Raw genomic sequence first — 60,948 nt, forward strand, 5'->3', positions numbered from 1 at the left:
AGCAATAACATTCACTTCCCTTGCTCCCTTGTTCCCTAGAAGCTACTTCCTGAGTGGCCATGATGGGTGATTGAGAATTTGTAAATGAGGTATACTCAGTTTGTGGAGTCAACACCACCACTTAAAGCTGTAAGAAGTATTCTACATGAAGATGGCAGGCGCTTTTGTAGGTGCGTGTGTAGATGTGTGTATTTGTGTGTGTGCACATCCATCTTGAGGGTTCCTTGGGGTCACAGTAATCTGGTACAGCAATCTTGCACTGTAATCATCTCAGTGGTCAGCAGGTGGTCCCGTAGAAGGATGGGGAGCAAGGTTTTTGTGCATTTTCTCTTCTCTTAGCCACCAAAGGCTATTCCGCTCCACACAACTCTATGATCGGTTAACACTGCGCATGCGGTGTACTGTAAGTATGCCATGTATGACTACTACCACAAAATTAAATTTGTGTGCAAAGATAGATAAAGTTCAATATTAACCAGGTTACACTGGACAGAATTATGCAAATCTAAATGTAGGGGAGTATTTTTCCTATCTCATTACTATCTGCAGCGGTCAGGCGGCTGTGTTGACAGTGCCGTCCCCCGTTATAGTGCACTTGACACTTTCCCATGGCGGGTGCACGTGTGGAAGTGCAAGGTGCCAGAAGTGGCACAGGAATGGTTCAGTCAGCTCAGGAAGTACAGCAGGAGGTCGATGTAAGCAGGAACAACAGCCATTGTTGTAGCACAAAGTACGAGAGTGTGTCCTGACTGCATCAGAAAACATATTTCCTGATAGCTGTTTGCCTCCGGGACAAAACCACCTTATTCTCCTGTAATGGAAAGGTGACAGATAACAGAGCAGAGAGGATAATGATATATATTCCACTCTGGGTTCCTTTTTTTTCTTCTATTCCACAGTGGAAGGTCTTAGCTCAATAGCAAAGCTATTTCAGGAGATCCGGGCCTTATCAAGCCACCACACACAGGGATAATGAACTTGTTCAACCCTGGTACATTAAATACATGTGAGTGTGTGGGTGCATATGTGTGTGTTCTGTTTTAACTCAAGAGGACAGAATGTGTGTGGTTACATAGTGATGAAGGGGGCTTGTTTATCTCTACCTGGTACTCTTATCACATCTGCACATGTGACACCTTTCAATAAGCCTCAGTCTGCACCTTTCACTGCGCCCTAAAATGGGGGCCGGAGAGATAAAGAGCGAGTGTATGTATGTGTGTGAAGTAGTTAGAAGAACAGAAATGAGGAAAAAAAGCATTATAGATACTTACATTATGTGGTTCTTAATACTTCTATTCCACTAAGAAAAAAACACTCTCCATTCATAAGACAGTCTCTTGGACAAAAGAGCTCTGGATGATACAGTTACACTTAAATGACTGGATGGTGTGTAGCAGCTAACATACTCACAAACTGCGTGACTTCATTAGAGTACAAGGAAAGTAATTTAAACTGCCTGTGTAACAACTAATGTCTGAACGGATGTTGATGGATGTTATAAGGAAGAAAAAACAATTCTGCTATTATTGTTATTTTGTTATTTGGCCTTTTTTCTTTCTTGCTGGATAACGTCACCTCTCTGGGTCTTGTTTTTTTTTTTAATTGCACAGAATTGTTTAATTCAGTGCAATTAAAGCCATCTGGAAAAGGCCAAAACACTCCAGCAACTATTAGATATCTAAAGCACAGGTCAAAATATGTACTTTATGGAGCTTTACTTAAATAATAGACATGACTGCTTGAGACAGGTGAATAGAGCAGAAGGGGATGGCAAAAAAAAAAAAAAGTAGAGCAGGAAGTTGGAGGCCTAGCTCTACAGAGTGTGAATGGGCAGAGTGTTTGGAGCAGAGAGCTAGGCCTGTTGGCCAGTTTCCAGTGGGGATAGTGGGTGTCCCTGTGCCAGCTGGCAGCCTGTCTCTCCCATCTGTGGAGCCTAGGAGAGTGTGCAGTAATCTCCTGGAGACAGCGGCTCAGCTCAGGCCAGATTTAAAGGGATATGGCCAGCTGGCCAGGCATGGACAGGTCTGTACCACAGAGAGAAAGGAAGGGCAGGAGAAGGCCACAGAGAAGGGGATGAGTAAATGAGCAGTGATGAAGCAGGTCAGGCGTAGTGGGGAGGATGATATGGGAGCTGAGGATTGGTGGTCAGGGAGCAATAAAGAGCACTGGTAAGAATGATTATAGTCCAGCTGCCAGCAAATTATGGAACTGTAATGTAATGTTCATGCCTGTAACATTACTGTGCCAGCTGCAGTAATGTGACATGTACCTGTGTCAATCCTGGCTTATGTACTTCACTGCTCTGCTTCCTTTTTCTCACCGCTCTGTGTCACAAAATTAATGACGCTAATTGAAGAGAGGCTTTGTGCTCAGTCCAGAAAAAGAAATAAAACAAGCTGTAGGCCAAGTAGCTCTGCTTAGCTCTTGGTTTACTCGTCTCTGTGATTGTTGCATATGGTAATCAGACCCCAGCTGGCTTGTTGGCTGCGGTTTGGGCCAGCGCTTCAAAATAAAATCAGACTTAGCAAGTGATTTAATCCAGTATTTAACCTTATTTTTGGTGGGAAAATTTCCAGTGGTATGAGATCATTTCACTTAAGAATTTCCATCGTTTTTCTTTTCTCTCTCTAGAAATTCTTAGTGAGCATTCTTTCAAATTAAAGCTCTACAAGAACTAGTTGAACATTTGTGATTGATCCTGTGTTTTAGGAAAATGCAGGTTTCGTGACTGAACACGAGGCTTGACAACCTGTCAGAGTGGCTTTTTTTTTTACGCCAGTACAGGTGCCAGGTGAGGAAATGCGAAGGATAAGATGAAGACACTGAGTGATTCAAGCATACAGCTGTGGTCTGACTACACACAAAATCACTGCAGGCAAACATGTCTCAAAACATAAAGACACTCTCACGCACCTATTGCAGCAATCAGAAACTGGTCATACAGGTACATATCAGAACTATATCTGAAAAGGATGTTGTGTACACATGCAAGCACAGGTGTCATCAGCTCGTACACACAGAGACCTGCACACAGGCGTGCGCGCGCACAAACACACACACACACACACACACACACACACACATGCCTGAGGCAATCTGAGAAGAATAAGCGAAGCCATGCAAATCCCCAGATGTGCAGGAAGATGGGGGGAAGACAGGGAAGAGAGGATTGGGAGAAGTGGAGTGCCTGGAAGGAGGGGAGAGAGAGGGATTCTGATGGTGAGAAGGGAGCGAGGGGGAGAGAGGGAGGGGACGAGGCGAGGAGGGCTGGGTGTTTACTACTATTTAAAAGGCAGTGGGTGCTGTGTGCAGATTAATAAACAGGAGGTAATAGCAGAAGGACTCTATATTTATTTTTTATCTTAAATGTTGCTTGTTTGTCGGGCTGGATGAATATTGACTGTGAAATTGGGATCAGGGGCGACACATGCCAGCGCTCGGCCTTATCTCTGGGATGCAGGCAGGCCTGGGGCCGTTATCGCTGTGCCACAGTGGCGTGCCGGCACTCCAGCGCTCTCAAAGCCGCCACATTCCCTTTGTATCTGCCTGGAGAAGCCTGTTTACCTTTCACTGGCTTGATATTCCTATTAGAGCCGCTGACTATTTACTCACTGCCTCCTCCTCTCCCTCCACCGGGCATCGCGCTGTCTCTCATCTCCTCCTCTTTCTTTTTCGCTCTCTCTGTTTGGCTATGCCTATCTTTCTCTTTTTTTTTTTACTGTTTGTCTCTTTGCAGTATACCTTTTTGTCCTGCCTCTTCTTATGACCTTCACCATGACATAAAGTTCTGGACATGGCTTTGCCTGCTAATAAGCAAGCGGCTATGAACTACAGGGACCACTTTTATAAAGATAATATAGACAAAATGAGGCACATTACATGACAACATGCACAACTGGCCCAAACACTTTAAACCATGAAAACATCAGAGTCCAAAGTTGACGTTTGTTTCGTTTAACGGTGACGTTCAAACTGTCTTTGCTGCCATGGTACCCAAGAAAATATGAATAGTCTCATTCTTCCCTTCTACACAAACAGCAGTGATTTGTGTCGCTGTCTGAGCACTGCCATAATGCAAGGGAAAACACCTTCTATAGAGGCACAAGGGACTAAAGCTGCTGCTGCTTTTCTGTTCCTTTTTCTATCTGGCTCGTGCAGACATGCTATTAGTAGAGCTAACAACAATATTAATAAACGTAATAATAATAGGAGGAGCTGTAGATATAAGTGTAGTCCTTTTCTTCTTATCCTCTTCATCCCATAGTGGGACATAATACCACAGCAACTTCCTTTCATTTAACCCTCTTTCCACATAGCCTATCTCCTTTTGCTCTGCCATGACACTTCTCCTCCAGGTAGTGCAGGGTGTGTCTGGCTTTCTTACGCATGTTGTAGTCATAAAAAAATGCCACTTTATATGCCTATCGTGAATTAATATAACTGGATGCTGTGATAGATTTGAACTGCTGCTGATGTAAGAATGAAGCATCTCGTGCACGCAGGATTTCAGAGTTATCTGACCTTGTTATCATTTAAATGAATTAATAGCGTCATTTTGGTTGTCTTTATCCACGCACACACAAAAGTACAAATAACTCAAATTTATTTGTACACCACAAATGGTCCTGCGACAAGTAGAGCAGTTTATCAGTTAAAGGATTGCATCTTTGAGGAGAAGTGTTTTAACAATAAAATCCAACATAAGGCACGGAAGAATTTAAGAGACATCCGAGTTTTAAAAAATGTGTCTGCCAAGAGGCACCAGATGTGGTGAAAGCCCCAAAGGGATGATTCCTTTAAAGAACTCGCCCTACTATCACCAGGCAGCTGTGTGCACCAGCTTTCATTGCATCACAACCTGCAGGCAAGTACAAGTAAAGCTGAGAGGAATTGAGTTTGGCAGCCAATCAGTTACTTAAAGCTCTCAGAGATTTAACTGGCACACCCACCGATGAGTGAAAAATTAAAGAAACTGCAGTGAGGTGATCTGCCGCTGCTGTTTTGATGTGGGGGACATGTTTGGTTTTGGGTCTCAGAAGAAAGGGTCACAGAAATCAGAGCAAAGTTGTTTCATGCTTTAGCCTGTGATAAAACATTCAAATTCTGATGGGAACAACACCCCAATCCATAAAAGATGAGAGGTCACTAACTCGTTTGATGACTATTAAAGTTTTGTGACTCGTGTACTGTTCTCTTTGTGGTCACCAGATCTTCATCCAACTAAACACCAATGGGAGATTTTTGTCACAGTCATCTTCAAAACACAGACTAAGTGAATATTTGTTTCAAGAGGCTTTTTCAATGAATGCAAAGGTGCTCTATAGCTGTTCTTGCAGCACATGATGGACCAGCACCTCACTAATACCTTTTAATGTCCTTTAATCTGTCACTTATCCGTACGTCAAGAATATCGACGAAAGGCTTGAATTAAGTGACATTGAAATATCCACCATTCTCCTCTCTTCTGCTCTGTTATTCTCTCTTCTCCTCTCCAAAGGGAAGGACATTAAGATTCTCAGAGTGATGACTGCCTCTTCTACAACTGCAATCTTCATGGCAGTTTTTTGTTTTTTTTTGTTTTATCTCTCGCCCGCATGCAGGATATGCTGAGGGGCTTGAGGCGCACTATGCCGCTTGCCATGCCACGAGGTGGGATAAGGAGCAAACAAACACATGGGCAGCACAGAGCAACCCTGATCAAAGTGTCTGCCAGGGTCCTGATAAGCTGACGGGCAGGAGAGGACAGCAAGAGGTGGAAGGATTGGGTTGTGTTGTGGGGACGTAAGGCTGTTGACAATGGAGAGTACTTTCGGTGTCTGAGCACTAATGTCCGTGACTATCATGCCACGTAGACTTTCTTTTTGGAAAGCGCTGCTGCACAGAGTAAGAAAATACTTCCTGAAGACCAAACTGATCTAAATCTGCAGCAAACAATCCAAACTGTACAACTGTTGTTAAAACATGCAATTATTTAACTTATATTAGCGATATTTATTCAAATATACAGTTAGCCCTGGGACTGGAGTAATCACATTACTGTACAGTGTTACCGAACAGTGCACTCAGAAATGCTGGCTCGTTCTAAGAAAAAAGTGACACAAATCAAGAGTACAGGTCTAAAACCACAAATTGGTCATTCATATTTTTACCCTTATTACGTAATGGGCTGCATGCTTCAAGTTGTGCCCGTTTTACCTTTTGTGGGGTTTAATCCTGTCTAATCCTGTTTAATCACTTTTTGGACACAGAATTTCACAGGACCAGATGATATTACCTTTTTCCCTTCTTTGCAGAATTCAAAATTAAAACAGAGCCTTACGGTTCGAGATTCATAAAGATTAAGTAGTGCACCCTCTTGGGGTATTACAGGAGGTGTTTGGTTTGTGTGTATGTGTGTGTTTTGGGTCCTCAACAACCAAAAAAGTGATTTTTTAAGTCTAACTATCTGAACATCTGCCGGCCTTTTTGATGGTTGGTCAATCCATCTGTCTGCTGATTAGTGCACAGCTGTCTGTCTATCCATCTGCCAGTTTTTGGAGCCAAGGTGTAGGGGACATGAGCAACATTAGGGTACCGCCCTGTTATCCTGCAGTTGGAGAGAAGGATGACGTATAGTGGAGTAAATAAAAACACCTGCTTGTATGCTTTAATAAAAGAAGACTGACAACAAACCCTCTACGCACTCCCAGACACACATTATAATTTGCTGTTACCTGAGAAAACAGTGATTCCACCTTTGGAGATAGCGTGAGGAGCTCAGAGTAAAGATCCTACTCCTTTGCTTTGAAACGAGTCAATTTAGGAGCTTTGGGTATCTGACCAGGATGCCTCATGAGCTTTTCCTATGAGGTGTTTGGGGCATGTACTGCTGGAATGAGACACCCTGCAAAAATAACATCTCTCTGCTTGCTTGGAAAATCCAACTTCTCCAAGTGGATAAGTGTTATCCAGGCAGAGTAAATTTTCAAGGTGCATAGACAACAAAATAAATTCTAAATAATAAAGTGTGAAGAGCTCCAGCAACCTTTGCATTAAATAGACAAATTTATTTATTGACTGATGCATTTTGGCTCATGGCCTTCTTTAGGGTCAGCATAAAAAACATTCTGGATAATATTTTAAATGGGATCAACATACAAACCATGTAAAACAGCCAGTCATATACATCCACATAGATTTCCACTGGGATATTACTATGTGGTTCTTGAAAATCTCTCTAACGGTGATACAGTAATAAAGTATTTGCATGCGAGCCTATTTCTGTTTTAAATGCTAGATAATCATCTTTATCCTTTTCAAAATAAATAAAAATCTCCTAATCATGAAACTAGATTGAAATAATAATCCTCCTTCTTTTCAAATGCAGTATTTCTGACTACATATATTAGAAATTTTACACAGGGCCAGACAGTGTAAGGCTTTTATGGCTTTATTGCTCAGAAACAGTTCCGGTTTGCTTCTATTTATCCTGCTTCCAGTTTCTGTGATGCAAAACAAAATAACTGTTGCTCGACGCTTCATGTTTGCCCCATAGACACGAAGGTGGAGTCAGTCTTCTAACTCTTGGCAAGAAAGCAATGTTTTATAATCTCAAAATGTTCCTTCAAAAACAGAAGACATGCAGTGCTCTCTAACACCATGTTCTCATTATTCATCATCAGTAAATAGATTGCCATGGGTAGGTAATGTGGGTAATGCTATCTCCTATCTCCACTGAAAGGTTTGACAAAAGTAAATATAAAAGGATAAAAGTAAAACACCTTGGACATGTGTTTATTCTGCTACGCTAACCATATGGTGGTGAAGAAGAATAAACAAAGCAAAGAAAGTCTTTGCAAATATTATTTGACCCAACTCCGTTTACAGATCACTGAGCCTTAATTGAAATTGTCAGGCCACACTCACTTCCATGGTACTTATTTCAATACTGAGACAATAACAACATCATGGAGTTCAATGGCTCGCGTTGGTATGTTGCAGTAATATCTGGATCCCTCCTTCTCTCAGTGCAAATCAATGGAGTGAGATGGCCTTTGGCTTCATTTTTCATCTTTAATATTGATTGCTGCTCTACTTTGGAGTGCACTGTCAGTCCAATTACAGAGAATTTAATTGATTTTTCTTCACAAGCTAGGTTAGATTGGATTGGTTTATGTAAAGCAGATCAAACAAAAGTACTCCCTGGACTCACTTCTACTGGTAAAATACAACTCTAATGAGCGGGAGCACCCCGACACTCCACCCCGTACCCCCTCTCCCCTCAACAAAAAAACAACAAAAGCTCAGTGTAACAACAGCAGCAGCAATTATTGTAAGAAAACCATTTTGATGATGGCAACAGTGTCACATGACTAATTTTCTACAGTAAAAATGTAATTGCCGAGAATTGTTTTGCTCACTAGAATGGATGGGAGAGGGAGCTGAAACTTGGGCAAGGAGTTGATAATACATACAATTATATGTGATGAATAAAGCAGGTGTCTCTTCATTTGAAAATTCCACAATGACCTTTACAGGAAGCCTCCTCTCATGAAATATACATGACCCTGAACACAATATGTCAAGACAGCTAGACAAGGCTAATTAGCTGCAGGTAAATTCTGAAGGCCTTGCACACACACACGTGCACGCACACACACATGCAAGCGTGCACACAAACCTTTTTCAGAGTGCTTGGATTTCTGTGCCACATGATGCTGCCTCACAGCTCTGGTAGTGTTGACCTCACTACATTTTTAAATAGTCTTAGTTGCTGGTAGGCTGAAACTACTGTGGTTGGGATCATCCACTTCACCTCCTCCACCTCATGAACTCAGAATTTTTGGATCTTCCGATTAAAGCTAACAGGGTTACAGTCTTATTTTTGCTCTGCTGTGACTGAACCATTAGTGGTTATTATCCAAAAAAATAACCTGAAGTTCAAAGTCCTGACTCCAAAGATGGAAAAGATGGCACAAAACATAAGCTGAAGGTCAAGCCAAAAAGGTCAGGTCCTTTTTTTTACAACCTCCATCACCTCCATCACCATCCCAAGTAATTCAAAATTCTATCACCTTATGATTACTTCTAATTTAAAGAAAATAATATTGTATGCTTTCTTATACACAATTACAAAATCAGTCTTCATTTCCGATAAAAAGGCTCTGCAGCAGCAATGCAATAAACGTCAGTACATCTTTTATTACTGAGAGTTAAATATTTAATTTTTTATCTTTCAAAACTTTTTTTGATGACGGACTAAATCCTCTCCAGAGAAGACCTTTTCAGCTGCTCTTTGCTGGTTCTCTTGTATTCAAGCCAGACAGCAGACATTTTTTTCTTCTGTCGAGACTCATAATTTAGCCCTGTACTTTAATTCATTATCATACTGGAATATTCACCTTGTGCAAAGCTTCTGGAGACTGGGAGTCAATTATCAGCCACTACTCTTGCATATCCACAGGCGTTTACGGTGCCAGTCATTGTCATCACCGAACACCTTTTGCACTCACACAGCTCCAGATCATCAAACTCCCACCTCCCAGGAATATGCATTAATACTGGTAGTCCTCGACAGGGTCAGAACCAGCGTGGTTGATTCCACTTAAATCTGATATGTTTACTGTATTTACAGTATAGGAGCTGCTTCTATGCAATGTCTGAGTGTCGCAGAAACTCAAGCTCAAAGTACTTGAGATAAATTGCCCAAGTAGAGCTCTCTCCATGGTGTAATTTGTGTGGTACTATGGCTCATTAGATACCTCCTGATTACTTCCACAACTGTGTTACCACAGATTTTTAAATGGTTATAGATCTTTGTGTGTCTCAGTGAAGCGTTCAGATATTTCTGCTCCTCTGGCAGTGTTTTTCCTTGTGTGGCCATCATGCTGACAGGCAGGCAAAGTGTATAGATCAAAACTGAGAATGTTCTGGCATTAACAGCTCACTTTATAACTGCAGCCAAGAAACAGGCGTAACAGGAATACTGAAGGTGTGCTTAATTCTGTTTTACTCATCACAGGGGCTTTCTAACTTCTCTATCTGTGAGGTGTTGTCATTGTGTTTTCCAACTTTCAGACCTTTAGTCTTTTTTAATGATTCATGAAAATGCAATTATTGAGAGGTGATACAATGTTGATGTTACAAAGAGGTGTTACTCACTTCTGGTGCCTACTTTAGGCAGTGTGCTTTGACTAAACTCTCCCAGACTTATATGTAAACAAGAAATTTGTGTGATATTTAGCTATGAAGACTCAATATTTGGACTCAGCATGGTTTAAAAAAAAAAAACTGCCACAAAGTGGTACTTAAAAAAAATGGACTCTTTGGTAGGTGTTTGAATACATACAGTAAATGAAGCCTTAATGATAAATAGTTCTTGATTTACGCTTATTTTCAGACTTCAGTAATTACACAAACAAAATGTAGTGTGTTAGTTAGCTGGTGGGAGTTAAAAGTGGTACAACTTTCTACATCACCATTCGTGACTGAAGGACTGGCCAGCCTACTATCTCATGGTCTCTTGGCAATATTATTACCTGAACAGTTGAATGTTAAACAGATAAATTCATAAAAAATGATTTATTTATTTAATATCAAACAGAAGATAGAAGTGGAGCATTTTAACAACCTTATTATCTTGGAAAGTCCAGAATGGAAACACTTTCTCTTACAACAATCATATAAATGCTTTACACTCAGAGCCAACACTACACACTTCCCTTTACTTCCCTTTCATTGTCATTTACTGGAAATTATCACGCTAATATTTAATGTATGAGTCTTTAAGCATGAGTTAGTGTGTCTGTTTGTTTGGTTGCCATAGAGCAGTGGAAATGTGTTGTGTTATAGCTGTCTATCGCTTGTCTCCTCACTTAAATCTCCACTTTCACATTCCTGGAGGCTAGTACTGGAGCTCACACCCCTCCTCTTTGCACCTTTGCACAGCCCGTGTGAGTACATGTGTGTGTGTGTGAGTGTGGTGATGGGTGCGTGGGTGAGACGGAGATGGTGCTGTCTTCTATTTCTCCGGGTGCCCCTTGCTGAGCTGTCATCACTCCCTGGCACCGGGTACACTGCACAGCTGCAGGGGAACCACTCTGCGGGGAACCTTCGTTTCCATCTGTCTCCAATTCACAGTGGCACCTATTTAGAGCAGCTCAGCGGCTGAGCCACAAGAAGAGAGAAGGAAGAGACTGAGTTTAGTGGGGTCAAGAGAGTTGGGCATCAATAGATTACATATTTGTGTGTACAGCAATAAAAAAATGTGGTTATATGTAGCTGGGACACAATAGACTTGTTATATATGACTAATTATAGTAACATATTGCACTTTTCAAAAGCAAATTTCCTGATGTAACACATCTGTCAAAACAAACTGACCAAAGGAAAAAAAAATTAGTTAAACAGGCCGTTGAAGATAATCTAAAACACCGCATGCAGTCCATATCATAATCTATTCAGATCAGCTTTCTTCATATAACGCCAATTCACAACAACAGTCACCTCAAGGTGTCCATATATCAGCATCCACATGTGAGCGCACTTGGTGATGTGCGTCCAGCTGCACATGTGTCTGCTGTGTGTATTCCTGAACTCGTGCCTCTGTGTCTGTGCGAGTATGAGGCCCGGCTTAATTTAGCAGGTGTGCTTTGACAGTTCTTGAATGAGTGCCAAGTCTGCTGTAAGAAGGATAAAAAAAGAGGAGGCGCTCAGTGTGCATCTGTGTGGAGCTCGACTGTGACAGATGGGGACGGTTTAACTTATAGAGTTCTGTTAAGATCTGGAGGTTTTTCTGAAGCTGTCTCTGCCAAACAGGTGTGTATTCTAAAAACACCACCGAGAGAAAAGGCGAACAAGCCTCGACTGACGTATTTGTCTGGTAGTGGTGGTGGTGTTTCCACTGATATGAGGAGGTTGTCGGCGTATACTGTGTTTTTTTCTCTCTTCCTCACACTGGTCCAAGATCATTGTAGTTAGTCTCTTTTGGAAGACACGCCAGCCTTGAGTGTTCTCATTCATCCTTTTATCACTGCTTGCAAGTGGAAACAAATTCCCATGAGCTGTGTTTACTGTGGGTTCAGTGGGTATCACTAATGCTGTCAGTTCCGGTACTTTATGAATTTAGATCATCGAAGTATAAACACATGAAGCATTTTATGTTCAAGTTGCTATAAAAGTAGCTTCATAGCAGTGTAACAAACCCAAATTTCTTAGAAGGTTTAATCTTCAGTTAGTGGTGTCAAATTAAAGTTGTGTGTTTCTGCATCTGCGCACAGTCACTCCATTAGAAGAACCTTGTTCGGTCAAAGTGTGATAAGGACGGCTGCAGAGTTGAAAAGTTCAGCCAGTTAGTGGTGGCCAGGTGTCTCACAGGCAGGCGAGCCGCTTCACCATATGGCTGCTTCTCGCCACCAGACGCCAGACGTCCCAACCACTGACTTTCACAAGCTTCACTTTTGTTGCACAAGGTGAAAAGTTGCACTTCGTCTAAACCCTGACCAACATGCTGAAAGACCTCTGTGTGTGTTTGCGTTCTTAAGGCAGGGGAACTGGAGCTGCTGTTGCGACGAGACAATTAATAACCTGGCTAGAAAACAACAATCGCAGTTTTTGTGCGTTTCCTCTGGATTTCTGATACGGCAACAAAGTTAGAGATTATTTTGCTTCTCTCTCTGAATGCTGATTGGAGTTTTAAAGAGGTAATGAAGTCCTGGTGTGTCCTCCTGCTGGGGTTGTATTTGGCGAGGGGTGCCTGCGTGTCGCTGATAGAGGGATCTCTCTGACACGGCTGCTCTGGCCCGCCGCATCTGGGAGCCAGCAGTGGCAGCCGCTGGGGGGAGATAAGGCGAGGCTAGCCGCTCGTCTGTAACTCACGTTTTGCCCCCCTCTGCCCTGTTCTCTTCTCCTCTTCTGCTCCTCCCTTCCAACCATCCTCCCTCGCATCATCCCCCTGACCTTATCTCAGGGGAGAAGGCACCACTGGGTCGCTACTGTGATAGCACCTGCCAGAACCAGACCTGGCCTCTGGTGATTATGGGGGAATCATTATCTCGCTCTCCCCCAAAACTCATTTTATACCTGCCAACATCTGAGGGGAGGGGGGCAGGCAAGAGAGGAAAGGCTTCTCTAACAGGTAACAGAGAAAACTCTGTGTGTGTGTGTGTGTGTGTGTGTGTGTGTGTGTGTGTGTGTGTGTGTGTGTGTGTGTGTGTGTGTGTGTGTGTGTGCGTGTGTGTGTTCACATGTTCACATTGAGGCACACAAAGCAAAAAGCCAAAAATACGTTCAGGAAGACATTTAGTGTTTTTTGACATAGGATAGGATATAAATAGGATAGGATAGGGATTACATTTAACGGATACTCATCTGTTTTCTGCCCATTACTGCTTCATGCTTATGTATATATAATCAAGCATATAGGCACACGAGAGGATTACAATCAAAAAGATTTAACAGTTCAGTCAGAGTTAAGGAACTTAATAATTTAGATGTTGTTTGATGTTAAGTGAATAAAGGTCTTTTTGTAGGTTTTGCATCTAAATCACTTTCTTTTATTCCACTCGGTCTTATTTGATCCTGTTTATTTCTTCATCTTATTTCTATTTGGATAAAAACTATGAATCACAGCACAAAACAATCCAAAGAGAAATCTCTTTTGTCACACATCAAAACTTCCCTACGAGAGCTAATGTAGGGCTGATTTCTGCTCTTTTTTCAACTTACCCCATCTTCTGGCCCAGTAGCTGTTTGTAATGTGTTTCCAAACATATGATCAGCGTCCCCTCCTCATATGTTCTCCTCATATGTTCTCAGGAGCTGTCATATCCTCCAACAAACATAAGCTTTCATTTTCATTTCACTGACGGGGCTCTTTTATTTAACCCCCCTAAAAATCCATGCCAAAATGCAATCATGTCGTCAGAGAATCAACTCCTAAATGAAATGTAACAGCAGTTTGATTGTTGCTATTATTCAGAATTATATCAGCTTTAAAACAGAGTGCAGATGTTCTGTGTTTGAATACCTGTGACTGGGAAATCACCAATGGTTGTTCTAATAAAAATACATTAAAAAACACCTAAATTTCATCTTCTTCACACACTGTTGGTTTATAGAGAAATCAGGTCTCTCTCTCCCTCTCTCTCTCTCTCTCTCCCTCCCTCTCTCTCTCTCTCTCTCTCTCTCTCTCTCTTTCACACTGTTTGTTCCCCACGCCCAAAGTCAGAGAAAGCAACATGGGTTTCTCTCACTTCCTCTCTGCTGATGACCATCTGTGTGTTAGTTTCAACCAGGCACTTGGCACATCTGTGTACTCACATCCCCTCTCACTTCTCTCATCAGTAAACGACATACACAAACATAAATTGTGTGGAAATGTGTGTGTGTGTGTGTAGCAGCAGTGAGGGTTAATGCTGGGACTCTGTGTTATGGTTATTGTTCAATGAGCCCCCAGGTCAGAGGCCAGAGTAGGTAAAAGTCGATGTCTTTGGTTCCTGTGTGTGAGAGCATGTGTCCTGTTTCAGCATGTTCTTTCCCACTGCAGCTGTAGTCCTACTTACTTTCTTTCTACTTTGCAGCAACAGCTTCATGTTGCTCACACGTAGTAGGAATGAATAAAAAAGTTAAAAATATTAGTGACAAAACAATTATCATGTCACGATCTTTACTTTGGCTGATGTCAACGACACCAGAAAGCCATTGAGGAAGTATGAAGTGTATACAGACAGTCAGTAATCACAGAGGACATGAGTTATAAGCTTTTTATTATTTTGGACTAATATGAGGCAGACATATGCATGTGTCTTTTGGATAAAGACACGCCATTTGTCTATCAGTGGGGAAAAAGAACTTCCACAGGGAAACCCTTCATTTATCGAAAAAAAAAAAAAAAAGAGAAGTAAAACGTGGATTTGGTCGGTTGGCCTGTCCACTCAATTTCTGGTGAAATGGTTAGTGAAAAAAAGAGAATATTGAAGTTGTTAACTGCATTTTTATATTTCTATTATGACCTATTATGGTGCTATAATGGTAAATATGAGTTTTGACAATTAGTATGCTACTTTAATATTTATATTTAACCTGAAATCAAAGTATTTCTTTATTAATTAATTGAAATAAACACATTTATTACGATTAATATTATCACTGGTCAGGAGAATTGATGGCCAACTTCTAGCTTTTTAGTCCTATGATGTATATTAAAAATAACAAAATAGATAGCTGTGTCCCATAACTACTTTGACTAAATATCTGTCTACCATGAACCAAGCCAGGACTAAAAAGTCCTGAGCATCTACTTTTTAGGAGTTAATAAAAACATGGATTAATATTATAAACTTTTGAGATACATCTCTGTGTGTGTGTTGGTATAAGAGCAGATTATTATAGGAAAGTCAGCTGGTTAATTGATTTGCTGTGTTCCAGTTCTGTGTACAGTTTGATAAACAGTTACTTTGGCTTTTGTTGTATTTCCTGTTGTCCTGTTCTGTAAACTTCCATGAAATATACAAAAACGAAACATCCAAAGTTTTTTAGTGTGTTGTTTTGCAGCGAGGCAGAAGAAAAATCCCGATGATGAAGTAACTGGTTTGAATCAAAACCCAAAAATTAAACAGGGGGAAGAACAACAAGGAAGGATTTTGAACAAGGGAGCACAGACGGCATCATTATAGCCACCGGGCAAGGTGCACAGAAGCAAAGGAGGGCACCTCTGAAGGGAGGATGCAGTAAGGGAAGGAGCGGTTTCTGGCCGACACAGCTGGTTCCTGACAGAGGAAGCCCAGACTGAGGCCCAGGTCCTGCTGCGTGCTGCTGTCTGCAGCTATCACCGCAAGCAGCACTGCTGCCTGGCCTCCCCAGGGGTGTTAGCCTCAAGACAGAAAAAATAACCACACACACAGATAGTGTGACATCCAAGCACTCACTTCTCTTTTGAGCTGTTGTGGCAGGCAGGAGGAGGAGGGTTCAGATGAGAGCACAACCCCTCAGCCAGTGCCACAAGACAAGCTGACCTGCCTTTGACACTCACACACACACTCTTGATTAACTCCCACACACTCTGCTGGGGAGAAGAGAAGAGCGACTGAGAGGATCGGGTGAACCAAGAAGAAGAAAGAAATGGGGATTTACATGCAAGATGTGCCATGTTAAAGGGAACAGCGGTTAAGGACAAAGACTTACTTGTGAAAAAACAGAATACAACTACAATCTATTTCTCTTTCCTGCACGCAGGCAAGAGGCAAAGAAAAAAACACCAGAAGATTCCAGGAATACTTCAACCAGGATAAACTTATTCACTGAAGGAATGAAAGGAATATAAGGAAAGGCTGGCTGTTACTGTCTATTTCAATTTTTGGAGCCTTAAGTGAAGCTAAGTCCGTGTATGTGTACAACAGCTCAGCGGGTCACAGAATGATCCACTGGGCCCTCAAAGGCAAAACTAGAAATTGTAAAGAAACACATGGAAATCCTCAAGTGAAACTGAACGAGAACATTCAGCAGGAAAGCCTTTGGAGGTAATACTAACTTTTAGTGTTAAGTGTGCTGTTGCTGCTTCCACGGTTGAACCTGCAAGCTGCCAGTGTGCGCCAGAGAGTTTCAAAGAGCATGTCCCTCATGCTCCAAGCCTCTCACCTCTCAAATAAACAGGAAAGTCCGAACATGTCTGCTGAGGTCCATTTGGAGCGCCAGAAGAGGGCTGACCTGAGAGCTGTTCCAGCGTTTGCTCCACGTGTCCCTACCGTCACACTTATCAGCCACCGCGAGCTGAGGGATAAATTCACTGCCCACATACTCCAGCCTGGAAGCCTCGATCACAACCTGGTGGCCAGCAGCCGTTACAGATATAGCGAAGGTATGAGCTTGTCATCTTACAGGACCTTTTTTATGAAGGTCTTTTGGCATCGTGTTAATCGCGATGAGTGACGGAGGGTCCCGCAGCGGTCTGATCTGCTCATTAAGTTCAAGTGATTGACGTATAATCAGTTTGTGTTGACTTTGTGCTACATGCTATGTGGGGTTATGTGAGGTTTCTTCATCTTGCTATTTGATGACTGAAGCAAAAGGATTCAAGGTTAGAAGGGCATCAAAACATGGCCTTTTTTGGCCTGTTTTATAACAAATAAAACTGGTGTTAAATTGCTCTCTTAACGCTTTGTCTTTTGTCTGCGTGCCCCCCCCCCCCCCCCCGCTTCCCCCCCATTTCTTCATATTACCAGTCTAGATTGAATAAACTTGTCCTTGTTGTTACCAAGCCCAGTGGAGCACATTTATCCTGTGGGCGCTGGAAAGGAAAAGGAAAGAGGTTTTTAGAGCTTTTGGTGGTTGGGTGGGTGAGCCGGGGGTGTCTTCCTCTGGGCTTCCCCAAGCAGCTAAAAGGAACAGAACCAGATTCTGGAGTTTCACTGTTGAGCTTTAATGGTTTCATAATACACATGAAGGTCAAAAATGGTGAATGACAGATGGACAGGTTTAAGAGAGCAGACAGCTGAGGAATACATGAAAAGACATGTGAGGTTAAAAAAAAAAAGTAAAAAGAGAAAAAAATGTAATTGATTCATAAAGAAGTGAAAACACTGCCTTTAGGTATAAAAATGAAAACCTTCTCTTAAATCAGCGAAGGGTTTGAAGAGAGAGATGCATTAAGAATCAGACATTAAAAGCCTAATTTTATAGACTCTAAATATGTAGAAACGGTAAGCCAGTGCGAGGACTAATACCCAACGTGGTGAATTACCTGCAGCGCATACCGTCTCTTGGCAGTAATGAGCTTTGTGAACGTTGCAGCGATAAGGCCTCTATAATTAGGCTTAGTCATAAGCATCCCCCCCTGTAATTCAGTGATAAAAACCCAGTAGAACTCCAGCGTTGGTGCTCCAGCCCATTCATCACACACACACATGCACACATGTGTAGACTGAGAAAAACAAAATGTGCCATTGAGAACTATAAACACAGCTCTTTGTCTCATGTAGTTTACCTGATGTAACTGTGTGTGCGTGCGTGTGTGTGTGTGGTGGTGGGGGGGTACAGTCCGGTAACATGTTCTCACTGTATGGAGAAGCGGGAGTAAAGTATGTGTTCATGCATGTACATATGTGTGTGTGTGTGTGTGTGTGTGTGTGTGTGTGTGTGTGTGTGTGTGTGTGTGTGTGTGTGTGTGTGTGTGTGAGGGAGAGGTGTTGTGAGCCACAGCATAGGCTTCCTGTGAGGGAGCAGATGTCGCAGAGCTCAGGCACAGCTGCGACAGGCGATAACCGCGGTGGCAAGAATATGTCGGCATGCTGGCTCTTCTCCCTGGGTCTTATCAGTCGCACACAGCATACAGACTCACACATACACACAGACGCACACTCATATAGACACTGTACAATAAGGAACTGCCACCCAGCGCTCGCACAACCTCGCAGCAGGCCCAGATAGAGCCAGTAAGGCAGTGAGAGAGATGGAGAGAGGAAGAAGAAAAGCAGCAAGGACTAAATCAAGGGTCTTTGATGAAAAAGGTGCAGAGAATCCCTAACAAAGCCTTGGCTCATGTCTGCTGTATCATAGACTTTGTAATTTTGTGCCAACTCTAATCCTCTATAGCTATGAAGAGGCTATTCTTTACAATTTTCTTTGACAAAAACAGGCATCTCACCAGTAATAAGTTTCGTATAAATACATAAGCACATAACTTTGTTGCTTTCTTTGTTATCCGGCTTGCCAAAGACCTGTTTGCACGATTAGTCATCTAACATAGACTCTAAATAAAGCTTTTTAATTACGCTTCATAATAGTCATTTTAAATAGTTAATTAAAACGTTTTACTGTCACTGTCAACACTGAAATACTCATTAATAGAATAATGAGTAATACTAATAACTGTATTATAAATCATGTGTGAGCCGCCACGTGTTTGTTAAGTTGCAGCTGATGTTTATAAAACTTTTTACACGGTAATAAATACTATGTGTACACCCACCGGCTATTTCATTAGTTACACCTGTTCTGCTTCTCTGTAAAGTGTAAATATAATCAGTCAATCATATGGTAGAAACTCAGTGCATCTAGGTTTGTGGAAATGGTCTAGATAACCTGCTGAAGTTCAAACCGAGCATCATAATAGGGAAAAAAAATGATTTAAATGACTTGGAACAGGGAATGGTTGTTTCTGCCAGATGGGCTGGTCTGAGGATTTCACAAATTCTTGTTCTCCTGGGATTTAACCTCGGTTTTGAGCCCAGAGAAAGACAACAGTAGTTCAAATAACTACTCGTTACAGCAAAGGCATGCAGAGCATCTCTGCATACCTTGATTCAAATCTTTAAGCAGACACAGAACGCCACAGTGATCAAAACCTGTCATCTGAGAACGGGAAACTGATGCTACAGTTTACACTGACCCCCTTAATATCAAATGACCACTATTAAACTCAGCTTCACAGCTTAAATGAATACTGCTGCTGGCCATGTCTAACCTTTTATGACCACAGTGTGCCCATCTTTTGACGGCTGCTTCCAGCGGGATAATCCACTGGGTTACAAAACTCAAATCATCTCAAACTGGTTTCTTGAACATGAGTTCACTGTACTCAACTGGCCTCCACAGTCACCAGATCTCAGTCCAACAGAGCACTGTTAGGGTGTAGTGGAGCGGGAGACTCATCGTGTATGTCAAGCTGATAAATCTGCAGCAACCGTGTTATGACAATCTGGACCAAAATCTCTGAGGACTGCACGAGGCTACGGGTGACTAGAGGCTTTAATAATAATCTTATTGATTGTCAAAAGCAAACTAGGTATTGACTAAAGCTTAATTAACTATCCATTTACAGTTTTGACTTTAGGATTGGAAAATCAACCACATGTGCTTTTGTTTAGTTTTAAGTCTGTGGATCAGTTTATCTTTTGTCCTCCTTCTTTGTAAATGCTTGGTCTTGCGGTTTCGCCATGTCACTCTTTCTTAGAAGTCCAGCTTACATAATTGTTATCGCATCTAGAACTACGGGACATATTTTGTAATAGTATTTTGAAACTTCATCTACATGAAAAATATACCATCGGCTGTGTGCACTTATCCATTGCTTAATGATTACATCACTGGATTTCCAGCAGAGATATGAGAAAATAAATGTGGAATGGATGATCAAAAATGTTGGAAAAACATGGATGCTGATAGTGATGCAAGAAGAGGTAAAAGTACTGAGTAAACAAGGAGTGGAAAAAAGTGAGATGAGTGTGTGTGTGTGTGTGTGTGTGTGTGTGTGTGTGTGTGTGTGTGTGTGTGTGTGTGTGTGTGTGTGAAAGAGAGAGAGAGAGCAGTAGAGCAGTTATCCTCTTTATTTCCTCAGTACCAGCTTTGTGGTTTCTATGAGGAACAGATGTTCACAACTTGATACAGCGCCTCATCCCCCTCTACTCACTATCTCCAGTGCCAGCACCACCAACTGTCTGCTTCCACACACACACACACACACACACACACACACACACACACACACACACACACACACACACACACACACACACACACACACACACACACACACACACATATTGTCTCTTGGGAAACACAGACATACTTAGCACTGACTTTTTCATGTGAACGTATGGGACGCGTTCACCTGCCTGCAGACATTTTACTGGCTGTTGTCCGTCCCCCCTCGCCTCGCTCAGGCTGCATATCCTGCTCTTGAGTCAACACTTGATTTGATCAGATGTCACTTCCTCTTTTGTAAGTTTGCACTTCTCTTGGTCAGATATGACCACGTGTACACATAGCCTAGCACTCTGGTTAAAGAAAACTTCATGCCAGCGTGTAAGTCCTCTGAAGCCATATTTGGTTGTAACACTATGAATGAAACACATCCCTGCGATACTCGTGCCAAATTTCACCATCTGAAATGCAGAATTTAACCAAAGCACATAGAGTGGGTAATTAATCAGCTTCATTGCATATGCTGGAGCATCTACAGTAATGCCGTAATAGATAGTACTCTTATTAGTTGAAGATGACAATACTGGAAATGAAGTACTTGGTCCAAGAGCATGGATTGAATTTACGATTCCCATCATGCCTGGATGATTCAAACAGGCGATACTTTCCTGCTTGATTGCAAACAAAATGTCAGGGGGTCTATGGGTGCAATTTGTAAAAGCAGCATTCCGCCGTGTGTGCTTGAGTGGGTGGGTCAATGATCCGTTACACCACGCCATATTACAGGAAGACTCTCTCTTTCATAATATGATGGAGCAGCTGGAGGACCTGCACACATTTAAGATGCTGGAATACAAAGTGAGAGATAAACATCCCGTTAAGTGCTTTATCAAAGAAAATAGAGTTTAAAGTACACGAGTCATATTCACAAACGATGCATGTGACTCAGAGGAGAGGAGGCTCGGTATGATTCTAATCGTTTCTATCAAACAGCATAACTCGGTGCAGTTAACCCCCCCCCCCCGTTCTTTTGATCAAAATGTGCTCTTTCCTCCTTCACGTCTGCCTGGAGCCTACACTGGTGACATTAATGGTAGCTCCACGAACGTGTGGTCTGTTGAATGCGCACGACAGAGGAAAGGATAGCAGAAGGGAGAAGAGCGCAGGGACACAATGGGTCTAGCGTTCCTTTCAGCCGGCTCAGGGCCTTATCTCCTTTCAACACACTAGCCTGTGACTGCCACTATAGGAAAGGATTTACAATGTGCAAGAGGAGGAAATGCTGCAAAACTTCTCTCTTTCTTTCTTGCTTTTAGTCTGACACACACAAACAGAAATAGTCATTTCCAAAGCAGCACAATGACCGAACTGAGTTCTTCTGTCTCAGTTTGTGCTCAACTACCCAGAAGATGCTGCCAACATAATAGAATCCAGAGCAATGGTTGGAAGGTGGAGGGTGGGGGTGCTTGTGGTGTGACAGGGAGATAGAGAGTGAAAAGGCGGGGAAGACAAAGCTGTTTTTGTCATTAATGCCATCAAAGGGACTTCCAGTCACAGTATTATGCCACAGAGAGTTCATCGAGGCGAGTTCCCACCTTGCGTGAGTGGGTTTCATTGTGCAGTTTATCGGGCTGGCCACATGGAGTGTCAGAGCTAACCCGGTGACCGCTCAACAAAAGGCCAAATTAAGAGGAGTGAGAGGCTGTCGTACAGGGAGGCTGACAGGTTGACTGACGCTGTTCCCGAAGAGAATAGCATCCTGTCAATCTCCGAGCTGTCACCTTGACAGGAATCCTTTCTTTGGATGCAACCCCCATCGCCTACCTTTCTGTCACTCAGGGCCACACAGAGACACACATATCTCTTCCTTTCTCAGTATTCTGCAGAGAGCAAATAAGTCACCAATGGTGCGCACACACACTGCAACATGCATGTATACAGAGCTGCTTTAGGGCCAAAACTCTGAAGTTTAGCGCTAGCTACCCAGTCTGTGGGAGATTCACCCTTGTAATGTCCCATGCATCAGTTTATGTGTGTAATCTTGCGGTGTATTTCTCCTGCTTTTGTTGGTTTGATCACATTTGCAGCAACAGCTTGATCAGATATTGTGGCTTGAAGAAAAAAAAGAACATTGGCACCTGGTGCTGACGTTACCTGAAGTTATTGCCTCTCATCAGCCGTGCAGGGAACTGTTCCAGTCAGAGAGGAACGGGGCTTCCCCCCCTGCGCACTTGCTCACATTATTTAATCAGCAGTGGAGGGCTTTTTCAGAAGTCTCCATACGACGGCAGCATTTGCGTTCAGTGCTGGCGAAGGCTGGTGAGACTGGAGTCAGGGCACAGCAGCTGTCTGTGTGTACTTTACAAGCTGGTTCTGTTTGTTCTGTCGACGCAGAAGGGGTCAGAAGGGTGTCAGCTTTGTCTTCTGTCCCCTTCCATGGCTATGTGTGTCTGTTGGAGGGAGAGAGGGCAGGTGGGTGGGGCAAAGAGACTAACAGACCAGTGTGGACAGGTGGAGGATTCTCACTATAGAGGAGGCAGATGTACTGTACCTGCCTTTTTTGCTGTCGCTCTTTGTGTATCTCTGTCTGCCTATCCAGTGTATTTGTTTACCTATTTAGGACAATGCATTCATATTACTTTATATATTTATGGGTACTTAATATTATTGTTTTCAGATTTAAAAGAAACCTAAAAATAAAACTGCGTTTTCTAAATAAATAAATGAAAAAGTTTGGGATTGCTGATCCGGAGAGCAGAACATCTTCTTGCTTCTGGAAACTTCCGATGGACATTTTTCACCGTTTAAACTGCTGAAATTTTATTGACGTGCTAATGAATTGATTAAAAAAAAAAAGACAGATTAGTCCATTTAAAATAATTGTTATTTTTTTGAATTGTCATTCGTCATCCTCGGACAGATGTTACATCAAATGAGAAGGATTAAAGGCTGAAGCAGTCATCATTCATGAATCCATTGCAAAGTGGGAATACTAATGTTGCCACGTGTGATCGCAGTTGAAACAAGTATATGGGTGGGAAGATATGGGGCACATTTATAGAGCTCTTTTACAAGACGAATCGTCCTGCTATCCTTCTTTACAACAATCCACTGACTTGACTATTAAGGACAACACTTGAACATAAAGGGAAACTGTCACTTTTACGAGACGCGTTGCGTTTATTGGCGTATGGTCACATGCCGACAGACGCATTCTTTTGCATTCATTCAGTTCTCAGAAAGCTTGTGGTTTCCCCCCCAAGTGTTAAAGTAAATATAATCTGCCTTCCTTGTCGTCCCCTCGTCCTGATATGAGGAAACAGCGGCCCCCACGGGCAGACAGCGGGACGGTAAAAGAGTTGTATTTCACTCAGTCTCAGAGCTTTTGGATTCGAGCTGTTTAGCTTCTAAAAAAAACTTCTAAAAAAATATATAGGTAGGAAAGGATAGGCTATATATTACAAACCATACAGCCATATAATGTCATTACGATACATCTTCATCCAGCTTATTATTATTCATTTTTGCCTGCATTTTATTGGAGAACTGCAGATGTGGGTTTTTTTTAGCAAGGTTTTACTGGTTAAATCGCATATTTTTAATAACTTTGGACAAATGCGGGGTTTACAATGTGCAATGTTGGATCTTTTTCAATTTAGAAAGGATTCCTGCACAATAGCTGCCAGCTCTCGCCTATGATGGTACCCGAGAGAGAGAGGGAGAGAGAGAGAGAGGGAGGGAGAGAGAGAGGTTAGGAGCTCCAGATGGTGTTTAAACGCAGACAGAAGGCTACAGCGAGGACAGAGAGAGAGAGGAGGAGGAGGAGAGAGCCGCGGTTACTGCGCACAGTGGCCCCGCCAGCTCCACTCATCAGTGAAGAAGACAAAACAAGTCTGCAAATCCCAAATTGTGAATCCAAAGGAAAATAAACCGTCAGATCTGCTCAGCCGAATGTGATTTTCTTTTTTGGAAGTGAAGCTTTTTTTTTTTTTTTTTTTTTTTGCGTTCCTCTTTTTTTTTTCTTTAAAGACCACAACACTGAAAGACAGCGCGTCGGAGAAGTGCCGTACTGAGAAGCGTGGTGGTGGAGCAGCCTGTCCACGGGCTGTAGGGTGACTGTGTGCTTAAACATTTTTAAAAGAGACAGAAAAAGAAGAAGGTCACTTCGTTTCGTCGGATGTACAAGGAGTCGCTCCTGACACCACGGACTGTGGCTTAACTGTGAAGTTAAAAAAGGAGGGTTTTAAAGTTGTAACAGGAGGAATAATAGACGCACCCTGCCGAACAGAGGATCCGCATCTTTATAATTTCGGGGGGTTTTTGCCTGGGAGATGCGATGATTTCTGCAGTAGCGACAGGTTAATAGTTTTGTTCGCTTTAAAAAAAATATATATAGATAGATAGATATATTTGGGGTTTTTTGCAGGTGAAACTCGGCTGTGTTTTTCCTTCTTCGATCTGGGATGGTTAAAATGAGCAAGAGTGCGGATTTACATGCCTGGGACAAATTCTGATTTTTGCTTTAAAAGAAAAAAACAAAAACAACAACTCAGACTGCAAAAACCAAAGACATCAATCTGCTTAAAGATCCAAGAGCTCTGGCTTTGATTTTATTTATACGTTTTTCGATATAACTGAGAAGTGAAATACCTCATAATTTATTAAACCTGGAAAGTCAAGACCCCCTACTGAACACCCAAAGGAAAGTTAAACCGTCTGTTTTTTCCTGCTAGACTCTCGCTCTTTCCTCTCAATATTTCAAAGACAGAAAAATAAGGAATAAGACCGCGACAAAGCTTTATTATTATTATTATTATTTTCAAATGATGAGGATTGAGATGACATATAAAAATCGGTTTTAGAAACTATTTGGTGTGGATTATCTCCGCTACTGTTACCTCAGCTTGACCTCGACCTTCATAAAGTAAGTACAACCTGCAAAAGTCAGTTTTGAGTGAAACTACGGCAAAACGCCTTTAAAAAAACATGTCTATTATTATTTTTATTGGCATGCATTATTTTTAATTCCCCTTTCGATGTTTTCAATGGAAAAGCTTTAAATACTAAAATATTTCAAGTGTAAACTTTCACATTATTGTAAGCATTCAATGTTTTGTGTGAAGGTGAAGATCAGGATACTGGATAACCTTTGCTTTTGCCTTTTTTTGTCGCTTTGCGTGTTATGATGTCTTTAGATGGTTACTGCTGGGCCACTGTAGGATGTTGCCTTGTAAATATAATTGAATTGAATAACACTGGTAACAAGAGACAGTTACAGGGGCAGGAAAAAGTGACTCTAATAATATTATTGTTGCTATTAATATCAGTAGTGCTATATGAACTTTTCTCTTTTCCTGTACTTTTAATTCTTTAGAGCTGAGATTAGACATAAAAAGACAGAGACACTGAAAGACAGAGCAAGGGGAGGTCATGAGTTGTTCGCCACATGAGTCTGTGCTACACATCAAAGTGATGCTGAGACAAAGTGGTGACACAAAATCTTTGGTCTCTGTGAATTTGGTCTGGATGAAGGCAATGGGTGTGAAGGGATACATTTAGGCATTTACCCTTAACTGAACTGCTCGGTGCCCCAAAACAGTGTAGTGCAAGGTATGGTGTCACGAGTGTTTGTTTATGTTAAGATTTGAACAGCTTTGAGGGATAACCTTTTACGTGTCACTGCGGTGAGACCATTCTGTGGAGGCACTAGAGAAGTGGGTTATAAAGGACTGGACGGCTCATAATAACTCTTGTGAGTGTGGAGACACTCCCAGCGAAGAAAACAAGTCCAGCCAAAGGTTTCTGAGCCCCACTTGAACAGCCTCAGCAGCGCACTCTTCCGCATGCAAGTGCAACAGTAAAACACTCCGGCCATTTTCTCTGCAGGATGTGGCCCCGTGTAATTGGCCCTGGTAAATATCATCTGAATAATTGAACAGTTGATAATAGTCTTGAACAATAGATGGGAGGTTGCAGAGGTGAAACCGCAGTGCAGACACCCTGCCTCACCGCACATTATACTTCCATCACCACCAAGTGAGCATCTCGTCCTCTCTCCTTCCCAGTGCCGGCTGCCCAATCGCTCAGACCAGGAGGGCCTGCTGCCTGCTAGGGCAGATGTCCCCACTTCATCATTAAGTAGCTCTCTTAAAAGGCTGGCCATTCATTATGACCCGAGCCTGCAGAGTGTTTGTTCAGTTCCCATCTACTACAGGTGCACGGATAGGATGTCTGCTGTTTTATATATACAGAGGGAAACAACCACAGGTTTTGAGTAATAGGACCACTTTTCCTCAGAAGAAAAGGCATCAAGCAAAACCACAGGCCAGTGTACTTCACTTCCATTCCCTTCAAGATGGCTTTCTCTTTTGTTTGTTATACCTCATTAGTTTATCAGTGAGTTACATATCAGGCATTCAACAGCAGAAATGGAGATGATAGAAGCCTTCAGTGTCTAACAGAGAAAAGGCTCTCGCTTATACTTTGACTTGATGCCTCAGCTTATGTGTTTGTTATATGGGTGTGTGGGCTTGTTGAGTATGTGTCTGTGTGCGTTTGTGTGTGTTAATTATTGGGATCTAAATGCAGGCAGTGCAGGTGAAACTGGCTGCCTCCTAATTAATGAGTGGAGCAGATGGCCCTGGGTGGGCGGGAGCTGCAAGCACACAGCGAGCCGGTCAGGTGGTCAGCACAACAGAGACACCTGGGCCATCACAAACAAGACAAGTCAAGCGGCTGACACAGGCCAAAGATATAAAACCTGTGTTTGCGTGTGTTTACATATCTTTCTCTAGTCAACAAACATTTATAGAAACCCTCATGCTGTAGATGTATTAGCTGAAAAATTTCAAACACAGTGTGTTGAAAAGGAAAATCGCTATTCAGCAAAGAGAAGAAGAAATAAACAAGACGAGGCGGTTTGAGAAGATGATCTTTCATTTCTTCCTCTCTTTTCTGCAAAGTTTAGTCAGTGATACAAAAAGAAAAAAAATCGCAATCCCAGTTTTGAAGATGTTTTGATGGGTTTATGTGTGAGTGATTTCCTCATTAAACGGAGGAGCTGTGTGTACTATATCTAATTAATTAAGAAGCAAAATCTTATATGAATAACACACTATTCTTAATCAAACACTATAGCAGCAAAGTTTATGGTGAAAATAAGTTGAAGTAGTTCATATTTGTGTTGTTTGACATATGTACACTCCCCTGATTGTCTTCTTCTTTGTCATACAAGTTGTCGCTCACCAGTTGCTCTGATTAGCTGATTGTAGGAAGTCACATGGCCTTGCCTTTAATTTGAGAAGATTATGCATTAATAGATAAAGAGAAAAAAACACAGCACTTATGGTTTCAGTAACTCTAAAACTGCAAATTGTACAGAAGCCAGTCACTAGTTGTTGGTTCCAGTTGTTGCAGCCCTCAGTGTATATTTGCGTGTGTTCAGACTAACAGGGGAGTTATACTGTACATCTGTGATGTAGAGAAACATCCAGCTTAGTTGACTTTTGCTCTCTGGCAGTTCTTTGCAGAACTGTTGCTCACAGCAGAGGAACAGTGTGCTTATTACACAGTTGAAGTGAGATCAGTGAGAGCGATATGAAAATTTGTGCTTTTTGTGTAAATTTATGAGAGCAAATGATGAGGTGCAGCATCTCTATAGTTTCGGTGCTGTTTATCCTGATGCACACTGGGGTAAACCAGCGTGGTTCTGGATGCCTGCTGCTCAGTCCTCTGTCTTTTGTGTGTGTGTGTGTGTTTTTGGTCGGCCGTTCTCTGGTCTGCTCCACATGTGTTTGACATTACTGTGACAAGGCTGCCCAGCCTCTCTGGGGAGATGGAGAATGTCAGAGACTAGAGTCAAGAAGCGAGCAGCTTCCCAACATCTGATGGAATGAGAAACACACTCGCTGGATGGCTGGCCTGCTGACGCCACAGCGTGGGAGCAGAGCGGTGGGTGGAGGCCAAGTAAAACCCCAATTGTGTGTTTGAAATATCACTCTTTCTCTCTTTTCCTTTTGCTTTCTCCCAAATGTGCACATATCCACTCATATTCTTAAGCGCCACAGCACACACACAGGCATATCTAGTAATAATACTGTTTTCACTGGAATTATCAGGTGTCTTTTCTCCAGCTTTCTCACAGCAGGTGAGATGCTTGAATTACTTTATCTGGAACATTCATGGTTGAAAACTCACCCTTTATAGCTAAGCATTTCTGAAAATTATTTGTTGAATTGACTCTTCAAAAATTCATCAAAATATAAAGCATTCACAAATTGCACCTTCAATTATGCATTTTTCAAACGAGGCGCATTTGTAGCTCACATAAACACCCGGTTGTGAATGCAGGTTCAAACCAGTGTCACCACAGTATGTAGCTGAAATGCTGACAGCTACAGCCAAGAAGAACAACCTTCCTCCTCCTCCCTTCCTTATCTTGTGCCTATTTCACCTCCCGCTATCCCTCCTCACCTTTTTTTACTTCCTCGCCTGGTCACTCACCTCTGACCTTCTTTTGACCCCTTTCTTTTCCTCGTCCCATTCCCACTGCTACATCTTGTCACCTCCCACCCTTTCTACTTCATTGTAGGAAATGTGCTCAGATCAGACTCTGACACAGGATACAGCTGGGCTAATCTACAGTAGCACCGAGCTGTGTTTTAATCACGCCAAGCGAACAGGCCGGCAGAGAAAATGGGAAGTGCAAATCGCCACCGCTACATGATATAATGAATCCCTCCCTTTCCTTCTGCCCCACATCGAGCCCTTTATCACAGGCGTGGGATAAACAAGCGCAAAGGAACACAGACTGAAGTTATTAAGGCCTCCACTCGAAAACACGTCCTCTCTGGACGTCTGGGGAAGTGCTGCAACGGGGCGACCGTGCAGACAGAGATTGGGAAGGAAGGCATGTCTCTCACATTTGCGCTCTCTCTCTCCCCTTACAGTATTTGTGAAATTAAAAATGTCGTTATCTCCTGGAAACAGATCCTGTGCCACACAGATGGTTCCGTCCCTCTTCAAATAGGAGGCTGAGCCACTGAGTGTGTTACCAGCTAGTTGTACAGACCTTAATCTCGACTTCAGCCTTCCTTCCTGTGCATGTCTGTCTCTCCACACACGCACACACAGGAATAGAGAAACTGTGCCCCTTCAGATAAAAGTGTTGCCCGTGTAAAGTTCTAATTTCACTTGGAAATTGATATTTCAACCTTTCAGAAAACAGATATATTTGAAGTGTAGAGAGAGGAAGGTTAGAGATTTCCTTGATATGTCAAAGAGTAGTGGTGACTTTGAGGAGCGGTGCAGTCACGTCTGCAGGGTGTAGAGGTTGTGTTTGATATTTCAATTATTGCTTCCAACAGAAATCAGCCCATCTGTAAGATTTCTGAAAACTATGTTATGTCTTTGTGGAGAAATCTATAAGTTCCTCCAGAGACCTTCAGGTAAAGAAATAAATGTGATATGAGAAAACATAAAGATGCTTTGTAGGACCACAAAGTTTGTGATATGGTGAGCTGGACCTGGTGAAAAGATCTTTTAAAAGGTTTAAAGATTATTTTTGAGTCTGTGGCAGAATTTCATCTCATGAAACATAATGTTATGCATTAAATGAACTGATAATCACCTGGTAATGTTTTCACTCATATCACTTTCTCCCCTGAAACTATGATTGATTCCACAGCGTCTCTCTTTTTATGTAACATGAACGAGATGCACTTGTAATAACAGAGAAGAACAAAGCATAAGGAGACATATGAGTGGATAATTTTGTGACATATACAAGACTGAGATTATCTTCCCTGGATTAGGCTTTATTTTTTCCTAAAAAACTGTAACTTAGTAAGCATGCACTAATATAAACTATATAGATTTTGTTTCCTGTCATCTCTCCCTAGGAAGATTATACCAGTGTAAGAGTGCAGATGTTTTGTTTAAATTTACATAAATTTACACAGTTCCCTTACAGTGGCAGTTTTCCCTCCACCTTGACCATCGCATGGCATCAGGTCATCTTAATTTCCCAATTAGCTCACATAATCACCATGTTATTGGCACAGCGGGCGCTCTCCTTCTTTAGCCACTCGCGCTGTTTTTGTGGCGGCGTCCTGTAGTCGGCCTGCGTCCCAGAGGACTTGCTGGTATTTATTTCTGCAGCTTCCAGCATGAGCTGGCTGTAGGCTAAATGGAGAAACTGTCAAAGCTTCCCTCTAACCTGTCACATAAATGTCTCCCCCCCACCCCGCCTCCGCCTCCTCTGCTGCATTCTTGTTTCTTGTGTGTCTGTGTGTGAAACCTATGGGGTCCTCCAGAATAATACAGAACACCCTCCCTGTGCCTGGCTAATGTCAGGAGCTTTTGTTACTGTGCCTGCGGGGCAAATGAAGAGGTATGAGAGCGCTGGCAGGCTGGAGAGCAGTTCAGGCTACAGACAGTTTTGTCAGCGCTGACAGCTCCATAGTGACAGAGCAGACTTTTAACACAGAATGAAATGAAATACAAGACATCAAGCAGGAGAATGACTAATCTGCTGTTTGTTTTCCTATCTTAGCTGTAAGTGACAGCTCAGTGTCAGGTTTTTAACGGTGCACAAAGCATAAGAGAGAGGGGAGACACGGGGAGAAGAATAGGCAGCCGTAGTTCACGCGCTCTGTTAACACACACTCACGCAAAGAGTTTATGGCAAAGGATACACAGCGATGCTGCATTTGCTGTGATGTGTGCATGTTGCCAGGGTCAATTCTAAGTCTTTTGTGCTCCATAAATCAGCAGGCAGCAGCAGTGACGTAAGAACAAACAGAACTGCTCTCTGCTGCAGCTGGCTGGAAAGAGGGAGATACAGGAGAGAGGAATACAGAGAGGGAAAGAGAGCGCAGGACAGCAGCTGTCAGGCCTCCATCGCACACCTGTCACACAGGAAGTGAGCGCTGGCCACTGTTTCCTGGATACACCTCCTCAAACACTGCTCCTGGAAGAAATGGAAGGGGGGACATCTGCTGTGAGGGAGAGGCACGAAGGCGGCCTCTCTGATACGGTAAAACATGGATGAAGAGTAAATGCCAACCACTGTAGCAGCAGGAGAAAACAGATACAGAATTCCTCCCCCGCTGCTCCGACTGTTTTCATATCAGCTGCCTTGTAGTCATATTTGCATGTGAATGTGTGTGTCCAGTTTGCACAGTTTAGAGGATGTTTGTGTTATTGCAGAGCTCTGTGACAGACGGGTCACTGTGGAGACTCCAGCCCAACTCTCCCACAAATACACTAAGCCTGCATGCCCGAAATTTAACAGTGGGACATTCCCACGCTAGCCCCTCTCACCCGCCCCTCCAGCACCAACCCACCCCAGCCCTTCGCTCTCTCTCTTTCTCTCTCTCTCTCCTGTGACCATCATGAACTAATCCAGATGTGGTGTGGCTGCTCACAGATGTCCACATAACTCTTTGTACAAGGTGCTGCTCCTTTCTTCCTTCAGATTCTTCTCTTTCTCTGCATCTCAGCTTGCCCCAGCCTTTCACATCTCCCAGATCATGGTCTCAGCCTCTGATCCGAACAGGAAGTGACATCACAGTGCTGATAATAAGGCACTTGCAGCTATTTTTCTCCCGTTTCACTTCTCCTCCTAGGCTCTAGAGTAGTTCTGTTGTGGCTGTTGTTGGTAGAATATTTCCTCTTTGTTTGTCAGGCTTGTCAGGCTGGGTCCTCAGGAGGCCCCCTTGCCCTATTCCCAGGCTGCCCTTCACGCTGCCTGTATGCAATTAACAGAGTAATTAAAAGCCTGATGAGCTAATTGGTGCTGGGTGAGCCTGCAGGTGTTTGGATCGGGGAAGTGCGCTCACCGTGAACATACTCTTTTCAAATATGTTTTGTCTTTTGGTTTTATTCCCATTGAAGTGAAATATGAAGCTGATATTGGTCGGCCATTAAAGAAATCGGTACTAGATGCTCAAGATGATCGATAAGGCGGTAACGTGATTTCTCAATAGAATTTATTTACTGAATCCTGTTACCTAAAACAAAATCAGATGCCTAGGTAGATGCTGTGTTTACGCTTCCACTTTACTGTGATACCAATCTTGACTCCATACATTCCACAAAAAATGTTTTCTGCTTCAGCAAAACTGGATTTTACACGAGTGCACTCGTTGCAAGGATGAATTATGTCACTTTTGAGGAAGCCCAATAACTGGGCTCATCAGAAAGTGAAGACAACAGAAAGTCTTATCCGATGATGTTGGCTGCCTGGGGCTGAGCTCTCCGCTGGCAAAATTAGGTGCATGGCTGACAGGATGAGGGGAATAAATGATGTAGATGAGCAAAAACAAACAACAGTTTTCATGCACGGCAGAAGCTACATGTAGATTTTTCTGCTTTTGTTTGTCTGCCTGCCTGCTTTGCTGGTCCATTCCTAGATGTACATGCACAGTCACTTCCTCATATCTGTGACTCTGTCTTGTCTCCCACTTCCTCCCCCACATCTCTGCTCTCAGTCCTTCTCTCTCTCTCTCTCTCTCTCTCTCTCTCTCTCTCTCTCTCTCTCTCTCTCTCTCTCTCTTTCTATAACCCCATCCCCTCCCCTCTCTGTGGCAGCTGTGCTGGTGATGGCTGTGTGCCCATGGTGCAAGCTGGCTGTGGGGTCCCAGGTGGCTCACATGACAGTTATTGATGTTCAGGTGTTCAGCTCCTCTCACACAGGGACCCTGGAGCCACACAAGCACGCACACAGGCAAACCCACACACATTTGCACACATGCAGAAGCACAAAACACATGCGTGCACTCCGATGCTGTTTACATACCTACACAGAACGCATGCGTGTAGTCATGTACTTGCATAATTATCCATAAAAACCTGTGTATTTCCCTGCTGCTTCTGAGGAAGTGTAAGCAATACAATAACAAGTACAACTGAGAATTTGTGCCTGCAGCTTCTGGCATGTAAGGAGAGAAATTTTTATGGTTTTTTGGTGATCTTATATGTGGGACCATTTTCTGTGTGTGTGTGTGTGTGTGTGTGTGTGTGTGTGTGTGTGTGTGTGTGTGTGTGTGTGTGTGGTGGGATAGCCAGTGTCAGTACCAGTGCCCAGTGCAGTCCTAACACACTCCAGATGTGTCTGGCTAGCCAGGGAGTTGTTCTTGGCACAGCCTGTCTCGGCCAAATGTCACAAATACTTTCCTTTATTTAGGAATGGCTCTGAGTTAGTGGCTGGAGAAAAGAAGGAGGTGAGGATGGGCGGGTGGTGAGGGAATGAAGAACAGGGCAAAGGGAGGACAGGTAGATTTAAAAAAAAAAAAAAAAAGCTCAGGGTGGGGGAGAGGTTCGGGGGGGGGGGGGGGGGACTAAAAGAGGAGATGTAGAAGGACAGAAGATAGAGAGGGAGGAGTGAGGGAAGCGGGAGTGAGGCAGAAACAGTCTAGCATCTGGATTTTATTAGCAGCCGTTGGGAAAATCTGAAAAGGAAGTTTTTTCTCTGCGAGCACGTCGGCAGCAGTGATATGCTGCACATAACCACTTCACTGCCGACGAGAGGAGCCAGGCCCTCCCAAAGGAGAACAGATGGTCGCTAGAACTTCAATACAATTACATCAACAGCTTTCACAGATATAAGCAGTGTATGACAGCATCCCTGCAGCTTTGAGAGGCAGAAATACGGCTTTTCTAACCTTAGCACCTCTGGTCCTGGATAAATTGTCTTTGATCTGTCCTCACCTTCTGCTTGTCCTGTAGTTATTCTTACGCTTCCCTCCCCAGTTTGATCATTTAAAAGAAAATGGAGATGTTTTCGACTTTGAAAAGCTAGGGAATTGTCAATGATCTGCTTGTTGTAATCTGATCAAAGACAGCCCGGCTGTTGTCAGTGCTTGAAGACAACCAGTCCTCCCCCATCCTCCCTTCCTTATTCCCCTGTTTGTTATTGGTCACCGTGTTTATTGTGCCATATGCTGCACATGTGTAATATCACAGCGATTCTTAAGTAACAAAGGGCAAAATGTCCATGTTTGTGTCCACAGCATGAGCATACGTATTTTGAAAACTTGTAAGCACGTGTGAAACCATCTGTGCATCTGTTTATAGTGTGTGTGTGTGTTTGAGAGTGTTCTTGAGCAACTGTAATCTGAACCGTAGGAGTGAGGACATTGCTATGAAGTTACCTTCAACAGGCAGCTTCAGAGTTAAGACTTAAGGTTAGAAATTGGTTTAGATTAGGCTTAGTGCGATGGGGACAGGGAATACACTACTTTAACGTGAGTCCTCATAAAGATAGATGTACAAGCGCGTTTGTGTGCGCACACACTGCACCGGCCTGCCTCCCACCCTGTCATTAGTGAGGGCTTTAAAGCCTCTGAACTCTAAATCAGCTCAAGATGAAGCGGAGTCTGGGATCTGTCTGCAGGAGCAGCCTCGGTGCAGACTCACAAATATTTATGCACACACGCACACACATTCCTATCTTACCTGTGGCGCGGTGCACCCTGATAACAAGGTAAATGTCAAAATGGAGAAGCAGGCACACAGACAGAAACAAATACATTGACTTGCTCTAGGTTTTGGGAAGATGACATTAATTGTGTGCTAATGATGTTCACACTCCTTTTTATTTGAATGATATTTGTGCTGGTACTATAATAATGGATTGTACTGTAGGTGCTGTAGCCCTTAGTCCCAGGTCCAAAAAGCAAGGCCTGCAATCCCCAGTGTTTTGATTCTAAGGCCTGGTGGGGGTCTGGGGGCCAGGGGCTTAGGCTCTGTTTGTGTGGACTCCACAGCGGCGTGATAGGGAACAGATGTGGAAAGCCAGGCGGCTGGGCAGCCAGCCAGAGCAGCTGGGAGAAATTAAAAACAACAGCATTCCTGGAGACTAGGGGAATTACAGTGGGAGGGAGGGAGCGAGAGACAGAGAGAGAATTTTAGGGCTATGTGGTCACTGACAAGAGTCTCTGTGGAGTATGAGAGACTGAATAGACAGGGGGGATTTAAGGGGACTGTTCTGCAGTGGTTAGCTAAAGCTAATAAGTTTCAGCCGCATTTCCAGTGGAAGAACAAATGCCTAGATACACATACAGTCAACACGCGGGCATATGCATACGTAAAATGAGACCACGCTGCACAACCAGCATCTGAATGACCTTCTAATATCTTATCATTACATGGTGGTCGTCATATCTCTATCTGCGCTCGTCTTAAGGAACTAAAATGAAAACATGTGTCTCCGAATCTATAATGAGACCCTCAAATGACTTAGACAAACCACTGCACTGTGCACATGCCCGCGTACAGTATGTTATCTGTGGTTTTGTGTGTCTTGCAGTGAATTGTTTTTCATCTCGTTTCATCATGGCACAAGGAGAGAACAGGAGACAGAGAACATTTTTAGACTGAGGACTGTTTCTTTGGTGAGCAATCTTTTAGCCCTGATTACGTCAAATATAGAGAGATACAGCTGTTCAGAGAGTCTGAGAAACAGAGGCAAACAGCCTCAGAGAGGAAGGTAACGGTTGTATCGTGCCGTCTAATTTTCAGCACAATATTCAGAGATATTTTGGACCAAAAAAAAAAGATGTATTTGTCCCTAAAGTGGCCTTCTTAGTAGACTCAGATGTGTGCAAGTGAGGGAGAAATAGCATAGTCCAAACCTGAATCTTAACCACAGGTCCACTTCACCTGCCATGCCCAGCTCTCTTTTTATACTTCTTTTGGTATAAATATTTTGTCCTTCAACACGAAGCACAATTGGAGCACAGATGGCCACAGATGGGGATGCAGACCTTGCAGACTTCCTAATGTATTAAAAGTAAAATCCAGAGCATGGTGTGTACGTGTGCGCCCTGTCTCTGTAGCTGGTCAGATTAAACAGCTGTCTATAATCCCACGGTGGGAGCAGACAGACTGAATGGTCCCCTTATCCTCGTCCTCTCCTCCTCGCCTCTCATCTCCTCTCCTCTCCTCTCAAAAACTAACCGTACACACTAGAAAAGATCTTGTACAGAGAGTGACATAATAAATTTGCTCAAAGACGAGGTTTACTGAAACATATGGCTGCATCTATAAAGGAATAAGACCACCAATTCAACAGCATGTAATGTGTTTTTACATGTTTAGTGCTGTATAGAGGAGCATCTATTTATACAAACCAGCCTCGTTTGCCTCTATCCGCAACCTTGTGTGTTTATGTTTAGAGCGTCTGGCATCGGGCAAACAGCAGAGTGCCCCTCGTGTTCTTGAGGATCAGTGTGTCAATGGCTCTCACACTGCACACTCCAGTGTGGCACTCTTTAAATACAGACACCAGCTGTTGAACGGAGCTCTCAGAAATAGGCTAACACCAAGGACCGAGGCCGACTGAGGCAGGAGTTGTGTGTAGGAAAACATTTTGCAGGAGTGAAATGAAAAACACATTATGTGGTAGTGATTTGATATATTAGCTGATTACTATACTCCAGCTACACACCAGGGTAAAGGTACAAAAAGCCCAGTGAGTGTTAAACATTATGCCTCAGTAGCGATGCTGGTAGAGGTTTTATTAGCTCTTTTTGATTAGCAGAAATGCATTACCAAACATTATCTCTAACTGGTTATGTTTGGCTCAGGATGACATTAATTTATAAATCAAAAATACGCATTTGTAATGGCGTTCGCCACACGTTTCTTACATCAACAACATCCTCAAAGCACACAGACAAGATTCAAACATAGACAAACAAGGAAAAAGCAGCACGCAATGTCAGAGAGACAAAGGAGAAACTTCCAGACTCTCTTAAAAATTCAAAATGTGTGTGTTTTTACGGCAGGGGAAAGTTCGTAAACTTAGACAGTGAATCATACGCCTAATCATTTGTCCATTCTTGTGAAACTGGCAAAGTGATGTGTAATTTTTTTCCTTTGTTTGAAAAAATATTGTCTCGGCATGTTGCTGTAACATGGTGCAGGCTCCTCTGTGCCTCTAGTGCATTTTACCAGCCAAGACAAGCAGCAGATATGTGTGAACACACTGTTTAAACAGATTTCATCTGTTGTTTAATGATGGTAAAATCCGATATTTCAAAACCATCTGCTAAGGTAAAAGCCCCCAGACTACCTTAAAGAAGCTGACTGTGAGTTATTGAGTCAAGGGACACTTTATTGACTTTGCAAAAATGCTGTCTGTGGCAAATAATTATTTGTCTCCTCCTCTAAATTTGGCAAATATCTTCCAACCTTTGGTCGTTGTCTTCTCAGAGATACTTATTGTCACAAATAAGTTAGTCTCACTTACTGTGCTTGCATTATAATGCAGTTCACATCCATGATGTGCACATGAATGTGACATCAGCTCTGATATTGGCAGCAGGGATGCTTTAAACCAGTGGTATTATTTAACCAGATCATAAATGTGGTCTGATATTGTATTTTGGATGGTAACAGTAGAAAACAAAATACATCAACTGAGCCAAGAAAATTAAGGAAAGAGAGGAAAAGAAAGGTTTCTGTTGGCCCCTAAGTTGGTTTGCTTATACTGTTCTGCCAACTATATGAAGATCTATGAAAGCTACTGTGCTCACTTGTTTGGGTTCTCTGTGTTAGTGAGGAAGGACAGAATTATTATTACTTTTTTTTTAATCCAGTGATGACAAGACTGATGAAAATAAGAAAAAGAGAGAAGCTGAGGGATGGGGTAGGAAGCATTGAATGCCACATAAAGTCTACAGTGTGCTGCTTTGCCAGAGTAGAGAAGATGGGCCTCTGTCTTAGGCTTTGTTCATGAATAGATGGGTTTACTTGAGTAATAGAGTTTTAGTACTCAACCGTATGCATAAACTGAGTGTTAATAGTGATTTTATTGTTTCTTATGACATGGTGTGCATTCATTGCACTTTGCCAGTCACACACATCATTATAAAATATCTTCTCAAGCTGAAAAAGTCATCACACTCTCAGCTCAAGTTTACATTGCAGAAGGATCCAGCAGCTGCACTGACAGTCAGACAGAAAGACAACGCTCTATAGATAGCTAGATAAATAGATACATCGACTTAGTGTTTGCAGTTTTTCACATGGCCGTGTTTTTGTGTAAGATTTTTTGTATTACGTGAGGCCCTTTGCCACTAGTGTACAACGTAGCGCATCTGTCCACGCACATGCGTGTGGCCATGTCACATAAACCACGTGTTGTGTTTTCTTCTCATGTCCGTTGATGTACCATCCATTCCCTTCACACTCCAGAGCTTGGCCTTGCCTTGTTTGGTCCTGGCAGGCTGTCTGGCAGAGGACAGTGAAGCCTCTGGTAGCAGGACAGAGCCCCGCTGAAAGCCAGTCCACAGTGATGGACAGCAGCAGATCCAGCTGCACTTGTCACTGGCTATCAAGCCGGCTGTCTGAACTGGGGAACGAGAAGGGACAGGCGGGGGGAAGTGTGTGGGTGTTGGAGGTTACAGTGGAGGGGGTCTGATTGGGATGTCACAGCTACATGGATTGTGCATGGGTGAAGGAGAGAGAGCAAGAGGGAAGCGAAAGGGGGCTCTCAGTCAGCAGCAGCTGAGCTAGTGAGCAGGTGTTTTATGTCTCCCAGGCCCATGAATTTCCATCGGGAAAGACAAAAGAAGTTTGGATTCATTTCCACTTGCTGCATTGATTTGTTTTTGTTCTGTATATGTGGGGCTTCTGGCTTAAGAAAACATCTAATGGCTCCCAGGTGAAGATGTCAGTGCTCTCTTTTAAACCACCAGTCTCCACTTTGAAGTTTTAGGTATACATTTTTTTTGTTTTTGTAAAGCTGGAGTTCGTTCTTGACAAACTGTGTCTGTCTTCTCCTTTCATATTGTAGGTAGCAGAGTGCAGAAGGTTGGAACAATGCCAGATTCACCTGCGGATGTGAAAACCCAGCCCAGGTCCACCCCACCCACCATGCCTCCTCCACCCCCGGCTGTCAGCCAATCAACCAATCGCAATGCTTCGTTCACCCCTACCACCAGTAAATCAAGTAAGGATCCTTTCTATCTATTCCATCCTATTTTTAAGTAGGAAAAACAACACGTCCACTTTATACTTTAACATCTTTAGTCCGTGATTTATTTACTATGAGCGTCATCTAGAGTCCAAACTTTTTGGAATAAATTAATCATAACCCACTGAGCGCTTACACGCTGTGAGACGGGTGTAAGAAAAACACTGACTGGTGTGCTGCTTTGGTGACTTTTGAATGGAGTCGCTCTAAACCTTTATCTCATAGTAAACAGGATGTGGCTGTATGCGCTGGTGTCCAAGGCATTGTAAATGCTTCTTTACAGCATAGATTAGGTAGTTGGTATTGGGGTAAAAGCTACTTTACACCAAACTGGACCAGTTTGTGGTTTAGCTGTTAATATAGATGTCATATTTTAATCACAATGTCTATGATTTGTTGTGACTTTAGCCTTATTGTGTCTTTGCTAGGACTTAAAACTCTTCCTTCCTTCCCCTAAATTTGCCATGAAAACGAAAGTAGGGCTATTCCAGTAAGAATAAGAAAAATTCATTCGTTAAGACCTACCACATCCCGATCAGACTCTTCACAAATCCATACATTTTTGCAATACCTTAGCAGCCGTCTGCGATGAACTTCGCAGCCATTTGTTCTGCTTTTGTCATGTGTCACTCTATACGCTTGTGTAAAGGAAGAGAAATTCCAAATATGTGTTTCTTCACTGCTCTGATGAACAAGTGTTGAAGTCACTTGTGCGTCAGGTGTGTTTCCCTGCAGGCGTCCGTGTGTGCTTGTGTCTTTTGGAGTGCATAACGCCCTTGCTGGTGGGACAAGTGTCTTTGAGTGTCTATGTAAGTGTATGGCATTGTGTATGCGTGTGTGCCTATGTTGTTTACCAGCTGGTCAGGCGGCAGTCGGTTCAGGGTACATCGGCCAGGATGGTGTTTCAGTGTGTAGAGTGCTTTCTTCCCTATATAGCAATGGCAGACTATGTTGTTTCACCTGTTGTGGCGGGTGGTCAGGAGTGTAGATCTCTCCTTGCACCTCTCCCTCGCTCTCTAAAACCAGAACACAAGTGCAGCCTATTAGAATCACATGGGTTAGTCCATATGTGTTCAGGCCCTCATTCTGTGGATTAGAGCAACAAGCATGCCTGAGAGGAACCAAAGCAGCTACACACCAGTGGACATTGGAACTGCCTATAGTCTTTGCTTTATCAAAATATGATGGAAAAGTATCATACCCGACAGTAGCTCACTACAGAGCCCTAAAAATACACACTGAAAAGATTACGCAGCTGGTTGGATGCTGTGCTCACTGTAAGTGCTGTCATATGCTGTTATCGTGAAGTTTAAGCTATATACAGCTTTAGAAATTTTAGAAATCAGGTATTCCAGCAAACACGCAGCATTCATACCCAGACGCAAATATATTTATTTAGATTTGGTGAGACATGGGACTGACCGGAGAAGAGCATTTCAGGGGAGAGGTCATACGTGTTTTTGTTTTTCTCTGTTTGTTTGTGCCTGCATTAAGAAAAATACGCGAGTGAGTATAAATGTGTATGAATGCTGTGCCTATTCTGAACCTCAAAGCTGCAAATGTACTTTCAGCTGGTGGACATGTGCGGGCCCAGATTTAGCTACACACCTGCTACTGGAATAAAAGTAACACAGGCCATAGGACTATTTTTGGCATCTCTTTAACAAGTTCCTCATATAGTTGTGTCCTAGTGAGTGAGTGAGTGAGAAGCAGGGCGAAATAGACGGATACAGAGGCAGATGGATGGGTCGGGGTGGGAGTCAAATGGTACCACTTGTGAGACAGCTGAAGTTGCTGCAAACACACACTCACGGCATCTAGCAGAAAATTGCATCACTACAGTTGTCATTTACTGGAGGCGTGGTATCGACTTTAAACCTGTTGTGTGCTTTATTTAATTCATCTCAGCCAAACACTCTTCTGTCAGCAGGATTTAAAAGCTTCTGCCCTTGTCATGCCCCTAGATCTGTCAGATGCCCCTCGTGCCCCTCCGAAACTACTGACCCAGTTCACGCCGCCTCCTCCTCCTGTCTGTTTATCTGCAGTGCTGAATGGGAGCAGCCACTCTCCTACATCGCTAAACGGTGCTCCATCCACTCCTAACGGCTTCAGCAACGGGCCGGCCATGTCCTCAACAGCCTCGTTGTCCAACCAGCAGCTCCCGCCGGCCTGCGGTGCCCGGCAGCTCTGCAAACTGAAGCGCTTCCTGACCACGCTGCAGCAATTTGGCAACGACATATCGCCTGAGATTGGAGAGAGAGTGCGCAGCCTCGTCCTGGGACTGGTGGTAAGTTGTGATTATGCTCGTGTAGAATTTGCCTGATGAAACTTTTCAGTAAAAACGTTTTGTATAAATATCTGAAGCTACATTAAGCTCTTACGTGGAACTTATTGTGTTATTTACTCATTGAGAATCAAGAATGTGTGCACAGAATACAAACAGATATAAGCACGTGGAGAAGACAATAAGGAAATGGCATGTGTTGGAATGATTGTGCGAGTGATCTATAAAGCATTAAAAGCACTTTTTTCTTCTTGTTGTCTTGGATAGAATTCCACTCTCACCATTGAAGAATTTCACTCTAAACTTCACGAGGCCACCAACTTCCCTCTGAGGCCGTTCGTCATTCCTTTCTTAAAGGTAAATGTCTGCACATTTCAACAAATCAAGCCTGATGTCCTCTAGGTAAATGCACAAACTTTACTTCTCACTGTGGTCAGCGCTCAGGACAGCATTTCAGTGAAAGTATTCAAAGAGCAGTAAAAAGGGGAATCTATATGTGTACAGTGTGTACATGCGGTAGACATCATACTGTACATAAACAGTGGTAAGACGTGCATGGTAATGTCTGACAAAAAGGGTGAGTGTGAGTTTGTGTGTGTGAGTGTCAGACCTCCTGGCGTGCGATGATCCTCCACATCTGGGACATCGCAGCAATAGCTGTGTTATATCAACCAGACAGGTCTGAGAGAGCTATTTGACAGCACTGTTGCACACACATTCACACGTACACACACAGATAAAAGACACACAACAGCACACCCCGGAGAAAGAGAGGGAGACACATGGTAGAGGAATGTGTCAAGGGACCTGTCTTATCTCATCCTGTCTCTTCATCTATCACTTTCTTTTTCCTCACCCTAATCTGGCATTATTTCACTCTCACCCCATCTATCTGTGATTCCACCGTGAGTTTCTAGCTCTTTTCCTGTCCACTCAACAATCTATGTTCCTACAGGTTCAGTAAATCTACAGCATGTCCTTCCTATATCAACTTACATACTGTCTTCCCTCTTTTTTCCACTGAAGGCAAACCTGCCCTTGCTGCAGAGAGAACTGCTTCACTGTGCCAGGTTGGCCAAGCAGACCCCAGCTCAGTATCTGGCCCAACACGAGCAGCTACTCCTGGACGCAAACGCCAACTCACCACTCGACTCCTCCGAGATAATGCTGGAGATGAATGAGCATGGCAAGAGAAGGACCCCTGACAGGTAACATCTCTCTGTTTAAAAACAAGAAAGCACGACTTCAGAAATGAACATGCAGAGTCTTACACAGACTGTTATAAATGAATTATTTTAGGGTATTTCAGAATGCCAAGCGACAAGGGGAGGCTATAAATCCTCTGTGCGGGAGGCGGAAGTCTGGACAGCCCTGATGCCAGACTGCCTCTGCCAGCTGTCTGGGAGGGAGGAGAGAGATAAATGCAGCATAGGAAAAGAAAAAAGAGAGACTGAGAGGCGAAAGAAAACGAGATCCAAAGGGGAGCGCAGGGAGCGAAGTACAGTACATGTCCTGAACATTATCCAAAGACAGACAGGAGGTCTAACAGAGCTATTGTCCCACATTTCTCCCCGGCACTCTGATTTATTCGCTCAGCTAAGAGGATAACACACGAGAGAATTAACTGACGTTTCCCTTTTTCATTTCTTCCTTCTTCTCTTACTGGCACTGCCCTTATTTTGCATTTGACTTCTTCACCCCGCTTTCTCGCTCCCCTTCTTACATCGCCTGACCTGCGGGCTCCCGGCCGCTGTCCATATGTCAGAGACGTGTCCAGATGGCGATGTGCTGGCCACAATGCTGAGCACATCCTAGGCAGGGTGTGGGGAGACAGGTGGTGGCTATGGTTTTGAATGGGACTAGAGGTTGGAGCTGGACATGCAATCCCACTGTAATCCCCACACATCCTCTTCACAACCTCTGGCTTATACGCAGCAGGCAGGACTCAGAGGACGGGAGGTGGGGGTGTACAGCTGGGCCAAGGCCTACGTCATGCCAGCTATACCTCTGATTTGCTAGACAGTACAACCAGGGATGTGTACGATTATAGCTGACATGCACAATAATATAGACACGGATAACTGAGAACGAGTACGCACATACATAAACACACACCATCATCATCAGTGTTGCATTTATTCGCCTTTGATCCCCAGGATAATAAAGAGTGATTTCCATCTGAATGCCTAGCTATTGCCATCCAGCTAAACAGATTAATATCAACACTCCCATTTAAACTGTCCAGATGGCTTGAAAACACAACCTCTCGCACACACACACACTTAAAGTACACAGACACAAATGAGCGTCACTAAACATCTGCCAAACACACAGCATTCAGCCCATATTGCCCCTTAAGCCCAAGAGCAGGGTGGGAGAAATACTTGCAATCTAAGAGTAGGCTGAGGGATATTCAGATTAAGAGCTTGAGATGCAGGGTGTATGCTTGGACTTGGTTTTGTTTGGTACATATGGCGTACAGCTGTGCAAAAGCTTTGCAGAGGCACTGACTTACCGCAGTTGAACAACAAGCACCTCTCAGCAGGGATACGCAAGATGTGTGCGTGAGGATGTATGTGCGCTGGCATACACCATATGGTAGTTGCTCAACTTTAAAAAAAGACAGATTTGTGTTCCTTCCTGAAGCCTCTTCAAACAGGTTTAACTTGCAATACTGGAGTCTTCATTTAATAATTATCCATCAGACTCTGCTGTTACCATTTGATATTTAACCCTTGTATGGTGTTCGGGTCTGTGAGACCCGTGTTCAGTTTTTTTCAAAAGAAAAATTAAACAATTAATTATTTTTTCACGTGTAAATGTGTTGTGTCTTTCCACTCACTCCACTTGATTATAACTGATTTATTTATAACATTTTATATAAAAGAAAAACGAGAAGCACATTAATTCATAAATGTGATCTAACAAAGGTAAAGGTAACCCATGTTTGCTGTTCATATGTCTTGTAATTGGGATGAAGTAAACATCTGTTGAGTAATTTAACATAAAATTGTTTGATAGTGTTAATTTGGAAAGCCAAAACTCTAGCGGGTCCACCAGACCCATGAACACTGGCTGAGTAACAAAAATACGAACACCACACAAGGGTTAACCGTACACCAAATACAAAGACACATTAGAAGACAGACAACAGATAGCTATCATAAAAGGAATCACATCTACATGTTTAGAGCTAGTCTTTTCTCCTAAAAGGAGATTCTGGCTTTCACTTTATTTTGCTCTCCTGAACTCTGACATAATACATTGGCATTGGATATCAATGCTTGCAAAGCCATCCCACAGTTTCCATATTAGTCACTGTGGTCTGGCAAGGCCAAGGATGGAATAACAAGAGAAGCATGTATGTATATGTATATATATATATATATATATATATATATATATATATATATATATATATAGATAGATAGATAGATAGATAGATAGATAGATATATGAGATGAATAATAATGAGTTTTGTGTATTTTTAAGCATTATGACACTTGAGATAACATTGGAAAAAAGTTTTAAAGGCTTAAAGCTCTCTAAACTTAACTTTAAATAGGATACATTTGCAATTACTTTACCACTGATGACATCCAAAAAAGGAAAAAAGCAAAATAATTTGTGGCTATGCCGCTAAATCACCGTTTCCAGGCCATCTGGGCTCAGAAACACTGAATTAATCCACCACCCTGTCCTCTTTCACAGGACCAAAGACAGCTCTGAGAGAGATGGGTTGCACCCGGAGCACCTGGCTAAGAGGCCCTGCACCATCAGCCCCAGCCAACGCTTCAGCCCCAGCACAGGTCTTCCTGCTCACCCTCCTCTCAATGGACTCCCCACACACCCTCCCAATGGCATCCCCCACCCGCCAAACCCCCAAGTGGGACCCCAGCACTATCGTTTAGAAGACATGGCTCTGGCACACCAATACAGAGATGCTTACAGGCATAACGAACACCGCGAAGTCCGTGACAGGCACCGGCAGACAGGTAGAACAGCTGCAAAGCATTCATTTGGTTAGATAAGTCAGTAATACCACAGTGACACTACACACAGTTTCACGGTCAAGACCGAGCGAGCTTCAGTGTATATAAATGGGGTGTATGTAGAGAACAAAGGCCACCTGTCAGTCCAGTGTGATAATCCTTGTGGCACTGTGTCTATAAAAAGACCACAGCCATACATGCCCATGTGGTCACCTGCAGCAACCATACATGCCTTCCTTCTGGTTCTTATACAAACAATCTCACTGATTAGATATGAGCGTGTGTTTTATTATAAACAATGTATAGACAATGTTAGAGCGTGTTTCAGTGACTCTTCTAATTTGATTTGTGCTAAATTTGTATAATGCAGCGTCTTTATATGCTTTATTATGGGACTTACATTAAAATGCATACAGCAGGAGTTGTACAGGAAATATAAAAAATCAAAAAACAAGAAAATTAAAGCAGTGCGCTCAGCTAATGGACAAAGCTAACAACTGCTGCCTTACTGACATAGCTAGTAAGGCCTAAGTCAGGGAGTTTATTTCATTATGTCGACACAGTTATTTTAAAAAAATGAGTTGATGATGTGTGAAGTCTACATGACAATAATGTGGCACAAACTTCTTTGTGTTTGTGGGTTTCTTTTTTTATAGCAGTCCACGGAGCTCGCCAAGAGGAAGTGATTGATCACCGTCTTACAGATCGAGAGTGGGCAGAGGAATGGAAGCACCTCGATAATGTACGAATCTGCAAAGCAGCTGTGTTTAATGACAACCACCTTTTTACTTCCATCCATCCATCCATCTTCATCCGCTTTGTCCGGGGCCGGGTCGCGGGGGCAGCAGCCTAAGCAAAGAGGCCCAGACCTCCCTCTCCCCAGCCACCTCCTCCAGCTTATCCGGGGGAATACCAAGGCGTTCCCAGGCCAGCCGAGAGGTATAATCTCTCCAGCGTGTCCTGGGTCTGCCCCGGGGCCTCCTCCCGGTGGGACATGCCTGGAACACCTCACCCAGGAGGCGCCCAGGGGGCATCCTTGTCAGATGCCCGAACCACCTCAGCTGGCTCCTTTCGATGTGGAGCAGCAGCTGCTCTACTCTGAGCCCCTCCCGGATGGCCGAACTTCTCACCCTATCTCTAAGGGAGAGGCCAGCCACCCTTCGGAGGAAGCTCATTTCTGCCGCTTGTATCCGCGATCTCGTTCTTTCGGTCACTACCCACAGCTCGTGGCCATAGGTGAGGGTAGGGACGTAGATCGACCGGTAAATTGAGAGCTTCGCTTTTACACTCAGCTCCCTCTTCACCACGACGGACCGGTGCAGCGTCCGCATTACTGCAGCTGCAGCCCCAATCCGTCTGTCGATCTCCGGCTCCCTTCTCCCATCACTCGCGAACAAGACCCCGAGATACTTGAACTCCTCCACTTGTGGCAGGAACTCATCCCCGACCCGGAGTGGGCACTCCACCCTTTTCCGGCTGCGAACCATGGCCTCAGATTTGGAGGTGCTGATCCTCATTCCCGCTGCTTCACACTCGGCTGCGAACCGTTCCAGTGCGAGCTGGAGGCCTTCACCCGATGAAGCCAACAGAACCACATCATCTGCAAAAATCAGAGATGAGATTCTGAGGCCACCAAAGCGAAAGCCCTCCGCCACTTGGCTGCACCTAGAAATCCTGTCCATAAAAATTATGAACAGAACCGGAGACAAAGGGCAGCCCTGGCGAAGCCCATCACCCACCGGGAACGAGTCCGACTTATTGCCGGCAATGCGAACCAAGCTCTTGCAACGGTTGTATAGGGATCGAATGGCCCGTAGCAATGGGCCAGACACCCCATATTCCCGCAACACCTCCCACAGGACACCCCGAGGGACACGGTCGAATGCCTTCTCCAAGTCCACAAAACACATGTAGACTGCAATGCAGCAGCTTCGGCAATGGAGACTCTGAACATGGTCCATTCGGACTCAATGTCCCCAGTCTCCCTCGGAATGCTGTCGAAGCTCTGCCGGAGGTGTGCGTTGAAGATCTCGCGGACTGGGGCCTCTGCTAGACGTTCCCAGCACACCCTCACTACGCGTTTAGGTGCACCAGGTCTGTCCAGCGTCCTCCCCTGCCACCTGATCCAACTCACCACCAGGTGGTGATCAGTTGACAGCTCAGCCCCTCTCTTTACCCGAGTGTCCAGAACATATGGTCGCAGGTCTGCTGATACGATTACAAAATCGATCATCGACCTACGGCCTAGAGCGTCCTGGTGCCACGTGCACTTATGGACACTCTTATGTTCGAACAGGGTGTTCGTTATGGCCAAACTGTGATTAGCACAGAAGTCCAATAACAGAGCACCGCTCGGGTTCAGATCAGGGAGGCCGTTCCTCCCAATCACGCCCCTCCAGGTCTCGCTGTCGTTACCCACGTGAGCATTGAAGTCTCCCAGCAGGACAACAGAGTCTCCAGGTGGAGCACCCTCCAGCACCCCCCCAGGGACTCTAAGAAGGCTGGGTACTCTGAACTGCCACTCGGCGCATAAGCGCAGATGACAGTCAGGACCCGTTCCCCGACCCTAAGGCGCAGGGAACAAACCCTCTCGTCCACCGGGAAAAACCCCAACGTACCGGCAGCAAGCCGAGGGGATATTAGGATACCCACCCCAGCCCGCCGCCTCTCACCAGGGGCAACTCCAGACTGAGACAGAGTCCAGCCCCTCTCCGGGAGACTGGTTCCAGAGCCCAAGCCATGTGTAGAGGTGAGCCCGACTATATCTAGCCGGTACCTCTCAACCTCACGCACTAACTCAGGCTCCTTCCCCACCAGAGAGGTGACATTCCATGTCCCTATTGCCAGTCTTGGCAGCCGGGGGTCAGTCCGCCAGGGCCTCCGCTCCTGGCCGCCACCCAGCACACAATGCACCCGACCCCTATGGCGCCTCCTGCGGGTGGTGGGCCTGCGGGAGGATGGGCCCATGTCTCCTCTTCGGGCTGTGCCCGGCCGGACCCCATGGACTAAGGCCCGGCCACCAGACGCTCGCCCTCGGGCACCCTCCCCGGGCCTGGCTCCAGGGCGGGGCCCCGGTAACCCTATCCCGGGCAGGATAAACTGTTCCCTCGGTGTCCTTTTCATAAGGGTCTTATGAATCGCTCTTTGTCTGGTCCCTCACCCAGGGCCAATTTGCCATGGGAGACCCTACCAGGGGGCAAAAGTCCCCAGACAACATAGCCCCTGGGATCCCTGGGACACACAAACCCCTCCACCACGATAAGGTAGCGATTCATTCAAAATCAAACAATGGGGGGGGGAGTTTGTTTTAGTGCAATTGACGGCATGCAGATGACAGGGACAGGAGCTGCTGACAGACAGTTGACCTTACGAGGTCTGCGACAGTGCGGTGAATTAACAACAGACACACACCTATCTGGATTCCTAGCACTCAACTCTATGAGAAACCATGTAGGCTAGAAACACATACATGCACACACAATGCAAGAGTGAGAAACACAGAGAGAGAGAGAAACAGGGCCCCAGATGGAGCTCAGGACCCAGCAGAGAGCAGCTCCAGCTGGGGTGAGCAGCTGAGACAAGAGCTGCAGTCATGGAGAGAAACCGGCCAGGCCTGGACCCCTGCCAAATTAGAAACACTTCACTGAAATAAATATAGCTAACTCAGAGGGGAGGGAGGTGGTGGAGAGGCAGGGGAAAGAAGTCAGAGATGGAGAGAGGGAAAGACGAATGGGAATAATGATATAGATTGAATGTCAACCATGCTAAACCCATTTAGCAGATCTTTCTATGTCTGGAAAGACAGGGCACTTTGGAAAACAGCTACACTGGTTACAATAAAGGGGGAGGTGGAGGGGGAAGGAAATCTGTTGAGCTGGCAAGGAGCAGAGCAGAAGGGTAGAAGGAATCGGTTCAACACTGTCATCAGCAGCCCAGCTGTTAAATTATCATCGTTGCGTCATCGTAATGCTGTCAGACGTTCACCAACAAGCACGGAATTCATGAACAAATAGGTCGAGACACTAACACACACTGCTCGCAAGCACACGTCTGGTTTTGGGACAGGAAAAGTGGCTCGAAAAGTGGCTCTTAAGTTTTGGAGAGGTTTTGGTCTCATGAGCTATTAGGAAAAACAATCCATTTAAAAATCTGGTCCCTTTCAAAACCTTTCATTTGAAACTTGCCTCCCATTAGTTTACTTTTTTTCTGGGGCGGAGGGGACCAGTAAACGTCTCCTCTTGTTCATTAATCACTTTAAGTAAATATCATTTGCCTTTGCAGCTCCTCAACTGCATCATGGACATGGTAGAGAAGACAAGGCGCTCTTTGACAGTGCTGCGCCGCTGCCAGGAGGCCGACCGGGAGGAGATGAATCACTGGATCCGGCGCTACAGTGACGTGGAGGAGATGAAAAAAGGTGGGAGCAACGGACAGCACTGCCTTCCTCCTCCTCCTCTTCCTCCTCCTCACCACAACTCCTCCTCCAACACAGCTAGCAGCAGCGAGTCACTGCCCGTAGGAACTTCCTCGGCTGCTGAAAGGCAGACAGGCAGACAGACAGGTAGACAAACACACGCAGGGTATGTTTGGCAAAGCAAAACACTCACGGCAAGGTAGGGCTTACTTAAAATGCTGGAAACGCCGTAATATATCAATTTAGACACAGAGAGTCAGTCAGATGATGATATTTACAGCAGATTTACAAATTTTAGCTCAAACTGTGAGGCATACAAAACATCTCCTTGCAATATCCTGGATCTTTAACCAGCTGATTGCACCCTTATGTCGACAGCATGCTCATTCGTAATTAAGATTTGTATTCACGTCTAGCTCCCATATTCCACTTCCTTCCCACAAATAGTTGGAGAAAGTCTATGGCAGCCTGTTTACTGTACTGATGTTGCCACATATATATATACACACATTTTACCTTTTTATACCTTTTTATCAATTCCAAAAATAGAACTGGAAACTGTAGGGCAGTCATGGATGGATGTGTGTTCGAGCAGATCAACAGTTTGTCTCCGTGTGCATGCAATCGACACTGAGTGTGAGCCTGCGTGTGTGTTTCAGAGATCCATCGAGACTTCTTACACAGGCCTCCCTCAGGATACCTCCCGGAAGAAATCTGGAGGAAAGCTGGTAAGAGTCAAGCATCTTCCTTCTTCTTCTTCTTTCTATTGTCTCCGTGATTGACCTCACACAGACTAACAAAACACACACACAAACACTGTCGTCATTCTTCACGGCCCTCACCCCGGCTGCAGACAGACAGAGCAGAGGCCTTACAGCTGTAGGTCCATCAGGCCAGAGGATTGGACGTCCTCTGTGTCATTAGGATAAATGCCCTCCATCTGTCACCACCATGAAAGGCCACTGCAGTTAAAGCTGCAGTGAAAATGCAGTCAGTGGGCCTACGGTAGGCCGCGGCAGCACAGCACAGCACAAGGTGGAGTTTTAACTGGTCTCCATCATCGGGAGCACTTGAATTTTTATCCCACTTTTTCCACTCACATTTCATACACAGACCTTTGACTGAAGGGAATAAGAAACAAACTGCTGAGATATAGAGACAGAAGAAGAAGAAATCCAAAAAAAGCTTTATTTTTGGCTAATTTTGCCAAAAGGAAGCAGGTGGGAGCGTTGCACCGCATGGGACCTGCATGTTAGATAGAGCCTGTCCCGGGAGCGGTCTGGTTCAGCCCTTGTTCCACCTCAGTCCCAGCACCATTATTCTGCACTCATACTCCAATACTCTGCGGAGGAATAGATGCTGCTGCTGTCTGCAAAATACTGTGCTGCATTTTCACCGGCAGCAAAAGGCTCTTTTAATTGCAGTTGTTTTTCATACAGGTACTACAAGCATCCCGCTCTCCCCAGCACTAAAGCACCTCCAAAACAAGCAGGGTGAGTAACATATCTCACTCCCAGCATCTCACCTCCAATGTTTGTGTGCATGTATGTGCATAAGTGTCAGCTCTATCTCAGCACCCTGGTAGTCTGTGCTGATGTAGCTGCGGCACCTCTCGCTTTTTTTAATTAAAACCAGACACGTGTTCTCTGGTCTGGTTCACATTGAGAGACTGCATTGCTTTTGAAAAATAAGATCTGAAGTGTGAAAAAGCAGACAGAAATAACACATCTCAGGGACTTGCCAAATCCCTGCAGAATTAAAACGTTAATATTGCCGCCCCCGTGTTTTCCATTAAGTGCTAATTGCCCCAGCATCTGCTATGCAGTCTCCTTGATAAGAATTAATTAAATTTGCAAACTAATCTTAGTGGTGCATGCATTAGGCCAGATAATTGAGAAGCTTGGAATAATGCAGATAGTGTTTGCAAGGTAGAGAAGAAAGAAGAAGAGGAGAAGGAGGGGTGTAGGGAGGGGGGGGGGAGTAGGAATAAAATGAAGGTAGTGAGGGAATGACAGGATGTGGGACAGGACAGACACGTGTGCCTTAAGTGTAACTATATGTGTACAGTGTTGACAGAATGCAAACTTTCTTTTAGCACAAGAGCGCTGAATTCACACAAGCTCACATAGAGCTCCATGCACACGCTGCCATGCGCATGTACACAGCAGCAAAGTGTGGATAAGGCTCCCCCTCACTCCCTATCTTTCTGCACAGTAGTTTGAAACAACTGGAGTGGAGCGGCAAGGAAAAGTGACAGTTATTTATGAGTTCCCCTTCAAACAAACATTGACTGGAGAAAATGTTGAGCAGGGGAGAGAACTGCGTCGTCTAACCCGCCTAGCAATCCACTTTAGGGTGTCATTTGTGTCTTTATGCGTGTGCGCACGTTGCTATAATTGGGTCATGTGGGTTATCTGGAGAAATATTATTCAATGTATGAAAATATTGCTGTCTTTGCTGGTAGAAAATATGTTAGAGGAATTCACATCTTGTCATCGCAACATACCACATTAGCATTTGAATGCTAAACAGTGTGTTTTTGGCAAACTATTTCCGAGGCGAATGAAGTCCTACGGGAAAACATGTTGTGCGCTGCGAGGCCAGTAATGAAAGACCACAAAACGTAATCACTTCTGCTTCTTACTGAGAAGGAACTACAGGAAGTTTCTATTTTCGACTGCCATCTGGAAAGGAGTCTACCCACCTGCCTGTTATAAAAACAAAGCCTCCTAACTCATATGGTGGACTCCTGCTGGAAAAACAAAAGACCATGTGATGAAGCCTACATTGTAGGAAGTCAGCCGGTGGAGATATGTGTGCCGGCTGCGGGGGGAAATTATTCGCCCTTTACTGTAAACTCTTGTCAGTTTCTGGTAAAACTGTTCTTGTGATAGGATGACAATTCATTCAGGGTGCTTGATGAACAACCGAGTTGGTGACATCTGCTGTTGTCAGCTCTGAAAATGATTGTGACCAGACGTGTTTGAATAAATTATTGAAGTCTGGTTTCTTTTCTTTTTTTCACACTTCTCCTGGCATAAAGTTTTAAATCTTGGATGATGTACATCTGTTTGCCGCGTTACAACAAGACGGCAGCTTAAAGAGCCTTAATAAAGGATGACAGACAGAGCAGGCTGGATGGGACGATGGCCATAAGCACTAACACTCTCTCTCTTTCTCTCTCTCAGAGGAGGCAGTGAATGAGGTGAAGCGACAGGCGATGTCGGAGCTGCAGAAAGCAGTGTCAGACGCTGAGAGGAAGGCTCATGAGATGATTTCTGCCGAGCGCTCCAAAATGGAGAGGGCACTGGCTGAAGCCAAGAGGCAAGCCTCTGAGGATGCATTAACAGTCATCAACCAGCAGGAAGACTCCAGTGAAGTGAGTATCACAGACCCCCTACCGACATATTGCCTCATCCTTCTCTCATTGGAACTTTAAATTCCTTAATCAGTCATCAGGCCCTTTGTTTTAAGGCTTTCTTGATCCATTACCCTTTGCTCCCCTTACCTGTCACGTCCGCAGTGGCAGACGAGTGGAGGTTGGACGTAGGACCCAAGATGCAAGCACTGACTTTGATGAGAGTGAGCTTTATTGTGACGGAGATAGAACAAACAGCAAAGGAGGTGGCAAGTGCTGAACCTAAGATTAACTAAACTGGGAAAAACTAACACAAGCAGACCTGAAATGGCGCTGCAGGGAGACTCAGGGAACCAACATAGGGTGATGCAGGGAAATAACTGCAACAGGCAGGAGAACACACAGGGCTTAAATACACACAGCAATAATCAAGAGATGAGAGACAGGAGGGGAACACACCTGGGAGAAATCAGAGCTGACGAGACAGGGGAAACGTAAACTGAACACACTCACATACACAGAGAACCAGACAAGACACTGAACTTAACAGACAGACTCACGGGCATACAGTGTGACACCATGGACAGAGAGGGAACACGGAGAAGTGGGAGCAGGCAGGCATAGAACAAAACCCTAACAAATGGCAAACCTTAACAAAAGATATAACAGAATAAACAAGAACACAGAATAATATAAAAAAACACAAAACACTGAGTCGACAGACTCAGGACCATGACATTACCTTGCATTGTGTAATCCATGCAGCTGGCTTCTCTCGGTTTGGTGCAGCAGCAGCATGTTGTCATCATTACTGCAGAAGCAGTCCAGTTGTCTGTGTAAATAAAAGCAGACAGACCCAGATGGTTGGAGCAGAGTGCCAGGCTGAGGCCATTAGTGAGCAGTTGACCACCACCTGCTGGTAACACAAACCAGTGGCCTTGGACCAAGAATTAAATCCATAACATTGAATCCCCATGCAAAGAGGAGCAGACAAATTGTGGATGACACACACAACCTGGCTTGTAAATGCCACTTAGTTTAGATTTTAACATGTACAATGTGAGAAATTGTTTTAAAAATACAGTATTCTGAACTGTAATGCATTGTTTTTGATGAATAAAGTTAAAAAAATGCAAAAGCTGATGCCTTTGAAGAACATACCTACTGTGCAGTCTTGTGGTATAATATAGTTGTTGTTTTATTTTCATATCACCCGAATGACACACTGTGTTACATCGTAACGATACTGTAATATTTTTGGGAAAAATAACCTGCATAGTCAAGTAGTCAAGTATTTATTTATTGTCATTGTCAAAGAACAATGAAATTGCGTTTGGGGCTTCCGTACAACCCGTAAAAAACAAAAACAAATACCCCTTAAAACCCAAGTGTAAATATTTAACCCAGTGTGACTTCAGTGCAATGAGACAATCCTTAGCAACAACATGAGAACAAGACAGGTAATGTTCATAGGACATTCAGACAAAGACCTGAGAAACATGACAAAATGCAACAATGCAACCCGTTCAATATTATTGTACTGTGAGATATGATGGTTGTCTATTTAAGAAAGAGGGGGGGCAGGGGGGGGGAAGAGAATAAAGATATAATGCACCAATGCAGACCAGTTCAGTGCTATTAAGAAGTTGGATATGGTTATTGTCTGTGAGAGGGGGGCAGAGAGGGGAGGGGGGCAGAATTCAGGAGCCTCACAGCCTGTGGATACAGGCTGTTGGCCAGTCTGGATGTTCTGGCCTGTATAGACCTGTACCTTCTCCCTGAGGGCAGCAGGTGGAAAAGGTGGCGCGCAGGGTGATGTTGGTCCCGCAGGATACTGTGCACCCTCCTCAGACAGCGAGTGGGGAAGATATTACTAATCTCTGGCAGAATTGTTCCAGTAATTCTGCCAGCTTCTTTCACCACCCGCTGGAGTGCTTGCTGGTCGGCCTTGGTGCAGCTGGGGAACCACACTAGAAATCCATACGTCAGAACGCTGCTGTTGGCACAGTTGTAGAAGTTCAACATCAGAGGTCTGGGAATGTGTGCGCTCCGCAGTCTCCTCAGGTAGTAGAGGCGCTGTTGGGCTTTCCGTGCAACTGAGGTGATATGGTTGCCCCAGGACAGGTCCTCAGTCACAGTTACCCCCAAGAATTTAAAACTGCTCACCCTCTCCACCGCCTCACTACCAATGAAGAGAGGCAGATGGTTGTTATGACCCTTCCTCTGGAAATCTACAATGATCTCCTTGGTCTTTTTGGTGTTTAAGACCAAGTTATTGTCGTGGCACCATGACTCTAGTTGTTGCACCTCTGTCCTGTAGTTTGTCTCATCGTTGTTGGATATAAGTCCAAGCACTGTGGTGTCATCGGCAAACTTAACAATGAGATTGGACGCGCAGGAGGAAATACAGTCATGGGTGAAGAGAGTGTATAGCAGAGGGCTCAGAACACACCCCTGAGGGGCACCGGTGTTGACCACAAGGGTGGAAGAGGTGTTCTTACCCACTCTGACACTCTGTCTACGGTTAGTGAGGAAGTCCACAATCCAGTTGCACAGAGAGGAGTTGAGTCCCAGTTGGTGGAGTTTGGGACGGAGTTTATATGGCCGGATGGTATTAAAAGCCGAGCTGTAGTCTACAAAGAGGAGCCGTGCATAGGTGTTCCAGTGTTCCAAGTGCTTCAATAATGTGTGCAGCACTATGGCGATCGCATCCTCAGTTGACCGGTTCTCCCTGTATGCAAACTGGTGCGGGTCCAGAGATGGTGGAAAAGCAGCTCTGATGTGTTTAATGACCAGTCTCTCCAGGTATTTGGCGGGAATGGGGGTGAGTGCCACAGGTCTGAAATCGTTCAGACATGTGACATTTGACTGTTTTTATATTAAGGTAATGCAGTGGAGAAATAACATATTTCCTGCTGGCAAATCTAGACTCTTGTTGCAGCGTTAGGAAGTGTAAACTCTGCTTGGTTGAGTACAAAATAGACTTATTTTTATCGACCCACTCTCTCCCTACTGTCTCAACAGAGCTGCTGGAATTGTGGGAGGAAAGCCAGCGAGACGTGCAGCGGCTGCAACACAGCTCGCTACTGTGGCTCCTTCTGCCAACACAAAGACTGGGAGAAGCACCACCACGTCTGTGGTCAAGGCCTTCAGGGGCTGCCAGGGGGCAGCAGTGTCCCTCTAGGAACCCCCTCCTCCAGCTCCTCCGCCTCCTCCAGCGCGCCCCCAACTCACTCCGAGCGCACTCCTCCAGGACCCCTGTCACTCGCAGCCCAGAGCAGTATTGCGGGAGGGGCCGGCAGCGGCAGCGGAAGTGTTTCTGCCAGCCCCAAAGAGAGCAGTTCCAGCAGTGCCTCTCGCTCCACAACTCCAGCCACCCCCGCACTACTGGATGCCACCTCTCGCTGACGTCTGAACTTCGTCCCCTCCCTGCATACCGAAGTGACAGCGCTCACACTCCACACAAAACCAAACTGAGGAATCTTCATCGCAAACTGCTCCAGTCCCCTCCTTTACCTCTTATTTCCCTCATATCCCGATCTGTAACATCTTCTCTTTAACCTGATGATGGACTTGTTTCCTCACCTTCCTCCAGAATACTTTCTCTTTTACAGCCACAGATACAAAGATTGTGGTCTGGGGTTCAATGTAGTGTAAAGCATGACGAGTGCAGTGTCTCCTTTCTCTGTTGAAGAAACATATCAGATGTGTTTGCTGAGAACATGAGCTTTGACTTGAAGATTTGCCCTCAGTAACGTAAGCATGGTAAATAATGTCCACTATAAGGGCTGTGAGGAGGCAGCATCAATGGGGGATGACTAGGCCGATTAGCACCTGGATAGGATTTCCCTTTAATTTAGCACCAATGAGATGAGCCCTGAGATGTGCACTAACAGTCCAAACAGTTCCCAGATGTGGGACTTTTTCTAGTATCCTATTGGAGAAAGGCAAGGAGCATAATACCTTTTTTGTTATTTTTGAGGGAAGGGGTAAAAGTTGGGATGCGATTAATTCCTCAGAAACACAACTTAGTATTTATTAAAAGTTCTTTTCTGGCTTTAAGGGAAAACAAAGAGAAGTCCAAATATTCTAAATAAAGAATAATAGCGATGATGCTGATGTTGATTATGATAACAGTAATGATATGAAAAAAATAACTTAATTTTGAACTGCTAACTACCTTGCTAGCGAGCCAAGAAAATCTACACCGGACTCACCTCTCTGCACCATTATGAACCCAAATGATTTCAAAGATGAAAAATAACATGATCCAAACCTTTGTATTACACTGCCAAAGTGAGTAAGTAAGCGATAAAGAGAAGCACTCATCTTGTAACCAAACACAAAGCAACATCACCTCCTCAGCAGATAAGCCAGCCCTGAGACGACCGGGCTGCAGAGGAGCTGCAAAACGGGACCCAGAGACAGCAAACTGTGACCTGCTTTGATGTGCAGCTGCCTCCTGCAGTCTGGGTAAAAGTACAGCGATTCCTCAGAGACGGCCCAGACTAGTGAATATGGACAATGCTCTGAACTTACCTACAAGAAAGACTTAATGAAATAGATGGAAACCCTGCAACAGTGTGTTTTTGTTTAAATGGTAGAGAGGACAAAGAGGAAGGAAAAAAGCTACACAGCCTCAAAGGAGATGATGGTGTGTACATGGCAAAGGAGCTGCCGAAACAGAAAAAAAAAACCTCAACACAAGCTTGAAAACATTGTCCAAGATGGCATTACAAACTATGGAGATACGTGGAAGGATTGTTTGTAAGTTTTTGTTGTTTTTTGTTTTGTTTTTAATTTACGCTCCACAGCGAGGAGATCTTTGAAGGAATTACCTTTACATTCACTCCCTCCTTTTCCAAAGCATGATAAACACAAGACAGAGCCTAAAAAAGGGCGGTGTAGACTTTGTTCTCCTTTCTCTTTCTACCTCCCCTCACCCCTCTCCTCCCTTCCATGTTCTTCCCCAACTACTTGACTCACATGTGCCCTACCCCTCCGCTGGCTTTGGACAGAGAGCCACAAAGCAAGCCCCACGGGTAGGGCTGAACCTGCTTGTAGATATCGTTCCTCTCTTCATTTTTCAATAATGTCTCTTGTTGCTGATGTCCACACGTGCTGCCCTTGTGTATATCCGGAAAGACGGACTTTTGTTTTTGTTTTGCTACCTTTCACTTTCCTCCTTTGAGTTCGGGTTGAGCAGTGAAGACAGAGCAAGGACGCTTTTGTTTATGAGAGGAAGGCCTGCATTGTACTTATTGTTTGATTTGTTGAATCTATATCAATGAGATGGAAACCCCTCTTGTAGAATATTTTGTATTGCTCGCATTGTAAGACAGTGAGAGGACGGAGGTGCAATATGAAGAGAATTCAGCTACTGAATGGAACCTCAGCAACTGCCCATAGGGTGTCATATAATATAGATACATATAAATATATTTAAAGTAACATCAGTAACTTAATGTGAATGTACATAGTATTTAAAGAGGTCCAAAAATGTGTTTGCCAAATAACAGAAACCTTTAAAGTTTAATGTCCAGATTTTTTTTCACAGTACATTTGTTTTTAAAATTGATCAAATTTCTTTTCTCTCATACAAGTTAAACACTTTTTCAATTTTCACTCAAATCAAAGTGTCATGTGACTCCGAGTGGAGGAAACTGTTGGCAACAGTGGCAAAACAGCTCTGCATCCTGCAGTAGGTGACTCAACAGTGTGTATTAATAGAAAGGCTCAGTGGTAACTCAATTAGTTTGTTTTTTTCTTCTCATTTACACCAATTTTTGGAAATGTCATACTTGACACATCACGTCAAGCACTCAGTTTCTTACCAGCCGTTTAGCTCCAGCGCCCCTGTAGTGATCCTCTCTCTCTTGGTCCTCATCAGTCTGCGTGCATGTGGTTAACAGTGTTTGTTTCTCCCATGGTGCAGGATTAAGCGATACGCCAGTGTTAAGCTACAGTACATGACAAATCTAATTTGATACCCAATCTTTAAAATGTTGTTCTTTACTCCTCGCTGCTTATTGTTCATTTGTAAAGAAACAATTTGAGTATAAGCTGCTGACCTGGGGGTGGGGTGGGGGGCAGGTCTTTAGTTTCAGGCCAAGAGAGTAGCACGACTTCTTTCGCGCTGTTTTTTCTTTTCCAGGCTTTCCCACACGCCTCAGCAATAAGGTTAACACGAGAATACTAAACAGTCAAAAAGCCTTGAAAAAAATGTGTGTGCATATTTTATATTGATTATTGTATAGCTTACATGCTTGGCGTCCTTTGCTTGGACCAAATGGGGAAAAAAGAGTAACTTTGTTTTTGCAGTTGGGGCATGGGAAAACAAAAACTCTTTGTTACTTTTTAGTTTTTGTTGGATTGATTTTTTTTTTGACTATCTGAGACCATATTTCAAATGACATAAGCTGCAAGGTACCCCTTCATTCGTGTGTAGCATTTATGTATGTGTGTTAGAATTACCATGTTAAGGCGCTGACCTCAGCCTATTTTCTTTTTCTGTGACTTGTTCCTTTTACCCTGATGTCGAATTCCTCCACTACTACCACAAACCACTGCTCACAACCCTCCCTTCACACTAGCTACCTCCTGTGACCATACAGCTAACCACCAGGAGAGGTTAACCTGGACTTTGAAAAGCTGGGTTGAGAGCAGACATGGACACACACACACATGCCCGCTCAAAAGTCGTCATAAAAGGAAATAGCGTTGTAGAGAACTGTCTTTACTCATAATGTTTAAATCTATTTATTCCTCTCAGACCCTAGTGTCTCTCTTTTTCTTTTCTTTTTTAAAACACATCCCACTAAAAAGCTGATACTGCTAGAATTTAGTAACAGGCACACATGCAGTCAGACCTCCGTATTACCAAACCGATCAGAGAATTGACCATGACATGCCATTTGTTGTCCAAAACCAATAAAAGCACAGACCAAAGTACTCCTGTATTGCCATAGTAGGTTCTGAAATGGTGTGAATCAGCAGACCAGAAGTAATAAAGGTTAGAGCTCAGCTACACCAGTTAACCAAAGTGTCTGAAATACACACGCTCAGAGCCCAGGAGTGAAGACCGCCCTCAATGAACCGGCTGAGTTTCAGAAGTGTAGAATTATTATTCAAGCAATCAAAGCGCTTGTTGTCTACATACTGAAAAGTGCTTCTGTAAAAATAATAGAAGCCTCTCCTTTCAAACAGCCTACTGATTGCGTGTTCTTACAGTCACAAAGCCTTGCAGAGATAAAAATGAATGCATGGTGTGTGTGCGTGTGTGTGCATATGGTTGTGTGTGTGTGTTTTTGTAAGTCTTTTTTTCTTTATGTCTCTGTACAAACTACTTGAAACCTTCAGAGCTTTAATGAAACATCCCAGGCCGTGTACAGTGGCACATTGATTCACAGTATGTAGCAGCAGCTTTTTGCAGTACAGTGACACGTTTTTCTATAACATCCACATCCACGCAACATTGTGGCGGCAGTTCCGTTCATCTTTCGAGCGCGCTGCTCGTGTGTG

At 44.0% G+C, this 60,948-nt stretch overlaps 1 protein-coding gene across 3 annotated transcripts; it reads left to right on the forward strand.

Moving 5' to 3' along the window:
* Window positions 1-16,027: 16,027 nt before the first annotated feature.
* On the forward strand, window positions 16,028-59,498 carry cbfa2t3 (CBFA2/RUNX1 partner transcriptional co-repressor 3). 3 transcript variants are annotated; one of them, XM_085455668.1, is made up of 12 exons: window positions 16,028-16,834; window positions 39,200-39,355; window positions 41,344-41,666; window positions 41,931-42,020; window positions 42,690-42,871; window positions 45,375-45,658; window positions 46,312-46,397; window positions 49,937-50,216; window positions 50,729-50,797; window positions 51,509-51,562; window positions 53,258-53,448; window positions 56,452-59,498. In XM_085455668.1, exons 1-12 carry the CDS (start codon window positions 16,588-16,590, stop codon window positions 56,833-56,835), a joined length of 2,346 nt encoding a protein of 781 aa, XP_085311794.1. In that variant the 5' UTR covers window positions 16,028-16,587; the 3' UTR covers window positions 56,836-59,498. The 3 variants fall into 3 exon arrangements, with proteins under 3 accessions (XP_085311794.1, XP_085311803.1, XP_085311811.1); XM_085455677.1 differs by having other exon boundaries at window positions 41,425-41,666; XM_085455685.1 differs by lacking the exon at window positions 16,028-16,834 and adding an exon at window positions 24,422-25,321.
* Window positions 59,499-60,948: the final 1,450 nt, after the last annotated feature.

The sequence above is a fragment of the Copadichromis virginalis genome, linkage group LG1 (assembly GCF_057382275.1).
Source record: "Copadichromis virginalis isolate Kocher_CV1m ecotype Utaka linkage group LG1, C_Virginalis_male_GT1.1, whole genome shotgun sequence".
Lineage (NCBI taxonomy): Eukaryota > Metazoa > Chordata > Actinopteri > Cichliformes > Cichlidae > Copadichromis > Copadichromis virginalis.

Bases quoted from the DNA above. Each gene is read 5' to 3' on its own strand.
- cbfa2t3 (XM_085455668.1), top strand. From the start codon at position 16,588: ATGTCCCTCATGCTCCAAGCCTCTCACCTCTCAAATAAACAGGAAAGT. The intron at 41,667-41,930 runs GTAAGTTGTGAT...TGTCTTGGATAG, and splicing joins GCCTCGTCCTGGGACTGGTG to AATTCCACTCTCACCATTGA. The intron at 42,872-45,374 runs GTAACATCTCTC...CCTCTTTCACAG, and splicing joins AAGAGAAGGACCCCTGACAG to GACCAAAGACAGCTCTGAGA.